Genomic DNA, 72,089 nt, shown 5'->3' with positions numbered 1-72,089 from the left:
AGTTGTGGTCTTTCCCTAGGTTAGATTGAAGCACAAGCATCCAGGAAGGTTACAGAGTGAAAACCAACTGGTGAGATGATTTGTAGAACTGATGAAAGGACACACAGATACCCCTCAGTCATCTCAAAAGTAATGTAAAGAAAAGGTAAAGGTGTCCCTGCACTTATAGTGCGAGTTGTTTCTGACTCTTAGGGTGACATCTTGCGATGTTTGCTAGGCAGACCGTATATATGGGGTGGAACTGACAGTTCCTTCCCCGGCCTTTCTTTACCCCCCAGCATGCTGGGTACTCATTTTACCGACCACGGATGGATGGAAGGCTGAGTGAACCTCGACCCCTTTTACCGGAGATTTGACTTCCTCCTTCTGTTGGAATCGAACTCCGGCCATGAGCAGAGCTTCGGCTGCGTTACTGCCGCTTACCACTCTGCGCCACGGAAGGTCTTAAAAAGTAAGGTAAGCACATCAAAAACCTTGCCCCCTGTGACGATCCCCCCTTTGGCTCCACCTGTCAGGCTCCCACTTGCTTGTGGCTACCACCTTTCACTAGGCACCACCTCAGGACACCACCAGTCTGTTGACCATTGAACCGCACTGTCACTGAGTCTGTTTTCCATCAACACAGTCAGGATCGTCGTTTTTATTTTTTCTCACTCCGCTCTAGCACAGATCTCTCAAGATCCCACTGCTAGGCGGCACCACCAGCCACTCCCTGTAAACAATACTGCTAGAGACTTCGCCTTAGTCTCCCTATGGCTTGTTACTTTGTGTCTGGGTGCCCTTGCTGTCCACAACCCCCCTGTATCTTTGTCTATAAAGCATACAATCCTGGGTTGCTCTGGATACTTGACGATGTTACAATTTCTTCCTTCACCGCTGCCACCATTAGATACAGTTTCCCTTCAGCCTTGGTAGTTACCCTGCCCTCCCTTCTGGTCTGTATATCCCCAGCCAAGGATCAGGCTTTTGGTAAACCAATAAAAGTATTTATTTGATAACACTAGGAAATAACAAGATTACTTTAGGAATGTTTAACAAGCGTATGGTTTCATATAGAGTCACTCTTATGTTTCCAGTTATATATATTCTGTCCAAATATCAGCCTAACAGAATCCAAACCTCTCTCAGAACTCTGTCAACTCAATCCCAACTGCCTCCCACTTCAACTCCTTTCGAATCACTCTCCTCTCAACTCCTCAACAACCTCCTCAACTCAACTGTCATCCTCTCATTTATACCTTCAGCCTTTCAAACACTCAGCCAATCATCATCCAACATTCTCCAGCATTCTAGTCCATGTACTCCCCCCTCTTACTCAATTCACTTACCATATATCCCTATATAAACCCGCACTTACCATATTTACAGTTTTTAACATAAAGGACATCACACCCCCATTTGTGAGAATTTCACAGAATGTTTCCCTCCCCTTTGACAATTGTTAAATGCAATTTATTTTCTCATTAAGTTATGTAAAAAAACAGGAGGGCTTTTTTGCCATGGCACTAGTTAAGCTGTCATTTCAATATCTTCCTCAAAAAAAAAATTTTTTTAAGATATCCAAACAGTAATACAACTGGATCCCTTGGAAGATCCCAGATGCTTTTTATATAAATCACAACAGATTCAAAAAAGTTCTTAATTACTTGGCATTCCCATAATATATGAAATATATTTCCATTAGGCCATGTCATACATCTGCAGCATAGATCACTAATCCTTGGGTAAATTTTGTTCAATCTAGCAAATACCATCAAGTCATAATTTTATTAAAATATCTTTAACATTCTTGCAGAGGGTAAATTGAGAAACTTTCTTCCAAATCCAAACCCATTTTTTCTACTGGCATTTCAGTAGACGTATCTGCCTCCCATTTTACTTGATAATTGTTTCCAGATTCTTCTAGCTTAGTGGTTATATGTCCTAATGTCCTTTATAGCTGAAAAACTGCCAAATTCAATAACACAAAGTTAGTACAATCTCTTAGTGAACCATAGCTTCTCAATAAATTGGTTATTATACGTTTTACCTGAAGATATTAAATGAAAGTTTACTTGACCCATTTCATGTTTCATTTAATAATTTTTTCTAATCCCTCCTTTATCATAGCTCTCAGTTCAAGTAGCCAAATACTTTCCCATAGTCTCATATTTTCTAATATTTCTTTCCTTTCACGTTCAATATTGTTAAAAAAAAACATAGTAAGAGGAGAAAGTCCTGGACAAACTTATTCTTTTTTTCCCAATCTATATGAAGATCTCAAGTAATATGATTTTGGTTGATAACTCTATTATTCTTCATATTATTATACCAAAGGATGTCATTTATTTCAGTAGAGAAATTATTTCATTCTATTAACTGATCAGCTTTCATACCATATATTTAGAAGCACAGCAGCATAATAGCATTTTGCAAAAAGAAATGCCTGCTTTCCTGCTGTTCCTCTCCCCCCCCCCAGGGATTTTTTTATGAAACTCTGGGTTTCTTACTCACCCAAGAAAATGTAAACAGAAGATCCTACATTTTCAATTAATTTAAAATTTACTTTAACATAATGCTTAATAATGATGGAAACAACAATTGGAGGCATTATATACATTTTTATGACAAAGTTTCTACTTACCTATAAGAAGTTAAAGTTTTCTCAGCTAGATTAATCTTTTAACTTCTGAATGGTTAAATTGATTCTGAATGATTAAATTTAATTAAATCATCCAGTTCCTGGGGAATCCATATCTCCAAATATCAATTAGGTCTTTCTCTCCATGGAACTGGAATTTTTTTCTTCACAATGTTATCTTTTATTTTTCTCTGCATGTGGTAGCCAAACCATTCTAATTTTGCAAGTTTTGCTTATAATCCAAGATCTGGCCAAACTCATTATCTCTTAATATTATGATTATATTGTCTACATATAAATTAATTTGTAAATTATTATCTTCTACTTTCAGCACCATTATTCCTTGATCAGATCTAATGGGCTCTCCAAGCAATTCTGTTGAGATGTTAAATAATAAAGGCAACAGTGAGCAACCTTCTGAGTGCCTCTTCAGAGTTTAAAATTTTACAATCTTCCCTAATTTTCAAATACTGAAATTACCATGGTGCCAAGTCCCTTTTTTTGTAGAACATGAAATACATACTCCATTCTACTCTGCCAAATGCATTTTCAGTGTCTTTAAATACATGATTGTAGACAGCTAAGTTTTATTCAGAGTAGACCCATTGAAATGTACATAGTTAGAATGCCCATTAATTTTAGTGGATCTCCTCTGAGTATGACTAACACTGCATTCAACCCACATGTCACATTCTGGAGTGATGCCAGATCTCACAAAGAAGGAGACAAGGTACAAGTAAGGTTCCCAGACCACGGAGCACTCCAAGTGAGCCACTTGCTCCAACAAGGGTTGGGAGCAGACTGAAGCTTTTCAACTCTGTTTCTGGACCACCTCCTCCAGGCTCCACCCCCTTGTAGAGAATTCCAGAGCCTTAAAGGACCAGACCTCTGTCCTGAAGATGGGCACTCCTGTTCCATTCCAGACCCATTCTCCTAGTGTGCTTCCTGTACTGCTGGACAGGTGATGTGCAGTGGGAGGCATTTGATTATTCAGGCTCAGAGGAAGGTGTACATAAGTATCTGAGCTCTGGCCTATGGACCTGGTGGCCTGGGAGGTTCCTCTGACTGTTCCTGTCCAATAGCCTCAGATGCAATGATCTCTATCTTCAGTAATCAGCTGAGCTCTGACCCTGACCTGACTCCACATCTGGTGCTCCTGCAGCCTTCAGGTCCATGTCCAGATCACTGCTAGATTCAAGGATCTTGACACCACAGTCCATATGGATTGTTTTGTTGTAATTATAGAGATAGTGCTCAATAATTTACTGACATTAAATACCACTTTGTGATTCTTAAAAAACCATGCTTGATCATGCTTGGTATATTTACCTATAAATTTATTCAGTCTTTCTGCCATAATACGTGACAAAAAAATCAAGTCCTGGTTAAACAATGCATAGGTCTGTAAGACTCCACTTTCCCCAGATCTTCTCCTCATTTCAGAACAACAATAATATTTGCTTCTTCCCATGTAGCTGTAAATTTGTCTGGCTGGAAATTAGCTACCGGGCTAAGTTCAAGGCTCTAGCTTTGGTATGCAAAGCCCTACACAGCTTGGGACCAGGATTCCTCAAAGATCACGTTGCCCCTTATATATCAAGTTGATCACTACTGTTTGCAGGTGAGGGCCTCCTGAAGATACCATCTTATCAGGAGATCCATTCTGCACAACATAGGAAGTGGACCTTTAGTGTAGTGGCATCTACCCTTTACAATTGCCTCCCCTTAAATGTTAGACAACAGCCACCTTGGTAACAGCAGTTGTATATCAGCACCTGATGAAGGCGGAAGCCTAAATGTTTTGGTAGAAAAATAAAATCCTCTGCTTTGTTAATCACAATTACGTGCATATATTTTTAGGTGATTAATAGAATCCTTATAGGGATCCAGAACAAGCTTGGGTGAAGTTCTGTTTGTTGCCTTCAAAACTCTCTCTCTCTCTATATATAAATATATATACACACACACACACACACATAAGTATGAAATTGAAGGATGGCTGCATTCTGATCCATGTAACAGTCCAGAAAGCACAGTCAGTTTGCTTAAAAATGTGGATAGAACAAAATCTTCAAACAACCCTAGCAAAAAGTGTAATGAAATATACTTCTAGAAGAGGGATTGGGCTTGCACATTTTGCCCACATCCCTGAGCTCAGCATTGACTGTAATGTCTGAACAGAGGCATTCAGACATAAATTTATGTTATGTAAATTTAATAAATAATAATATGCACATTTATCACAATGTCCATAGGCTTTGATCTGATCATATTCTCAGTCAAAGTTTATGCATATTGTTGAAGGAACTATATACTGAGACCTCTGTGCAGAAGTTACAATCAAAGTAAGTTACAATCTCCAATGCATGGAGGCTGGGAGCATAGCCAGCAGGTATGGTTCTGCTCTGCCCTATATATCTCTACACACTTCAACCATTTGCATAGGCTTCCCTTTGCTTCTGTCGCCTCCCCATCCATAGGGCTATAAGCAGGTATTTCACATTTTAAGAGAATTTTGCAGTGAAAAACAACTCCCAGTCTCTGAGAGTTCAAGTCATGGGGGCTAATTTTGCAATAATTGTATCTTCAACCTACATGTTTGAGGGGTGGTTTTTTGTTTTTGTTTTACTGTGCACATCCTTCAGAATGAAGACAGTGACCACCTGAGATTTTGGGGAGTGGATGAAAAAGTTGGATCATGTATTTGACAGAAGTGGGACAATATTGCACACACCACTGACTTCATTGGCCTCCTGGGTTCCAATTTTAAGTCAATCAGTGGGAACAGTGGGTGGCCTTGGGCAAGTTCTCATCTCATTCTCCAGTCATCGAAAGGGAAATATAATAGATATTGTTCACTAGGTTGGAAGAATTAACAAGTTCCAAAACTGTAAGCGTGTTGTTCATAAAGCCGAAAACCTACACCTAGCAATAGTCCAGGTGCTGTGGCTCAGTGGCAGAGTATCTGCTTTGCATGCAGAAGGCCCCAGGTTCAATCCCCAGGAGGCAGCTTCTTATGTTTCTTCCTAATCCACATTTCACTCCTAATGGAATCCATGATAAATGATAATTAAAAAGTAACAACATGCAAAAAAGCAGAAAACCCAAACAACAGGCATAAAATACTTCAGTAGTTAGCGTCAGGAAACTTTATGCAAAAAATGAATAAGAAAAATAGCTGTTCATTGATATAAAATCTGAATTCTTGAGCATAATAATCCTCAAAAGCTTGTTCTTGAGCTCTGAGAGATTTAATACAAAATGAAATTTTCATGTAAATTATGTTTCAGTACTTTGTACAGACAGCTAGAATGCAACAATAGAATATGAAAAATAATTTAATAGTTATTCACCTGTGATAACAATGGATGCCCTATGCAGTTCATTTTCAGTTTGGTTGCTTTGCAAAGTTCTACTCTCTGATGGCATGTAAAATGTTTTTGATTAGGAAATAAATGATATTTACTTCATTATTAACTTCCTCACAAAAATCACTAGAGAATTTGATTGTGTGCCTGCGCTGTTAAATTATTGTGGCAGTTTTGCAAGGCCACATTAAAAATATGACATAGAATAAATCTCTTTCCACATGAGGCTTTTCTTTTTACTGCTACATTACTATGAGCTCATTATGTTCTAGTCAAATTTGTGCGTTTTCTCAATACAAAACAGGAAGCACAACAACAGCACCCTTTCCATGCCCCCTTTCAATTATGTATGAAACAATTTTCAAGTGTCTAAACAATATGAAAAATAACATATGAAAAAGAGTATGAGGTATCTCAGTGACTCTGTGGTTCAACTGGATTCTTCTTATGCTACAGCCACCCCGATACAGCAGGAAGTCTGGGAGTGTGCACAGGGAGGAAAGGAGAGTTAGCAATGCAGTCCCAGGCTGTAATCCACGAGCCAAGGAGCTCCCATCCTTGAAGATGAGCCTCCTTGCAAGACACTGCACATGGAGCTAGAAGGAAGGCACATATCTGCCAGGTACAGTCTCTTTGAAGGCATGCCTGTATCATGTAGCTCATTCAGCAAACATGAGAGCCAGGCCCAAGCAGTTACAGCTGACATCCTTAAAGGTGCAGTAACAGTGGGTTATATGGACTAGACCAGCCTTTCCCAACTAGTGGGCCACCAGATGTTGTTGGACCACAACTCCCATCTTTCCTGACCATTGGCAATGCTGGCTGAGGCTGATGGGAGTTGTGGTCCAACAACATCTGGTGGCCCACTAGTTGGGAAAGGCTGGACTAGACACTCAGTGATGAGTCTTCTTCTCTGCCTGTGGGAAAACAGTGGGTGACCCACCCTATTGCAGAAGCCCTCTGGGCCAGCAAGTTCTAAATGGATGCACAACCAGGGCTGTCCCAAGACAATGTGCTGTATGAATGTCTCCCCACCATTCTATGTGCAAAAGCTGACCAGACTGTCCATTGACTGCTGATTCAACACTGACAATGGGATAAGAGGCCTTGACTCTATCTGAGGGCAGAAGATTAGCTTGGGCAGGGCATGGCAGGCAGGTTGCACGGTTCATATAGTTCTGTCTACCCTCCACTAGCTGCCCCCTCATTCTGCTTAATGGATCACTCCTGTGCAAAACCCAGACGTCATCTTATTAAAATTAATATTGTCTGGCCCTCAGAACTCTCCCCAGGCCACACCCCTCACCTTGAACTCTGATAATGTCTCTTGCTTGTCTGGATAGAGGGAGAGAGGAGTGTGTGTATAGAAACTAGCCAACTGTACAAAGGTAAAATTTACATTTGCTTCTCCACCCACTTTTGCCTGTGGCTCTGCCTATCACTGGCATGTGCCCTTAAAATGTTACCCAGAAGGGACTGTGGCTATTGGACTGCACCCCTGCAGTAAATACCTGATTTGTGCACAGTATAGATCTAACATAAGAAGAGCGGCTGCTTGCACAAGAATCTGTCAGAAGCACTCTTTAAGTGGGTTCCGGCTCAGACTACATAGCGTCCTTTGATTGCTGCACGTCAGCTCTATCTTTTTCTGGACCTTCGACCCCAGAGGGCGGCTTTGCGAAGACAACATTCCTTTTTCCTTACTCTGGCCTGCCCTGGCCGACGTCCATACTGAGTAAGTAAACATCGTTAGTCATGGATAAGGAGTAACCCCTTTACCATCTGGCAACAGTAACCTCAAAAGGATCTCAGGTTTTTTTGCATCATTTCCTTGATTCTTTAATGTGGCTGCCATTTATAACTTTAACCTGCAGCGTGCATTTTTGCCTGTTTACTCACTCCAAAGTCTGTTGGACGCTGACGAACACGAACCAGCAGCATTAAAGCAACAGGGTTGAAATTCCCATACTTATCATCAAACGCTTGGCTTCTAAGTAGTTAGCGCCGAGGAACTTTTTCACACCAAGTGCAATGGTCCTCACCAGGGAGGGCTATAAGCGGCAAGGCTTGGCCCCCCTGGCTGAGGGTTATCAGCCAGTTAGTATACAAGAAAATCAACGCAGGATAACAGCTTTTTTTGGCCCAAACTCAAACGGCCCCCTCGCTAAGTGCCCCTCGGTCCCGACGCCCCCGGAAGAAAAAGGAGAATGTCTTGACTGGTCCCTGGGCCTGCACCATCTACTGCTTTCATTGAATGGGGTGATTGCCAGGGCAGAAGAGCGGTCCCTGGCCGAAGAATTGGACCGTGCCAAGTTCCCATCTGGAAATGCCGGCTTGCCCGGCAGCCCTATGCAACCTTATACCTCTTTGAATTTTACTTTGCCTGAGGGTGAGGAGGATGAGGAGGTCACAGAGGCAGATCACATGCCTAGCTGTACCTCCCCTATACCTCAGTCACACTGCCCACTTAGACACCAATCTGCTACTCACAAAGGAGCCCAACACGAAGCCCCGGCACCAGAGACGACAGTAAATCTCCTTAATGTGCAGCTCGAGCTAATTAAGAAGCCTATTTATTCATTGACGGAGGATCTGTCACAAATCAAGAGCCTCCATACATTATGTCTGGACCAGTTGGCACATTTAGCGGTTCCATCTCCGACTAGATCAAAGGGAACAAGTTTATTCCCTTCAGCCAGCTCGTCCAACTTCAAGCAGGTGCTAACACTCTGCCCCGACCGGGTTGTTAATCCCTCGTATGGTTTTGTCTCTCCTACCGGGGCAACAGCTTGCACAATGCAATGCTGGGATGGAGCTGCCATAAACCCCCTGAGCCTCGCTCCCACATCCATGAAACAGGCTCCTAGTGCATTGGCCTCACACAAAAAGGGCCCTATTCAAAGCAATTATAAGACTCAAACAAAACAGGAAAAGAAAACGAAAAACATCAAAGCCTGTGGCAGCCCTAGGACAGGATCCAAAATGAACTTTAATACACTTTTTAAGGCCCTGGACCTGAAGGAGAAGGGGCACAAAAATCCGGGTAGATCCCAGCACAAAAGCGGGAATAACCTCAAAATTAAGCCTGCTAAGGCAGAACCCAATCAGATATCCAGACTACTAAACCCCGCAGCAGTACCCAACGAGGATTCAGTATCAGCTCACCTGGAACCCCCGCTCACTTTGCCTTCCGTGATTCAGAATGGCGCCCCCATAAGTGGAACCGGGTCAGGAGAGCATCACGTGGTAGCTAGGTCAATAACCTTAGGACAAAACAAATGGCGATTGCAGCTGGAAGAGAGGACCCTGGTTTTCACCAACTACCCTAAACCATCTGGTTTGGAAGTCCCAGAGGGAGAGGAAGCTCCATCTTCTGAAACTCCTATCAGCAGTAATAGGACAAATTGGGGACTCGGACCTGATCCAGAAGGTTGAATATCTTTACCACAACTCAACATCGGCCCACGCTCTGGTCACATTCTCCTTAGCCCCCATGGCAGCCATAATTCTTGTGCACAAGGAGACGCTTTCTGACAGAGGAATTGGGATCAGAAGATTTTTTAGAGATTACTCGCCTCCTCTACCCCTGTTCGAATGCCGCTTGAGGAAGTCTATACTGCCTACCACCTTGGAAAGAGCAGAATCTCCTCAGGGACCCCTTACTGGAGCACCCGTTTCCTGACCATGTCTTGCTCCAATCACATCAATTAATACCTGTGACTTGGGCAAGCATGGGGTGACGACCTGTTTGGATAAGTCTAGCAAGAGGGGACACCCCCAGGGACAGTTGGTTTCAGCTACTGGGTATTACCCTCCCGAAGAACTTTTACTTATAAACAGTTTTGGGGCCCTACCTGAGCTGCAGCAGCGAGAGATTTTGTCACAATTGTCGACCTTAAAAGACACTCTCTTGAAACTGCTCAACCATGGAAATGAGGAAAATCAGAATGTTCCTATCTGGCAGATGCCTGTGGACCTGTCCTTACCGAAGCCAGCCTTAAGGACTCCAGGAACTCCCACGAGCAAACGCTTGGGCCAAGAAAACTATTCCCCCTCTAAAAATCATTTCACGATCATGACGGTTCAGCACGTATTAAGTCCAGAAACACTCATCGTTCACCCGTCAAAAAGAATGAATTTACCCTCGCCTCAAATATCACCCTCACATGAGGTGATTGAGGATGCACCAAATTCGACACTTTATTATGACTATTCAAATCCAAAGGTGAAACCCTACGACTGGTTGGCAGTCCAGCACCTGGACCCACATGAGTGCTGTTCTCTGCCTCATAAAGCTAGTTCTCCGACCTCCAGAGTGCCATTTTCTTCTACCGGTCCCCCATCAGCCAACTGTTGTGTCCTGGAAGCTTTTGATGACATTTTAGAGAAAGAAATAGAAACGGAGTGACTACATCGGCATTCTACACCCCCCGAACCATCCCAACAGAGCCCAAGGAAGATCTCTTCATTAGCCGGCTCAGACTCGACAAATGCCATCAAATTCCTATCATGGAATATTGCAGGATGGTTCAATAAACTGGCCAACCAGGACTATATATCATACTTGCAGTCCTTTGACATCATATGTCTCCAGGAAACCTGGCTCCTGGAACCTAATGCCACACAGCTTCAGGGCTTCAGGGCTTGGGAACGGCCGGCAGAGAAAACCTCCCCCCATGGGCGTGGTAGCGGAGGCCTAGCTATTTTAATTTCTTCAACCTTGGACGTGCAGGTTTCCATGGTGCACAGTTTGTTACCAAGCGTCTGCCAGGCACTGATAGTACAGGGTTCGAGGGTGAATCCCCTGATCTGTGTAAATGTATATTTTCCTCCATTTTCATCTAAAGTAGACGTAGGTCTCTGGTCCGATTTAGAGGACTTAGTTGAAAAGCTTTTATTTAACTATCCGACTTACTCGCTTTTGATGAGTGGAGATTTCAATGCTAGGATGGGCCCCGGGTTCCCTAACAAAGAAGCTTTGTGGTCTGAGCCTGGTGAACCCAACATCGTTCCCCGCTCTTCCTATGACAAAAAAATAAACAAGCACGGGCATGCTCTTGCCTCGTTAGTGTTTAAATTCCACCTAGTGTGCCTCAACGGATCCTATTTGGACTGAACGTCGGGGCACTTCACGCACATTTCCAAGAAAGGTGCAAGTGTCATTGACTACTTCATTGCTTCCCCCTCTATTATTCCTTTCATTCAATAGGGTAGAAAGCGACCACCTCCCATTAAGACTCAAGCTTCTTTTTCCAATTACTCGCCCTACGGTACTGTCTGACTTACAGATGTATGGCCACCTCCAGGGGTCTAGACGTCTTAAATGGTCCCTGGGCATTGATGTTAGCATAGGTCAATGATTGGGCTCGAACAAATTTCTTTCCCTACGTTCCCTAGCAGTCGCCTATCAAGAGTCCATTCTCAGGACTTTTCAGGATATAATCAATGAAATTAGACCCCTGGTCATCTCGACCTCAGTTGGTAAATGTTTGAGTTTCCCCCGGTCTTGGTATGATAAGGACTGCAGATCTAAGAAAAAGGAACTCGGTCAACTTACAAGAACGCTTGCACACCAGGGTCCGGCAGCAGTTGCACCGCTTTTACAACACTGCCGGAGAGAATATAAATCTTTAATCAGGCAAAAAAAAAGGGCCTTCCACATAGACAGTTGGAACGCCCTGCTCTCGGCTCTGAGAGAAAAAAATGACCCTAAATTCTGGGAACTAATCCATTCTGGGCTAACAAGTGCCATAAACAGGGTAGACTCACCAATTCCTCCAGATGTATGGGTCTCTCACTTTTCTAACATCTTTGGACCCAATGGAAACTCTTTACAGGCACCATCGGAAGATATCCTCAACTTCCCATCCTAGCCACCGGTGTCGCCCTCGGAAATCCTGGACTTGATTGCCAAGCTTAAATCTGGTAAAGCCCCGGGGGAGGACATGATCCCCCCTGAGGTTTTCCTTTCCAACGCAAACTGGTGGGCGCCGGTTTTGGCCTCCCTATTTACGTATATAAACGCTACCAGAGAAATGCCTTCAGGTTGGCGTTCCAGCATAATCGTCCCTATTTATAAGAAGGGCGATGTTTTGGATCCCCGAGATTACAGGCCAATCAGCCTTCTAGACATTACTTCCAAGCTCTATGGGAGGTTTCTTCTCAATAAGCTCCTCGATTGGGAGACCAGCAATTGTATCCTCCATGAAGGGCAAGCAGGGTTTAGAAGAGGCAGGAGCACGATTGACCAGGTATTTGTGTTGCAACATCTAATACAGAAAACCACGAAAGGCCCCAACAAATGTTTGTATGTGGCCTTCGTGGATTTCACCTCCGCCTTCAATCTTATCGACAGAGATCTACTTTGGCAGAAGTTGGCCCAGACCAACATAGATAGAAGATTGCTCCATCTTATCCGAGCCCTTCACCAGGGAAACACGCTACAAGTGCGCTTAGGCCTGCAGGGCACGCTTTCCCGGGCCATTCGGGTTCAGAAAGGAGTGAAGCAGGGATGTATTCTGGCCCCTTTTTTATTTAATGTTTTTATAAATGACATCATCCCCTCAATGGCTTCCCCGTCCTTCTTCCCTCCTTCAATAGTCTCTCGTAAGACCCCCCTATTGTTATACGCCGATGACCTGGCTTTACTTTCTTTAAATAAAATTGGCCTCAAAAGGATGATCACTCATCTGGGTGTTTACTGCAAGAAGCACCTTTTGACAATTAATTACACCAAAACCAAGATCTTGATCTTCGGCAATAAGAAGGCTGCTTCCAGCTGGTCAATTGAAGGCCATGCGCTGGATCAAGTACGCCTGTTCAAATACCTGGGTATCTGCTTCAGTGAGAACTCCTCATGGAATTCCCACATTAAGGCCACCAAACTGGCGGGTGCGAGATCTTCAGTCCAACTGCATAGATTTTTTTATGCTTGAGGGGGGCAAATGGTCCCCCCGTTGCTCATGGTTTTTGTTGCTAAAACAGTCGCCTCCATACTTTACGGGGCCGAACTCTGGGGGGCTGCGGCTAAGCAAGAAATAGAAACTTTACAAAACAAGTTTATGAGACAAATTCTAGGGTTCCCATTGGGAACCCCCGCTGCGCATCTCAGAGTGGAACTTGGGCTATCCTCCTTAGCAGCTAGAATAGATCTAGCTCACCTTAGATATTGGAGGAGAATATATCAAATGGACGACAATTCCCTTACTAAACTTTGCTGGTCTGAGCAGCTATCGAAGGGGTGGGTGGGCCCGGGGTGGGTGGGCCCGCACTAACCAGGCACTGCTGGAGCAATACAACCTCCCTATGAGCGAGCTTCTGAGTCTCAGCTCCCAAGCACTTAGGAATTGGGTTTTTAATCATGCAGCGAGGAAAGATCGGGTAGACATCTTAACAGCCCCTTTCTCCATTTGGTACCTCCAACTCAAGCCTAATCACATTAGATCATCGTATCTTGAGATCCTCACGCACCCCTCTCTCCATAAAGCATTTTCGGAACTAAGGTTCCAATTGATGCCTTCGGCCTATCTGGAAGGGAGGTATATAGGAGTTCCCTTTGGAGAACGGAGATGTATTTTCAGGTGTAATATTCCGGAGGACATCATTCATTACTTGCTATACTGCCCATTGTACACCAATCCCAGACAGAAATTCCTGGCCCAACTTATTCATCCCCCCCAGGTTAAATGTCCTAAGGAACTGGTAGTAGAGCTCCTAAATGACAAATTCAGACATGTGACTATCTCCATAGCTAATTTTGCCTTGGCAGCTAAGAAGCTACGTGTAGCTTACATTCAGAAACAGAAACCCTGAAATTTTTAAATGTTTTATCTTATTCGCTAGGCATATTATGGGTCTCATGGCGGATAATTTTACCTTATTCTCTTATCACATCTTGTGGTATTTGTTGTGCTTGCAATGGCCTTTGGCTAAAACACAATAAACTGAACTGAACTGAACATAAGAAGAGCTTTTTGGATCAGGCCAATGGCTCATCTAGTCCAGTATCCTGTTCTGACAGTGGCCAACCAGATGCCTATGGGAAGCCTTCAAGCAGGACCTGAGCACAAGAGCACTCTCCCCTCCTGCAGTTTCTAGCAACTGGTATTCAGACCGCATGCTGACTCTGTGGTAGATGTAAATCATGGTCCAGAGGCAAATAACTCTCCCAGTACCTCTTGCCCTCAGAACTCACCCTGGGTGACCCTTGCTGCTGGAGCATGCATAAGGGCTGTATCCACTATAGAAGCTGGATCCCACCCTGTAAGGCCATTATGGGGCACCTAAGGGGCAAAGTCACTTGCGGACTTTATCTCACCCATTTCCCCAGATGCTGGCAGCTCTTCTTGCACATGCATCAAAGGCTGTACCTTCTCATCCTGCATGTTTTCTTGCATGGCCATTTCTCCAGGTACTGGCAGCCCTTCTGGCGCTTGCACACACACCTCCACCTTTTCCTCCTGCACTATTTCTTCCACAGGCAGCACACCTGGAGTGAGGAAATCTATCCGCAGCAGCTCATCTTCAGCCTGTCATTCACGCTCCTCCTCTGGCCTGCCCTCCTACACTTTTTCTTCAACAGCAGGCACTCATGGAGCAGAGAACCATAGCAGCAGCAGCAGCTGACCCACCTTTCTCCGAGGCACGTTTTCCTTCCTTTACTAGCCTGTCCTCCTCCAATTCTTGGGGCTGCACCTCCTTCTTTCCAGCATCTTCCCTGCTGGCAGGCTCCTGGGCAGCCAAGGCCTCTTCTCCCTTCTCTAATGACTGCAACTCCTTACAGTCCAAGCCCCTCGGCTGCCCATGCATTTATTGGATCTCTTTAGTCACCCCAGTCTGGGTGCTCTGCAGCTGCGTTCCTGGGTCACTCTCAACCCCGTGTATTGGCTGATCACACAGGGCTCTCACATCCTCACATGGGGTCTCCTTATTCTCGCCAAAGAGGCTTTCTATTCTGTCTTCAAATCCATTGCCACGCTGCTCCATTCACTGCTGGAAGGCCTTAAACTGTTCTGCTTGTTGTTCCTCCTCCCAATTTTGTTCTGTGTTGCTGTTCCTCCCCCCATTTTGACTCAGGCAGATCTCATTCCCAGTTCTTCTCCCAAGAAACTCAATCCCACGTCTGATACTAGTGTTGTGTGCACCCTGAACTCTGAGGGGGTTCATGCACTTAGCCAGGGTTCAGTTTCCTTGGAATGAAGATCAGTGGAACTGTGGTGTCTTCAGGATACATGGTTTCATATACAAGCTTTGATGGTTAGGTTTTTCTTTCTTAACCCCCTGCCTGGTTTTGCGTCAATGCAAACAGGGAAAGCTCCCATTTTGGTGGCAGAAGTGGCAAACCTAGGAGCATGTGAGATTGATGAAACTGAAGACTTCACACTTGCAATGTCTTGCTATAATTTCTTTTTTGATTCTTCAGCCAAAGCCTGTAGAGGCAAAATTAGGGAAGGTTTGCAGGATTTCACTGCAAATATATGAATATTTTATAGACAAGAATTCTTCATTGAACTAGGATGTGACTAATTGATGAATGGAACAGCATGAATCTGCTGAAACAGCCTTCACATTTCTACTAGCAAAGGTGGTTACACTTTTGGTCTAATTAATCAATGAGAAACAGTAAGAAATTAATTTCCAAGGACCAGCAAGGTGGATGGAATGAGAGCACAGAAAGATTTGCCCACTTACAGGGTTCCTTGCACTGTGGACCAACCCCCTCCCTTCTTTTTAATTGACCTTGGCCACCAGTGAGAAAGTACTTAAAAGTTAATTCTCATTGAAACCCCTGTGTTTTATTATGTAACAAAGATCTCATATGCCATCAAACAGAATTGGGATGACTACACGTATCTGGCATTATTTCATGACTGATGTCTCTGAGCTTAATGGAACAGATACCGCTAGGTGACACCCAAGTAAGCCAAGTAGGGGGAACCTCTGGCCTGGGGGCCAAATGCGGCTCTCCGGGCCTCTCTATCTGGCCCTCAGGGCTCTCACCAGGCCACAACCCTCCCAGCTCTTCTTTGCACTCTCCTTCAGTGTTTTTGCCTGTTTGCTTGCTTGTTTGCTTGAATGAAGATGTGCAAGTATATGTAGAAACTACCCTACTATACACAGCTAAAATTCACACTCATTTCTCTGTTCACTGCTACCCCCAGATGTTTGCCCAGAAGGGAATGCCGCCCGTGGGCTGAAAAAGGCTTCTCACCCCTGCCCTAAGCTAACCATTCTTATAGCTGTCTTGCAGAGGTGCCACTAATTTTGGCCTCATGCCAGAGTTTTAATGATGATGATGAAACCTGTCACGGGCAAGACATATTCTTAAGTTGCCACTGAATTTTGTATGAAGTGAAATTTCAAGGTGAATCTGGATGTTCCCATTTGGACAAAGCATCTAAGGAACGTACAAGAATTAATAAGAACAAATGTGGCAGTAAGACCAAGCAAAACGTCTACTGGATGGCAGGAGGTTTTGGCAGATGAGACTGTCATAGCACCTCTTAGGGAACTGGTTTCTGACTGTGTACTGAGACTTTTCTGGGATAGCAGAGAGAGCAGAGGGGACATCAGGATTAATAGGAAGAGTGGAACCAAAGGGCTGAGGTGCATTGGGATTCTGCTGGTTGGTAAAAGAAGTACAATCAAAGGTGACATAAAACATGGTCCAGATTATGATAGGCATGTCACTGTCTGAAGAGCTGCTTTCCCAGCAACAGTTGCTGCTCAGGTCCCTGGCTTGTGCACTAATTCTGCTATTCTCAAGCGCCTTCTGTGGCTAGGAGTGTTTATCCCCAGGTTAAATTGGTTCATCAGCTACAGTTGTTCTTGGATTGTGACAGCCTGGATTCAGTTGTTCCACCTGGACTACTGCCATTCGCTCTATGTGGAGCTGCCCTTGAAGATGGTCCAGAGACTCGAGCTAGTACAGAATGCAACTTCTAGGTTGGTAAGTGGGACCATATGTCACTGGTCCTGGAAGGTACTGCACTGGCTGCCAGTCAGCTACCGCACCCAATGCAAGGTGTTAGTACTAGCATACAAAGCCATAAACAGCTTGGGAACCAAGTATCTAAAATAGTCCCTTCCCAATATCAATCAATTCAGGTCCTATAATTATAGTCGGTGGTGCTGGTGCTGGCCTCTGGCCAGCTGGCATTGACCCATCACAGAGCCTTCTCCATTGTGATTCCCCATTTGTGGAATGCCCTCCCTAGTGAAATGTGTCCTTCTGCCTCATTAATAACATTCAGGAGGAATTGAAAAACCTTCCTGTTTACCCTGGCATTTGATGACTGAAAGATACTGTTCCTGGCAACCTTAAAACAATTACATGTGAGGGTATGTGATTGGTTTTAGATGTTTTTATTGTCTTTAAGTGCTTAAAATATGTTTTCATTTTGTTTGGAGCCGGTTTAACTTTTTTTGTGTTTGTGAATTGGTGCCGCCAGGCCAATATCAGTCCCAATGCTGTCAGCACCACTCCACCCTAGAAAGCCCTGGTAGCACTTCCCACCAGCTGCACTTCTGGGTTCCATATAGCCATCAAGGCTAGTAGCTATCGATAGACACATCCTTCATGAATATATCTAATGCTCTTTTAAGCCATCTAAGCTAGTGACCCTTGCCACATCTTGCGGCAGTGAATTCCATGAGTTAAGTGTGGGTTGTGTTTCTTTCATGCACCACTATGTCTCTCTTAGGAAGTTTCCCTGCTGTCCTAACGTAACCCCTTTTCTTCTGCTGCCTTACCAGGGACTGAGATCTTGATTTCCACAGGAAAAATTCTGCCTCGGCACCTACACCTTCTGATACAGCTCGTCAGGGCTGGCCCGGGAACTTTTGCTGTCTGAGGCAAAGATGGCACCTCTTCCCACTCCTCTATTAATAGCTGATCAGACTGGCAAGGTATACTTCAACCGTGTAAATGAGGCAACATCATCTGCTGGATTTGAGAGCAGCAGGCTTAGTGCTGGCTGCGTGGCATACGCAGCTCTGTCCACTCCATGCCCCTCAGCATCAGCCACCTGAGGTTGCTGCATCACTTTGCCTAAGGGTAGGGCCAACCCTGTGGCTCATTGGGAACCATTTCAAAATATATCATAAATACAAAGCTCTTACTCTGAAGCACCTGTGAGTTGTAGAAACAAAACCTAATACATATGGAATGCTTCTCTGCCCTTGCTATCACATCAACAGAAGCCACACAGAACTACTCAGTTTGTGGACGGGTTAAGCCATTTTATATGACAAACTGGGCTCATATATGCAGGATGTGTTACACACAAATACACACCCAATTCAATTCCATCATGCACTTCTACACTTTTACCATTTCCCTGTGGTGATACTCCACTCTCTCCACATTTTCCCAGCACACATACATCAGCCCCTCCTGTTCCAAGTTCTGGAGAATGTAAATGAGATGCATGAAGTCTGTTCTCCTTCATTTACCAATAAATCTTCAGAAATATACGTATTTGCTTTGCTCAATGGGAAGCAAATTAGGTGTGCCCATTTTCCTTTCCACTACTCAGGCCTCTGAGGACCAACAATAAAGAACTGTTAAAATAGCTTTCTTGTAGAATGGACTACTGTGTGCGCTAATACATGATTTGTTTTAAACAAAGCACCTTAACTTCAGGCTTACGTCCTGGATGAAAACTTGAAAGCATAGGGAGAGAAACCTTTATATGGAGAAGGGAGATTGAGGCACCAGCAGAGGAAGCACAAAAATACAATGGGAAGTAGTATATATCCTGAAAATGGAAGTCTCCCATGCAACCATCTAAACAGCAGTGGATTGATACCATTTGGGAGACTTTGATTACGTACAAACTGACTCAGCAAGTACAGCAAAAAAGGAACCCTTAAAAACAAAAAATGATATTGTCCCATTATGATTTCTGTTTATTTCCTATGTGGAAACTCTTCAACACTCTAATCAAATTCTAACCATGTATAGATGTCTATTTTTTTTCTGACCATGATGTGTATGTCCTATATAACATCCTTATGGACTGTTTTACTCTAGTTGTCCCACAGTGAGTTTCCATGTCACCTTCTGACCTCCACACTGCCATTTCTGGTCCAGTCCACTGCTGGCAAATTTCCTGCCTTTCACCCAACCCAGCATGAAATGTTCCTAGTTACACTAACATTTGAGGGGGAAATTCTATATTATTGTGACATTTTTCATAATTGGATGTAAACATTCAACACATCTATAAAGTTCATCCATTTTTAATTCTATTTTAAAATGGGAAATTGAATGAGGTTCAGTTCTCATTACTGAAGATGAATTTACATTCTCTGACATAGCTTCATTTGTTGACACTGCAATCCAAACCCTGGATGGGAACCATCAGGACTTAACAGAGTGACAGGGCCGCTACTGCATCTGCAGCCCTGCTGCTCATGCAGCCAGGGCAAAAGGTGGCAAGTAGGGATGGGATTCACTGCATGGTTCCAATCCGCTTGCATTCTGATAGTCCATCATTTGATCCCGATCTGCCCTTTTTTTGTTCCCGCTTGCTCTCGCACTTGCCAATTTGTGTGATTCGATCTGCGGTTGTTGTTGTTTTGGTGGCCAACATTTCGTAGTTATCAATGTGGATACTTATGTAAATGATGGCAGTGTTTGACATGTTTTTTTTGTCAGCAGGAAAAATGTAGCGTAATTTTTAGGTAGCTTACATGAATGATCACAGTGTTCCACGTGGTTTTTTAGCAGTGGGAAAAACATTGTGTAATTTTTAGGTCACTTATGTGAACCATCACAGTGTTCCATGTGGTTTTTTGGTGGCATTAACTCAATTTAAATTAGGAAGGAAAGTTCAAAAGAATAAATTTTTGCTGATTAGCAGCCGTGGCTGCAAAATCCATGCTGATTACAGCCGCAGCCCGTAGCAAAAAAATAGGTGCCGGTCTGAAAGGATGGTGAACTATCGAATTCAGCTGGAATCCGGGGCCAGGTTCAATTTAGCAGATATTCTCCCCCATCCCTAGTGGCGAGGTGAGGGAAGAAATTACTTAAGGAGTGGGGCTGAATTAGACTGCCATCACATGAAGGTATCAGAGCCAATTTGAGCTCCAGGCTGGCACAGTGATTTGACTGCCTCTCCCTGCCCACCACCTTCTGCATTGGCTGGTGTGAGTAGCAGGGCTGAAGATGAGGCCCTGGCCCCGCTGCTCTGTTAAACCATGATGTTCCCTTCCTGGCATTTGGACTATGCATATATGCTCTGTTTCTGACCTGCCAACATCCAGTCCTTAAGCCTTGAAAAAAACTACAGCAACGAGAGCTTGGTTTTTTCCCATCAAGACCAGGATTCCCTTGCAGTAATCTTTCAGCAGTGGGTGGAGCCAGAAAAGGCAGTGAGTAGGATCAGAAGTACTTCACACTCTTTCTCCCCCAGTCGTCTTTTCCCTGCTGGGTAGCCCTGCCTCTGGGATTCCCATGATGATTGACCCCGTGCTGCTATTTAGCTTTTTCCTGCGCTTAATAGCAGATGGGAGGCAACTTCCATCACAAACATGGGAGGGAGAGGGAAGGCTTAAAAGTTTCCTCTCCCTGAAATTCTCCATGTGTTGTTCAGATGACTGGGGAACAGCTGAGAGTGGTGAAAGGAGCTGAACTGGGGGGGGAGTTTATCTGGCACCCGCTGTGGTTGTTACTTAACTCAACAGTGGGAGGGTATGTTGTGAGGCATGTAAGATTACACAGTGAGCCAGAAGTAGCCTGGGGATCACAGATTCCACACTTCTGAACAAGAAATGGGGGGGAATGTTTGTTGGAGACTATGCATACTGACCAGAGAATGTGCATATCGCTCAGAGAATGTGCAAAATGCAGTTGAGATATGCACATTCCCCAAGGCCTGTTGGAAATTATGCATTATGGCCAGGGAATGTACACATTTCAGTCAGTATATGCACAGTTGAAGAGGCCTGTAGGAGATTATATATAATGACTAGACAATGTGCAAAATACAGTCGATACATGCACATTTCCCAAGGCCTGTTGGAGATTATGTATATTGACTGGAAATGTGCACAACTCCACCTTCATGGAAGAATAATGTGCACATTCTCCATGAGGCCTGGTGAAGGTGCACAATGATTGTTATGCACATCAGCCACTCAACCTAGATTCCCTTAAAATATATATCACGAGTACAGTCCTCTTCACATCATTGCCTCAACATGAAGGCTAAACACGTGAAGATGAAAGTGAACTGTGCACACTGGGCCTGTCCACAACTTCCCACAGGCCCCACTCATGTCATCCCCACATTCAGCATAACACGGTGTGGGACCGCAATACCTTGTGGAACGCCTCTCCCGCTATGAACCTACCTGTTCACTTCGTTCAGTATCTAAGGTCCTCCTCCGGGTACCAACTCACCAGGATGCCCGGAGGACTGTTACTAGATCTAGGGCCTTTTCTGTGGTGGCCCCCGAATTATGGAACAGCTTACCGGAGGAAATACGCCTGGCGCCTACGGTTCTTTCTTTTAGGCGCCAGGTTAAGACCTGGCTGTACTCCCAGGCATTTTAATGTTTAATGCTTTATGTTTAATGTTTTTAGTTTAATGTGTTCCTTTGTTACTGATTTTATTCTATATTGTATTTTAATCTCGTTTTGTACACCGCCCAGAGAGCTATTAGCTATGGGCGGTCTAGAAATGAAAATAAATAAATAAATAAATAAATCTGAAAAAAGGGTGTTGCATACACACACAGGCTTCCATATCACTTGGACCCCTGCTTTCTGTGTCAACAGTATTATTTATTTATTGTACTTATGTACCGCCCCATAGCCGAAGCTTTCTGCACAGTTTACAGTAACTAAAAACATTAAAACAAATATACAAATTTAAAAACACATCTTTTAAAAACAATTTAAAACACAATTTAAAAAATTTAAAACAATTTAAAACATATGCTAAAATGCCTGGGAGAAGAGGAAAGTCTTGACCTGGTGCAGAAAAGATAACAGTGTTGGTGCCAGGCACACCTCATCAGGTATTATTCACCATACCTGGAGAAATCTCCAAGTATATAGAAATCACTACCTTATCTGTAAATGGCCCTGTTTCACTGTCCAGCTGGTAGGCATGGGGCCTACTGGTGTTATGAAGAATGATAATGAATTGTTTGTGAAGCATTAAAGATATTTTGATTTACCTTAAAATTAGAACAGGTGTGGGACACTGAGGAACCTTTGGCTCTCCAGATGTTGCAAAACTACAACTCCCATCATCTGTGGTCATTAGCAATGCTTTCTGGGGCTGATGGGAGTTGTAGTTCAGCAACATCTGGAAGGCCAAAGATTCCCCACAGCTGGATTTGAATCTTAAAATCCCCACCTTCACCATTCCTGCCTATACATATGGGGATGGATCATCTGTTTGCCACCACCTACACTCGTCCACTTTGGGTTGTTGATGCTCATTCCCTTCTGTGCATTGGGTCATATTGGGGGTGAACCATAGTCCGATCTAGCCTCAAAACAACCAAGACTGCAGTTCTGTATCCCATCATCTTAGATCTATAAGCCACATTGACCTCAGTACTTAGTTCTGAGTAGACATACATAAGATTGCGTTCCAAGGGTGTGATCAGTTACTCTCACAGGGACCTGTCATGCTGAATTTAAAAATAAATAAATACTGAAAACTATTCAAGGTTATTTAAGAAGCCTCCTCTTTTGGCAAAGAGATTGGTGTTCTCAGGGTAAACACAACTGGTTTCATTGCCAGATAATCATATAAATCCCATTGATGCCACAATGAGTTTGAATAATCAGTATTATCTAAGTGTCACTATTTGCTGCCACTGTGCAAGTGACTGTCAGAACAAACTAACTTCAGCAAGGTCATTATAACTGACACAGTGGCAGTGAAATAAGAGAATAGTACTGTAAGTGTAATTTGTGATGAATATACAGTAACATTTGCCCCGTATCCAGCAGTAGGCTAGGAATATTTCAGAGAGAATTGCCAGGTATTTGTCATGAACAACAACTGAACTGGATTTTTTTTCTAAGTTCAAGGGGACCTATTTACAGGTTTGCAATGATCAAAACATACTCGGATTGTAAATCAATACAATTTCCACATAAATAAGGTTTTGTAAAATTTGCAATCTGAAACATTGCAAAAACATTGAAGTAAACTTTATTCCTTTAACGAAAGCACAGTACTACATCATTCTGAAATAACATATACATAACATGTACATAACACTGAAAGGTGTAATATTTTTAGATTCAATGTTCATTTGGTTTGCATATTAAGAAAAAAATAATTGAAGTATTTATTTATTTATTTGTTGTATTTGTATACAGCCCCATAGCTGAAGCTCTCTGGGTGGTTTACAGTAACTGAAAACATTAAAAACAAATATACAAATTTAAAACACATCTTTTAAAAACCATTTAAAACACAATTTAAAAAATTTAAAACAATTTTAAAACACATGCTAAAATGCCTGGGAGAAGAGGAAAGTCTTGACCTGGCACCGAAAAGATAACAGTGATGGCGCCAGGCGCACCTCGTCAGGAAAATCATTCCATAATTTGGGGGCCACCACTGAGAAGGCCTCTCCCTTGTTGCCACCCTCCGAGCTTCCCTCGGAGCAGGCACCCGGAGGAGGGCCTTAAATGTTGAGCGTAGTGTATGGGTGGGTTCGTATCAGGAGAGGCATTCCATCAGGTATTGTGGTCCTAAGCCGTGTAAGGCTTTATAGGTCAGAACCAGCACCTTGAATCGAGCTCGGAAACATACAGGCAGCCAATGCAAGCAGGCCAGAATTGGTTTTATATGTTCGGACCGTCTGGTCCCTGTTACCAATCGGGCTGCTGCATTTTGCACAAGCTGCAGTTTCGAACCGTCTTCAAAGGCAGCCCCACGTAGAGTGCATTGCAGTAATCTAATTGGAAAGTTACCAGAGCATGGACAAATGAAGCGAGGTTATCCCTGTCCAGATAGGGACATAGTTGGGCCACCAACCAAAGTTGGTAGAAGGCACTCCGTGCCACTGAGGCTACCTGAGCCTCAAGTGACAGAGATGGTTCTAGGGGAACCCCCAAGCTATGAAGCTGCTCCTTCAGGGGGAGTGCAACCCCATCCAGAACAGGTTGGACATCCACCATCAGGTCAGAAGAACCACCCACTAGCATAGGCATTCCCAACCAGTGCGCCTCCAGATGTTGTTGGACCACAACTCCCACCAGCCTCAGCCAGCATTGCCAATGGTCAGGAAAGATGGGAATTGTGGTCCAACAACATCTGGAGGCACACTGGTTGGGAAAGGCTGCACTAGCAGCATCTCAGTCTTGTCTGGATTGAGCCTCAGTGTATTAGCCCTCATCCAGTCCATTGTCGCAGCCAGGCACTGGTTCAGCAGATTGACAGCCTCACCTGAAGATGAAAAGGAGAAATAGAGCTGCATGTCATCAGCGTCCTGATGGCAACGCACTCCAAAGCTCTGGATGACTGAACCCAATGTTTTCATGTAGATGTTGAACAGCATGGGGGACAGAACTGACCCCTGCGGAACCCCATACTGGAGAATCCAGGGTGCCGAGGAATGTTCCCCAAGCACCACCTTCTGGAGGTGACCTGCCAAGTAGGAGCGGAACCACCGCCATGCATTCCCTCCCACTCCCAACTCAGCCAGTCTTCCCAGAAGGATATCATGGTCGATAATATCAAAAGCCGCTGAGAGATCAAGGAGAATGAATAGAGTCACACTCCCCCTGTCTCTCTCCCGACAAAGGTCATCATACAGGGTGTCCAAGGCTGTTTCCTTGCCAAAACAAGGTCTGAAACCTGACTGAAATGGATCCAGATAATCGGTCTCATCCAAGAGTGTCTGGAGCTGGCCCGCAACCACTCGTTCAAGGACCTTGCCCAGGAATGGAACATTTGCTACTGGCCTATAGTTATTAAGATTTTCTGGGTCCAGGGAGGGTCTCTTCAGGAGTGGTCTCACTACTGCCTCTTTCAGGTATTGAGCTCCCACTATTCCTCAGCCTTATAATATTATCTTTTCAGAAGCAAGCTCTTTTTCCATTGTTCCTCCAGTATTTAATGATATTCATGGTCTGCTGTTTTATTTCTGCTGGTTAATTTATTGTCTTTAAACTTGCATTTACTTAAGATTGGTTTGATGATTTTATTGTTTTGATCTTTTGTATACTGCTTTGTGAATTATATTGAAAGAAACATTCCCCCCTCACCTCACTGATCATTCCACTTCCCAGGATCCAAATCATGTGTTAGCAGTTACCATACAATCCTAGCAAGTTTATTCCAAAGTCCCTTTGTATTCTATGTCACTTTCTCCTAGCTATCTGTATACAGGATTTCCCCTAGGGTGTCAAGGAGATATGCAGACAGCAGATAACAAACACTTTACAGATTCATATTACAAGATAAATTTAACAATGTCAGGAGAAAAAACTCTTTGCAATCTATAGACAATGCATAATATTTGCAATTTCAGCAGCTGCTATAAAAATCAGAGGCCCTTCATGAGTCAGCTAACAAATATTCATGAATGATAATAATACATATTCTAATCACAGTACAGAGACGGAGGACAAGTTGGTCTGAACTCCACATATAAAAGTGCATCAAAGTTTGGGTAGAACTAAACACGCAAACAGATTTTGTGTAGTTAATTTCTTGTTAGATTTGCCAGATGTCAGAGGTTGACTCAGATAGCTGGGATTCATCAAGGTTTGGGTCTAATGACATCTGGCAAATCTTTCATGTCCATATGAATTTGTTTGCTCCTCTGTAGGCCAAGCACTCATCAGTGCCCATTAACACCTCATTATCTAACTCTCCATTGCTGCTCAAGAATGGGTCATGGAGAGAGTATGCAATTGCTCCTCAGTGGATCAGAGGTCAATTTCCTGAGGAGCAGCTCTAAAACTGCTGTTCAGTAGCAAGTCCATCTGCTGTTTGTTTTCTTGATAGTGGTAATGGATGTAACGTACACCATCAAAATTCAGAACAAGTAGAGACACTGCAAAGCTGGACTAAGAGGTCCTAGGACAGAGGTACCATTTCACCAACTTGGATCTTAGGAAGTTACAATGCTGTCAATATTCCCTTTGAATTGCCAGCAATTTGCAAATGTTATTTCTGACACAAGCTGATGCCACCTGCCATCTCCCATTAGCTACACAATACGAGTACCTCCACCTGTGCTCCTAGTTACTGAAGTGATCAAATCAAATTGGAGAGCCATTAGCAATGTTGTTTAGGAGCCACTCTTCTTCAGCTTCTCATGACAACCATGTTGAGTGAAATGAAATGAACTGTCAGAATGGCTATGCAGCAGATAGTTGAAGGCTAAGGAACTGTGAGACTCAGATGACACATGATGTACATAAATATTCTGGCTTCCAAAAGCTTTCCAAACATGTCAGTGTTGCCACAGGATGATCTTTTTACTACCCAAAAGCAGCAGTAGTTTTTAAGAGATAAGCTGCAATGTGATGATGAGATTATCACCATGTGTTTTTCACAGGTCATCTGAACACACCCTCTTGTCAGTAGGGAATGGGGGATAGTGTTTCTGTAAAAGCTAAACAATATATCTGTTTTCCAATTCATACATATACAAAGTCACACAGATACAATAATCATGCATTTGATCAAACTTGCACTCCTCCCCCTCCCCCTCCTGCCTGCTCCCATCTCTTGCCTCCCCTATGCCCTTCCTCCCCTACCCCTGTCCTTCCTCCTCCTTCCCTCCCCATCCCCCTGTAGTCAGTTTCACCTACCCTAAGCATGGTTGCAGGGGAGAAATCCCACTGAACTCAATAACCATGTAAATGATCAATACAGTGTCAGCTAACTTGCGCAGTATCCCATTTCTTACCTCCTGGATTAAAAAGCAGAGAAATTCACAAATACGCAAAAAAAACCATGCAGTTTAAGAATGTGCCTGTAGCCAACAGATATTTCTATCAAAGTTTACAAAGCAAGGAAATTGGGTAGCTATAGTAAATGCACCAGGGGAGCAGGAGACTTGACCTCCACTCTGAGATATTGTACTGTCCTACAAATGTGTAAAAGTGCAAACACAATTTGGGTTGGTCTTTCACAGTCCAATCCACTTCCTGTGTAGCTTGGAAGAAATTGGTCACATGTGCCTCTGAGCATACGGTGAGTGGTGGCAACACCTGCAAACACCCCAAATAACAGAACCAAGACATGTGCTGTGCTGAGCTTGTTTTAGCAGGAAGGAAGCAACAATATTAAGAAATTTGGCACAGTTCAGACAGTCACTTTAAATATATTTGATTTACTTTGCAGTTTTAATGAAGTTTCCTATAGTAAATCATTTTCTTTTGCTTCTGTTTCTGTGAATGTGTGAAGTACAGCAACACTTCGCAACACTAAAAAAACTCCAAAAACAATTGTGGAATAATGGCACTGACTATTCTGCAGAATAGTTTCCAATGGACATGAGGAGTGTCTCAATTTGCACAAGATAAAACAGTGGGAGGTGAAATATATTCTAGCAAAATTCTAGGTGTGCTCTATGTTTTTAATTGACCATGCCCACCTTTCCTTAAGTGGAGTGGTTTAAGCATAGCAGGCTGAAAACATGCATCTTGGGCAGGCCAAGTTTGTTTTTTCCAACAACTAGAGTCATTGCTTAAGTAGCACCATATTGTAATGAGTCTGATTCTACATCAAACTCCAGTTTCAGATTCAACTTTTAATGCACCCAATATAGAAATAGAATATAACCTCCAGTTTGAAACACTAAGGACTGTCTTCACTATCATATGACATTGACCAATAACAAGGCTTTGAAATTAATAAAAATATATTTGACACAGATTTCTAGGATAAATAATGAGAAAATATAGTTTTCTAGATTAGATTCTCTGTAGAAACAGTAGTAACACAGGAAAGAAGCAAATCAAGAACACCAACAAACATGCAAAAATGCAATTCTCCATCTTTGGAGAAAGCAGGTGTTTCCACCACTCACAAGGACGTATTGGTGGTGGTGTCGCTCTATACGTGAAAGAAGGCATTGAATCCAGCAAGCTCGAAACCCCAAAAGAGGCGGACTCCTCCACAGAATCGTTGTGGGTGGTGATACCATGCCCCAGGAGGGATTTAATACTGGGAACGATCTATCGTCCCCCTGATCAAAATGCTCAGGGAGACCTTGAGATGAGATATGAAATTGAGCAAGCATCCAAACTAGGAAATGTGGTAGTAATGGGTGACTTCAACTACCCGGACATAGACTGGCCGCATATGTGTTCCAGTCATGACAAAGAAGCAACATTTCTAGATATTCTAAATGACTATGCCCTAGACCAGTTAGTCATGGAACTGACCGGAGGGACAGCAGCCCTGGATTTAATCCTCAGTGGGGACCAGGACCTGGTGCGAGATGTAAGTGTTGTCGAACCGATTGGGAGCAGTGACCATAGTGCTATTAAATTAAACATACATGTAAATGGCCAATTGCCAAGAAAATCCAACACGGTCACATTTGACTTCAAAAGAGGAAACTTCACAAAAATGAGGGGATTTGTAAAAAAAACGCTGAAAAACAAAGTCCAGAGGGTCACATCACTCAAAAATGCTTGGAAGTTGTTTAAAAACACTATTTTAGAAGCTCAACTGGAGTGCATACCTTAGATCAGAAAAGGTACTGCCAGGACCAAGAAGATGCCAGCATGGTTAACGAGCAAAGTCAAGGAAGCTCTTAGAGGCAAAAAGTCTTCCTTCAGAAAATGGAAGTCTTGTCCAAATGAAGAAAATAAAAAAGAACACAAACTCTGGCAAAAGAAATGCAAGAAGACAATAAGGGATGCTAAAAAAGAATTTGAGGAGCACATTGCTAAGAACATAAAACCAACAACAAAAAATTCTATAAATACATTCAAAGCGGGAGACCATCTAGGGAGGCGATTGGACCCTTGGATGATAAGGGAGTCAAAGGTGTACTAAAGAACGATAAGGAGATTGCAGAGAAGCTAAATGAATTCTTTGCATCTGTCTTCACAATGGAAGATATAGGGCAGGTCCCTGAACCTGAACTGACATTTGCAGGAAGGGATTCTGAGGAACTGAGACAAATAGTGGTAACGAGAGAGGAAGTTCTAGGCTTAATGGACAATATAAAAACTGACAAATCACCGGGCCCGGAAGGCATCCACCCAAGAGTTCTCAAAGAACTCAAATGTGAAATTGCTGATCTGCTAACTAAAATATGTAACTTGTCCCTCGGGTCCTCCTCCATGCCTGAGGACTGGAAAGTGGCAAATGTAACGCCAATCTTCAAAAAGGGATCCAGGGGGGATCCCGGAAATTACAGGCCAGTTAGCTTAACTTCTGTCCCTGGAAAACTGGTAGAAAGTATTATTAAAGCTAGATTAACTAAGCACATAGAAGAACAAGCCTTGCTGAAGCAGAGCCAGCATGGCTTCTGCAAGGGGAAGTTCTGTCTCAGTAACCTATTAGAATTCTTTGAGAGTGTCAACAAGCATATAGATAGAGGTGATCCAGTGGACATAGTGTACTTAGACTTTCAAAAAGCGTTTGACAAGGTACCTCACCAAAGACTTCTGAGGAAGCTTAGCAGTCATGGAATAAGAGGAGAGGTCCTCTTGTGGATAAGGAATTGGTTAAGAAGCAGAAAGCAGAGAGTAGGAATAAATGGACAGTTCTCCCAATGGAGGGCTGTAGAAAATGGAGTCCCTCAAGGATCAGTATTGTGACCTGTACTTTTCAACTTGTTCATTAATGACCTAGAATTAGGAGTGAGCAGTGAAGTGGCCAAGTTTGCTGATGCCCCTTCCCTGGAAATATTTCGCCGGGGCTTGAAGACTTGGTTCTTCAATCTCGCTTTTACAGCCTCTGAGACCTCTAAGGTGAACTAGCCACTGTACTGAAATGTTGATAATTTATTATATTGTAATTCTGTATTGTACTGTACTGACTATATCTTATTTATTGTATTTTATCATGTTTTATTGTATGCCGCCTAGAGTGGCCATCGGCCAGATAGGCGGCCTATAAATTAAAGTTATTATTTATTATTATGACACTAAATTGTTCAGGGTTGTTAAAACAAAAAGGGATTGCGAAGAGCTCCAAGAAGACCTCTCCAAACTGAGTGAATGGGCGGAAAAATGGCAAATGCAATTCAATATAAACAAGTGTAAAATTATGCATATTGGAGCAAAAAATCTTCATTTTACATATACGCTCATGGGGTCTGAACTGGCAGTGACCGACCAGGAGAGAGACCTTGGGGTTGTAGCGGACAGCACGATGAAAATGTTGACCCAGTGCGCGGCAGCTGTGAAAAAGGCAAATTCCATGCTAGCGATAATTAGGAAAGGTATTGAAAATAAAACAGCCGATATCATAATGCCGTTGTATAAATCTATGGTGCGGCCGCATTTGGAATACTGTGTACAGTTCTGGTCACCTCATCTCAAAAAGAATATTATAGAGTTGGAAAAGGTTCAGAAGAGGGCAACCAGAATGATCAAGGGGATGGAGCGACTCCCTTACGAGGAAAGGTTGCAGCATTTGGGGCTTTTTAGTTTAGAGAAAAGGCGGGTCAGAGGAGACATGATAGAAGTGTATAAAATTATGCATGGCATTGAGAAAGTGGATAGAGAAAAGTTTTTCTCCCTCTCTCATAATACTAGAACTCGTGGACATTCAAAGAAGCTGAATGATGGAAGATTCAGGACTGACAAAAGGAAGTACTTCTTTACTCAGCGCATAGTTAAACTATGGAATTTGCTCCCACAAGATGCAGTAATGGCCACCAGCTTGGATGGCTTTAAAAGAAGATTAGACAAAGTCATGGAGGACAGGACTATCAATGGCTACTAGCCATGTTGGCTGTGCTCTGCCACCCTAGTCAGAGGCAGCATGCTTCTGAAAACCAGTTGCCGGAAGCCTCAGGAGGGGAGAGTGTTCTTGCACTCGGGTCCTGCTTGCAGGCTTCCCCCAGGCACCTGGTTGGCCACTGTGAGAACAGGATGCTGGACTAGATGGGCCACTGGCCTGATCCAGCAGGCTCTTCTTATGTTCTTATGTTCTTAATAAGATCATAGCTACATGTTACCAAATTCTTCCAAGCTATCCACAGAAAGTGGACTGTATTGTGAAAGACCAACCCAAATTGTGTTTGCATTTTGACAAATTTGTAGGGCAGTACAATATTTCATAGAGGAGGTCAGGTCTCCTGCTCCCCTGGTGCATTCACTGTAGTTGCCCAATTTCCCTGCTGTTTAAAGGTTGATAGAAATATATGTTGGCTGTAGGTATGTTCTTAAACCGCAAGGTTTTTTGCATATTTGTGAATGTATAAGACAATTTTAACTTTTCTTGCCTTCTATTCATTAGAGCAGCCTTTCCCAACCAGTGTGCCTCCAGATGTTGCTGGACCACAATTCCCATCTTTCCTGACCATTGGCAATGGTGGCTGAGGCTGATGGGAGTTGTGGTTGGGAAAGGCTGCATTAGAGCAATAAATGTGTTTGAAGTGTACGCCAGCCTTTTCATCAATACCATTTTCATCATCGGTAAGTCTATCTAATAATCTCAGTTCATCAACCCTCTCTTTCCGAGTACAACATTTCCTGGAGGCAAATAAAATGCACACTGTTAACATTTCAGATATTCAAAAGAGCCCCTTTCATGTGAAGTCTTGGTTCATCATGAATAAAATTGTGCCCTTCCTTCTACAGCTTTATTCACTCTCTCCTAGGTGCCAGTTTGTGCTGAAGATACTTCAGCTCCACACACCTTCAATCAAGATAGGGTCCTGACCAGAGCTCATTAAACAACTCAGTCTTTTCTCTGCTTTGTTTCAGTTCCTGCAAATAAAACATTCTAATGAGAGCTAAAGTCTGGCAGAGGGCACTGAGAAAAATGTCCTCTCTTCGAGCTGCCAATTCTTATGCTGAATTCTTAAGATTCATGGCAGACAAACGCTACCTTTGGTCAAACTGGCAATGAAACCAAAGTGTTTCTTGGTTGCAGGCTTTTAATGTAATCCAGTTTTTGATGTTCCATTGTAAGCTGTATATGAAATTGCTACCAGCCTCTCACAGACCGATGGGTATGTCATATTTTTGTGTGTATATACAACCCTGTATGCCCTATCCGCACAAGTGGACATAAAATAGCCATGTATGCAGTGAACTGACAAAGCAGCTAAGCTAGAAATGGGCAAATCTGTCAGCTTTGGTTTCTCTCAGTTTCTCATTTTCCCAGTCTTAAATTCCAGTCCTAGAACTTCTGATGCCCTTTTCCAGATCCCCCTGTGATGTCCCTGTATTTTAATATCTGTAAATATGGTAAGTGTGGGTTTATTAAGTGATATATGGTAAGTGACTGCGTAAGAGGGGGGAGTACATGGGCTAGAATGCTGGAGAATGTTGGGTGATGATTGGCTGAGTGTTTGAATGACTGAAGGTATAAATGAGAAGGTGACAGTTGAGTTGGGGGGAGTTGTTGGCGATTGGTTGTGGAGTGTAGATTGGAGTTGGTTGTGGGTTGGATTATATTTGGTTGGTATTTAGGCAGAATATATATGACTGGAAGCATAAAGAGTGACACTATATGAAACCATACGCTTGTTGAACATTCCTAAAGTAATCTTGTTATTTCCTGGTGTTATCAAATAAATACTTTTATTGGTTTACCAAAAGCCTGATCCTTGGCTGGGGATACACAGACCAGAAGGGAGGGCAGGGTAATTACCAAGGCTGGAGGGAAACAGTATCGAATAAATGGTGGCAGCGGTGAAGAGAGATATTGTAACATTGTCAAGTATCCAGAGCAACCCAGGACTGTATGCTTTATAGACAAAGATACAGGGGGGTTGTGGACAGCAAGGCACCCAGACACAAAGTAACAAGCCATAGGGAGACTAAGGCAAAGTCTCTAGCAGTATTGTTTACAGGAAGTGACTGGTGGTGCCGCCTAGCAGTGGGATCTTGTGAGATCTGTGCTAGAGCGTGTGAGAGAACAAATAGAAACCGAGATCCTGACAGGTGGTGGCCCTGGTGGGAGTGTCACAGGTAGAGCCAGCTGTGGGATCCTCACACACCCCTCTTAGGGAGGCTCAGAGGACAGTGACAAGGGAGAGGACCTTTTCAGTTGTTGCTTCCCATCTGTGGAATGTGCTCCCCAGTGAGGTCAACCTGGTACCTTCATTGACATCTTTTCAGTGCCAAGTAAAGATGTACTTTCTTCCCAGGCATTTGATAGGCTGAGAGGATGTTTTTAGTGTGCTGCCAAATAATAATAATAATAATAATAATAATGTCCACATTTCCACAACAATGTGCAATTTTTAAAACAAAGGTCCTTATGAAAATCTGTAGCTTTTTGATGCAAATTTCTCCTGCTATACACTTTATTGTATGCAGTTTTGCCTAACATTTTTGCAAAGGAATTTTCCCTACTATAATGCATTTTTTTATGTTTTTTCACTAATATATATATATTTTTAAGCTAGTATATACATTTTTGTACACATTAATTTGACTGGAGAACTGCATTGCAAAATTCAGAGAAGTGCTGCCCAAGTTTTGATTCACACGTTGTTTCAGAAAGTGCAAATTAAGTTCACCTGTAAATGCAAACTGAATGGAATTCCTCCCCCATCCCTAACTCAAGCCATTTGAGCAGCATGTTTATTTCCCTACAGTGATATCCAATATCGTGTGAGAGGACTTCCACTCAAACCACAGGACTTCCCCTTCCTCTCTTCCTCCTCCACCCCCCAAATCTACTCCAGAGGTCCCCCAAACTCTCTAGACCAGATTTTGGGATTATGTGGCAGGCTGCAGGCAGGAGGAAATCTGTTTTGCTAGCAGACAGATACTACTGGATGTCACTGTTAATCTTTGTTTTCATTGATGCTTAACAAATATTATTTTGCCTTAGTATATTGTGTGCATAATATAAGGTATATATATAAAGGTGAAAAAGTATTTTAGCACAAATATAAAACAACAACATTTTAAAAAAAATCAGATCAACTGCTAAAATGGCATTGACCAGAAAAGTAATAGTAAATGCATACTGAAGTGAAGAGATCTGGCTGTAGGGATCAACTGGTTGGAATGTCACTGCACACATCAAAACCATATCTCTTTAGAAAAGACGAAGAGCAGTGCTAAGTCAAAGTACACTTGTGTACCTATGCTGCTGTTCTGTCCCTTCCACATGTGATGCATTTTGTGAGATCAGAAGAACAATTAGATGACATGATGTAGATGAGCAAACAAACATTTGGGATACAAAACATAAATCCCAGCCAAATGAAGAGCAACTTAATCCAAATACATAATAAATTGTGTATTCTAAACTCCAAGACTTTAGAGACTCTTGCATTCAAGGATTTCTTGCTGAGCCCAATGGGCAAAACCAAATCAAATCAGAGAAACTCTCAGTTGATAAGCAGAGTCTCACAATAAACAGCAGCTCTACTTGCTTACCCACTGAAATGATTTCATGGCAAGTGATTCATAACAGCTTTCAGTTCTCCCTAAAAGGGCTTATAAAATGCAGCAGTTTATCTTGAAGGATCTACAAGTGAATTTTAAAGTCTGTCAAATGCCTATCAAATGAAACAATGTGTTTTTCTCAATGTTAGTAGGTCAAGTCCTTGTTTATTATGAAACATTCTTTTGTGGAAATATGCAACTGTTTATTTCTTAAAGGACAGATCAATAGACAGGGCTCATTGCCCATTTCTGATTATGATGACAGGGTTCCTGGAGATGAGGTCAGCCTCTGAATGAAAATGTCTCCCCATCACTGTTGTCCTCATCTGGCAACAACAATGAATTTGGAACCATTTGTCTAGTTCTTGGGGGAAACCCAATTCTCAATATGAGTGACCTTAGAAAATGGGGTAGAGGTATACATTTCCTTTTACTTCAACAGTATTATATTATTCCTGGAAAATTAACTGTGGGGTATAGGTTCCTCCAAATCAAAAATTTATAAACAGAAGAGTAGACCCAGGAGAAAGGCAATTTCAAAATGTATATATGTATACAGAAAGCCAAACTAGATATCATCCCAATGGCCCTGTATGAACTGGAAAACTGATTTCTAGAGGAAAAGGGAAGGTGCTTAACTCTTTCTCTGTCTATGGTTTTCCAACAAATGACCCCTTCCCTCCATGGATTTCCAAATATGGAAGAAAACCACGTGGGGTTGTGAACTGGAGCATGGGAAATGGCTAAGCATCTTCACTGCTTCTTTCATCCTCATTGTCCCCCCTCCTGAAGTGAACTTTCTCATTTAAAAAGGGCCATGGGGAGTAATGTTACATGTGAGTTTGATCCAGACTTATTAGTGCTTAGAGTCCTGACAAATTTAAGTCCCATTGATTTCAGTGGATCTACTCTAAGCATGACAAAGTTTGAATGCAATTCTGTATCTCAGGAATGGGGAATTTGTGTTCCACCACATGTTGATTATTTACCCCATCAGTCCCACCCAGCCTGGCCAACAGTCAGGGATGATGGAAGTTGTAGTCCAACAACATCTGGAGGGCCACAGTTTCACCATCTCTGCCTTATCTAAATGTAACTTTTCATTTTGTCTTGATAAGTGATGAAAGAACAGATCATTTCCTTTTTCTAGAAGGAAAAATCCAGTAGCTATTGCAAATACATAACAGTGATTTAGTAGCTATGATTGTGCAGATCTCCAGTTCAAAAGCATCATTACCTTTCTTTATGAGCTGTTCCACAAGAGTAACAGAAAAATCTCTCTGTATATAGGGGTGGAATTTTCTGAAAATTGTCTGAAAAGCTTGTCCAAGCTGATTTTTTTCATATCTACAAATTTATATATCTGCCATTTTGTTAAGGACACAAAAGCAGGTCAGACTAGGTTTCTGGTTTTTTAAATCAAAAAGATTTCTTATCTCTCCCAATCAGAAAGCTCTCATCCGTTGTAATCTTTAAAACGCAATTTTCCATGTCAGCTTTTTGCAATAAAAAAAAAAAAGATAAGCTATTTATATTTTCTTCCCCCTTAGTTCCGTAAATAAAGAAGGAAAGTCTTACCTCATCTAGGTTATCTTAATTGCTGTTACTTTGACAAATCTCTTTAGCTATATAGATAAGAAAATGATAAATGTAGACAGGAGGTTTGCCTGCTAGTCCGTTAAAAAAAAAGGGTCACTTATCCAGCTGAGCTAGCATAAAATCCTCACTCTGTCTGAACTGCTGGAAGACAGACAATTCTGACGAATTCCAGGCTCCAACAATCAAAACAAAACTATGTGGCAGATCTCACGCTTCTTCCTTATCCGGAAGAAATCATCCCCAGTCAGAAAAAACCCTTCTGACTGAATTTAAAACTGGATAAGTTTCATCCAAGACGGGAGCCCGTCTCAGAGGCAGCACAGGCGGAGGGATCTTTTTGATTTACAAGACTTTTGTGTAATATATATAAGGGACTATTTTTTCTGATCTACTTTTTTGTTGTTGTTGTTGACGAATCTGCTCATTCTGTCTGCTACTAGTTATTTGAATGCTGTGAACTAAAAGCTGTTTTTGCACTTCTGGACATTTAAGAGATAAGGGCTGTCTAGCGTGTGACGTTAGTTGGTTGGAAAGATTAACTCCTTTGTAACTGGATAAAGAAATAAACTGCTCTTTGCTTGGGACATTGAAAATTGAAGGAGTTTTGTTCTTTTGGTTTTAAGAATGGCAATTAAGAAGATCATGGATGTACAAGAAGGGACTTTATTTCTAGACATGCTTCAGAAAATAATGGATGGGATTAACTCAATAAAACAAGAACTGAGAAATAATAGACAAGCGTGGAGAACTGAATTTCATGAAATGAGACAGGAGCTGAAAGAAACTCAGGATTCTATGAGAAAGGAGAATAAAGATAGATCTGGAAAACCAAAAAAGGATGAAAGAGAAATTAAAGGCAAGGTTCAATCTATGGAGATTGGCTTAAATATGGACATGAAAAAAGATTTGGATTTCCTGGTTGTGACGGATCCTGGAGATAAATATTACAGTTTGGAATACAGCGCTGTCTCTGAAGGAATTGAAGAGACTGGAGATAAAGATATTATCGGTTCAAAAAAATTCCTGGACTGGAAGGATATGATGGAACTTGAAATGGAGAAAGTTAATAGAATTAATCCCTGTTTTGTGTCAATGGAAAAACCTTCAAGAAATGTACTAGTGTATCATGTGGAAAAGAGGAGCAGAGATGCGGCTTTGAAACAATACTTCAGTGTTACGTTTGGATTTGATGGTAAGAAAATATCTGTGATGGAGGAAATTCCTATCAGACTTTTATTATATGACTATGACAGCAAGATTTTTGGGTGCGTAAAGATGGAAGATGGACCCAATATGGATAATGACAGAAGAGCGATTTGAAACTACTGGACTCAGTAGATTTGATGAGTTGGATTAATTGACATGTTTATTTAGAAAAAAAAATTGATTGACATATATCTCAAGGATTGGAAACTTCTCTTTGACTTTTTGTGGAAGATTAAAATGATATGATGTTAATGAGATTTGAAACCAACTAAGATAACTGCTGGAGAAAGGTGATTTTATAATCTATTAAGAGATAGGTCTGTTATATATTATAGATTTATAGTTGAATTATAGTGTTTTGAAATTACTGGATTTAGTAGATTTGATGAGCTGGATTAATTGGCATGTTTATTTAGAAAAAAAATTGATTGATATATATCTCAAGGATTGGAAACTTCTCTTTGACTTTTTGTGGAATATTAAAATGATATGATGTTAATGAGATTTGAAACCAACTAAGATAACCGCTGGAGGAAGGTGATTTTATAATCTATTAAGAGATAGGTTTGTTATATATTATAGATTTATAGCTGAACTATGACAAATCGGAAGTCAATATTTTTATATATATGTATTTTTTTGTATTGTATTAGTTATTGATTTGTGTTGTTTTCTTTTTGTATTATTTTGGTTTTGAAAATTAGAATAAAAATTAATTGAAGAAAAAGACTAGGTTTCTGGTTTTTTGCCAGGTCAGTTAGCAAACCTTGATCTTTGCTTCTCCATTAATCTCAGTATTGTAATCGCATAAGATGCAGTGAACCCACAAGGGATTTTCACGAAGAAAATCAGTTTCATTTTCATTCTCTTAAATATTATCAAAGTGCATTTAGTTATTCATGCTCATAGGTTGCAGTTTTCAGGTCAGTAAATGCTTAATCAAGGAATCTAAAGTACAATTATAAACACGTAACTCCCAAACAAAATTAATAAGCTTTACCTGAATGCAGTGGGAGCAGGGAGACTCAAAATTGTTTCCATAACATGCAAATAAATAAATCTGCCCAGGGAGGAGGAAACAGTAAAATTGGCAAAGATACTGCTTCAAAAATAGTATCAGGCTGTCTTGCTGAAATGCTATCATTTTCATGTGCTAATGGCTTTAACAAATAAACAAATCACTGAGCTTAAAAAGTGCCTTTGGAAAATGCATTAAGGCAATTTGCAAATAATTGCTGTATGCGGGGCTATTATGACTTTGACTTCTGATGTATAAAATCTCCCTGAGATAATGATGATAATTATGTTGAAAAATAGTTGCCAGCCTTTAATCTTCTAAGACAAAATGGAGATCTTTGGGGATTTGGGACCCTGTCATTCTAATTGAACGTCTGACAGAAAACTAATTAGAATGGAAAGCAGAAAGGTCACTTGTTTGCCCATGCAAAATTCAACCATTTCTGATAGTCATCACATGGGCCAACTAGTTCATCCTTTGCACATGTTTGTAATTTAAATACTTTCACTGCCAATAAAGAAGATATCTGTAACGAAATCAGAATTATTTATATGTTTAAAACTGTTTTGAAATTGTGTTCAGGTAAGAAAGTGTTAATAGAATGTTAGCAGGTGCAGGTGAGGTATGACAGGTGGGAGGGGGTGTGTGAGTGAGAATTCCGAGGGGAGTTTGAAAGAGAAAAATGGTTGGTGTTTGACAGTTATGGTTGGATAGGATTAGGGATCAAGAAGCGAACATCTAGTTAGAAGGGCTGAGGGTTTGGGGGAAGGATTTTATTAGGATTAGTGGGGTAGGATAGGTAGGTAGGATAGATAGGTAGGATGGGGACTATAACAGCTTACTCATTTATTATCACATTTAACATCTTGTATATAATTTTGTTTGTTTGATTGATTCAAAATCCCACTTGTCAGCTTGGTCAAGAGTGCTACCATTCTAAAATCCTATTACGTGAGGAGGCGGGAAATAAACAAGCTGGACACATGTATGGGGTAAACTAGGGCCACTTTATTATACAGCCACGAGAGTGGCTGTATACTATTACAGTAGTCAGTAGGGATTTTTCACGTTCTACCATGTTAAATGAAAATACCTCCCCACACCCCTTTCTGGTGCTTTCTGTAGTTCCAATTCAAAAAAAAACTTACAAGGCTTATACTGTTGGATTCAGAATCGCTTGCTCTACAACTCTAGAAGTTTTCTTGGTGATACACAACCCCCCCACGGAGAATCCACAGGTTAAAGTGAAAAACGGGAGGGGAAAAAACTAGAAGCCGTTTGGACTTTATTTTCTTGAAATTGACGTAATCTGTTGTCCTTGATTACAACTCAGAGATTAAGGTATCCCTAATGAATTGCCCGAGCTTGCCCCAAACACAGTACTTCATCTGAAGTAGGTTTAAATTTAAAAAACGGCATGGTTTATTTTTAATTATTTTTTAAAAAAATACATTGTAGTGGGTGATAACGTACCGCATGCGTAGAAGAGTTCTTTCAGTTTCACACAGCCATGAAGCTGACTGGGTGACCCTGGGCCAGTCACTGCCTCTCAGCGTCAGAGGAAGGCAATGGTAAAACCACCTCTGAATACCATTTACCATGAAAACCCTATTCAAAGGGTCACCATAAGTCTGGTCGACTTGAAGGCAGTCCATTTCCATTTTCAAATATGATTGCATAGAAATAAATCCCACTGAACTCAAGAAGTATGCAAATGATCAAACCCAACCTCCCTTCTCCTCCCTCCTATCCTCTCCCTCTTGCCCCTTTGCCCCTCCCTCCCCATTCCCATCCCCTTCCAATCCCCTCCTCCCCCTCCCCTTCCTCCTCCCCATGGTCAGTTTTACCTATCTTAAACATGATTGCATGGAAGTAAATACCATTGAACTCTATAAGCATGCAAATGATCAAACCTGCCCTCCTCTCCCCCTTCCTTTGCCCCCCTCCAATATACTCCTTCCCCCCCTTTTTCCCCATGGTCAGTTTTTCCTATCCTAACCATGATTGCATAGGAGTAAATCCCATTGAACTCAATAAGCATGCAAATGATTAGACCTGCTTTTCCTCTCCTTCCCCTCTCCTCTCCCTTCCTCCTCCCCTCCCCTCCTCCTTCTTCCTCCTCCTTCTTCCTCCTCCCCTGCCCACTCCAGCCCTCCCTCCCTCCCCATGTGGTCAGTTTTACCTATCCTAAGCATGATTGCACGGGAGTAAATCGCACTGAATTCAATAAACATGCAAATGATCAAACCTGTCCTCCACCCCTCCCCCTCCTTCCAGCTCCCATCCTCCTCCTCCCCTCTGTGTTTCCTCCCCTCCCTCCTCCTTCCCTCCCCATCCTCTGTGGTCCGTTTCACCTATCCTAAGCATGATTGCAGGGTAGCAAATCCCATTGAACTCAATAAACATGCAAATGATCAATCCATTCTCAGCAAACTTGCACAGGACAGGATCCCATTTCTTACCTCCCGGATTAAAAAGCAGGGAAATTCACTAACAGGCAAAAAAACCTTGCAGTTTAAGAATGTACCTATAGCCTACAGCTATTTCTATCAAACTTTAAAAAGCACGGAAATTGGGCAGCTATAGTGAATGCACCAGGGGAGCAGGAGACCTGAACTCCTCTCTGAGATATTGGACTGCCCTACAAATTTGTCAAAATGCAAACACCATTTGAGTTGGTCTTTCACAGTCTAATCCACTTCCTGTGTAGCTTGGAAGAATTTGGTAACATGTGCCTCTGAGCATATGGTGAGTGGTGGCAACACCTGCAATCAGCCCAAATAACAGAAACAAGACATGTGCTGTGCTGATCTTGTTTTAGCAGGGAGGAAGCAACATTATTAAGACAGTTGATATAGTTCAGATGGTCACTTTGAATATGTCTGATTTCCTTTGCAATTTTAGTGAAGTTTCCTATGGGAAATCATTTTCTTTTGTTTCTATTTCTGTGAATATGAAGTACAGCAACATTTTGCAAAATTTACACTAAAAAAACTCCAAACATAATTCTGGAATAAGGGCGCTGACTTCTGCAGAATAGTCTCCAGTGGACCTCAGGAGTGTCTCAATTCGCACAAGATAAAACAGTGGGAGGTGAAATATATTCTAGAAAAATTGTAGGTGTGCTCTATGTTTTTAATTGGCCGTGAACACCTTGCCTTAAATAAAGTGGTTTAAACATAGCAGGCTGAAAACATGCATCCTCTTTTTTCCAACAGCTAGAGTCATTGCTGAAGTAGCAACATATTGGAATCAATCTGATTTTACATCAAACTGCAGTTTCAGATTCAACTGTTAATGGACCCAAAATTGAAATAGGACATAACCTTCAATTTGAAACACAAAAGGGTGTCTTCCCCATCATATGACAATGACCAATAAAAAGGCTTTGAAATTAATAAAAATACATTTGACACAGATTTCTAGGATGAACAGTGAGGGAAATAAAATTTCCTAGTTCACATTCTGTGTAGAAACATTAGTAACACAGGAAAGAAGCAATGTAAGAAGAACACAAACAAACATAGAAAAATATAATTCTCTATCTTTGGAGATGGCACGTGTTGCCACCACTCACCATATGCTCAGAGGCACATGTTACCAAATTCTTCCAAGCTACACAGGAAGTGGATTGGACTGGCTGATAGGACTGGCGCTCCTGTCGAAGCCCTGGTTGAACTGTGGAATACGGAAATGACCCGGGCCGTGGACACGATCGCTCCTGCGCACCCTATCCCGTGCAGAGCTCATGCAGCCCCGTGGTATACCCTGGAGCTGAGAGCGATGAAGCAAGAGAGGAGGAGGCTTGAGTGCAGATGGAGACGTACTCCTGACGGATGCGGCAAATGTTCCGTTCCTGGGCAAGGTCTTAGAACTTGTGGTTGCCGGCCAGCTCCAGGTGCTCTTGGATGAAACCGATTATCTTGATCCATTTCAATCTGGTTTTAGGCCCGGTTTCGGCACTGAAACAGCCTTGGTCACCCTGTATGATGACCTATGTCGGGAGAGGGACAGGGGGAGTGTAACTCTGTTGATTCTCCTTGATCTCTCAGCTGCTTTTGATACCATCGACCATGGTATCCTTCTGGGGAGACTCATGGAGTTGGGAGTTGGAGGTACTGCTTGGCAGTGGCTCCGCTCTTACTTGGTGGATCGTCTCCAGAAGGTAGGGCTTGGGGAGCACTGCTCGATACCCTGGACTCTCCATTGTGGAGTCCCGCAGGGATCAGTTCTGTCCCCTATGCTTTTTAACATCTACATGAAGCCGCTGGGTGCGGTCATCAGGAGTTTTGGAGTGCGTTGTCACCAGTATGCTGATGACACGCAACTCTATTTCTCCTTTTCATCTTCTTCAGGTGAGGCTGTTAATATGCTGAACTGTTGCCTGGCCGTGATAATGGACTGGATGAGAGCTAACAAACTCAGGCTCAATCCTGACAAGACTGAGACGCTGTTGGTGAATGCCTTCTCGGCCCAGATGGTGGATGTCCAACCTGTTCTGGATGGGGTTACACTCCCCCTGAAGGAACAGGTTTGTAGTCTGGGGGATCATTTCAATCCATTCCTGTCCCTCGAGGCTCAGGTAGCCTCGGTGTCACGAAATGCGTTCTACCATCTTCGGATGGTAGCCCAGCTACGCCCCTACCTGGACAGCGACGACCTTGCCTCAGTTGTGCATGCTCTGGTAACCTCTAGATTGGATTACTGCAATGCACTCTATGTGGGGCTGCCTTTGAAGACAGTTCGGAAACTACAGCTAGTGCAAAACGCGGCAGCCAGACTGTTGACGAGGACGAGACGGTCCGCACACATAACACTGTTCTGGCTCGTTTGCACTGGCTACCTGTTCGTTTCCGGGCCAGATTCAAAGTGCTAGTTTTGACTTATAAAGCCTTACACGGCATGGGACCACAGTACCTGGCGGAACGCCTCTCCCAATACGCACCTACACATTCACTATGTTCAACATCAAAGGCTCTCCTCCGAGTTCCAACCCATAGAGAGGCTCGGAGGGTTGTAACAAGATCTAGGGCCTTTTCAGTGGTGGCCCCCAAATTATGGAACAGTCTCCCCGATGAGGTACGCCTGGCGCCTACACTTCTATCTTTCCGGCGCCAGGTCAAAACCTTTTTATTTTCCCAGGCATTTTAATATATTTTATTAGCTTTTAATATGTACCAGATTGTTTAATTGTTTAATATGTTTGCCTTTTAGTGTTTTTTATGTGATTTTATTGTATTTTACTTACTGTTGTGCACCGCCCAGAGAGCCTTCTGGCTGTGGGCGGTATAAAAATTGAATAAAATAAAAAAAATTGAATAAAATAAATAAAACCCAAATGGTGTTTGCATTTTGACCAATTTGTAGGGCAGTACAATATCTCAGAGAGGAGGTCAGGTCTCCTGCTCCCCTGGTGCATTCACTATAGCTGCCCAATTTCCGTGCTTTTTAAAGTTTGATAGAAATAGCTGTGGGCTATAGGTACATTCTTAAACCGCAAGGTTTTTTGCCTATTAGTGAATTAACTACAACTTAAGAACATATGAACTCAAGAACTTATAAACCTCTGCTTTTAAAATGCATAGGGAATTGAAACATGTGCGGGAAATCCATTAATCCTTGTCAGGCTCGTAAGCCTGTCATGCCCGAGTGAGTCTACCCCGCAGGGAGTCAAGCTTGCCATGCTTCCAGCTCTTTTCCCCTGCCACACCCTTCAGGTGCGGAGGGAGGTCTTTCTGATTCATGCCCCCCTGGAGCCCCATAACCAGGTGAGTGACACAGGTTAACCTCAACAGTGTCCATACCCTGCCCCACAAGGTCCCACAACCCTGTGTGCACGTCTCTGGGATAACTGATCACCTGAAAAGTGCCTCAGGGTACTCACCACTTGTACCCCCCTCTTCCCTTTCCCACACACACCTGCCACAGGAGGAGGACAAGTCTCAACTTAATCCATCTTGCCCCACCTGGCCCAAATGGCATCTTTCAATCCCCTATGCAGGTCTTCTAAGAAAATGTCATTCCCTATATTGGACAGGTGAACTCCATCATCTCCATAGAGCTCTTCCTTATAATGCTTAATCTCCGGATGAGGAATTATTCCATCACCCACTTTCAGCAATGCCAACCTGAGCTCTCTATTAACTTTCCTGCCCGTCTTATCTAGTGCCCTAGGATTCCCATCACCCCTCCAAACTCGCCTAGGCAAAATATTAAACCATAAAATAACCATCCCAGCCCACCTGTGCCTTATTAATTCCAGATCCTTCAATGCCTGTAGAATGAGGGCCTTTCCTTTCAACAGACCGAAGTCATTGCCAACCACTTGAATAATTAGTATGTGTGGCGTTAATCTGACCTCACCCTGGTGAAAGAGAAGAGGCAAAAGCCTATCCCAAGTTAACCCTTTCCAGCCCAACCATTGGACCACTGCCATCTGGCTGCATCCCAGCTGGGTCCCCAGCCTAGAGCACCGTGCCCTACAACTGGCCCAGAATATCATACTGTGGCCGGCGATGAGAACCCAAAGGCATTCACCTCCATCCCAGCCACCTGCAAGAGAAGGAACAATATAGTCAATGTTGGGCCCCTTACTTCTGTGCTTTCCCACCTTTCATGGGCCCCACATAAGCCTTATAGGCTGCTGACTTCCATCTGCTGATGCTCTGAATGACATGCGCTGGCATACCAGCCTGTGCAGCTGTTGAAGCTGCCCCAATCCGAAATGAGTGGGTACCGAAATTCGTGGGACTCACGCCCAGGCCCACCAGGGCCCTCTTAGTCACAGCCCAAAATTGATACTTGGTCAGTGGCCGGCCATCCTCATAGCAGAAAAGATATCCGGGGCCATCTCCCCTGTATGCCCCGTATTCTTCCAGCGCCTTTGCTGGACATATGTCTTCTTCTGTAGATGGCCCCAAAACCACCACAGATCCCCTGTCTTGGACCATCAAACTCGAAGCTGCACCCCCTGGCCTATGAATGAAATATCCTTGAACTGCAGCACCCGATCTGACAGGTCAGCTCTCAAACACGCTACCAATTCCCCTATTCTAAATGCTCAAAAAAAGGCCATCAATGCAGCTGCATGGAATAACACAGCCTCATATGGAGTAGTGCATAATTTATTCCACTGTTGCCTCATCCCCCTAAGTAAACTTGGTGAGATGGGCACCCTCTGATCCTGTGTCCTGGAGCGCTCCCTCAACCACCCCTCCATCATTTTCTTAATGCGGAAATCTACTGAACTATCTTGTACTCCTTTCATCTTAGCTATGGAAGCTAAATCCACCAACTTGCCTCTTCTTGTGCCTATGGATAATCCTCGTGCCCACAAGCATACACTGTACTCTATCAACTGGTCCACTTCAATGGGCCATGCCTGCGGCCACCCCTTACCTGATCTAAATTCTGCAAATTCCTTACCTGCCCTGTCATAGGCTGCTCGAGTACTGGGTACAATGGCCAACCTCATGGCTCTCTCAGCTTCACTCCTCTAATCTCCCACAGCTCTGCTGGCATTGTGTCCGGATGTGCCTGAGCCCAGAAAGCTAACTCTCAAAACCTGTCCATCTGACCACATGACAAGGCGTCAGCTATGTCATTATCCAAACCCAGCACATGTTGTGCCCTGAAAATAATATTGAAGCACAGGCACTGTGGCATGAAGGCCCTAACCAATGCCATAACCCTGGAATTCCAGGATGATAGTGTATTGATTACTTGGACTGTGGCCTGATTGTCACACCAGAAGTGTACCACTTTATTTGCCAGGACCTTTGGCCACAAGTATACAGCCACTACAATGGGAAAGAACTCTAGGAAGGTTAAATTCTGAGTCATCCCTTCCTGGTACCAGATTACAGGCCACTGTGCAGTATACCACCTACCCTTAAAATGATTCCAAAACCACATGCCCCTGCTGCTTCTGATGACACTTCTAACTAGCTTCTAACAACAAGTCATCTCTCCAAAACGAAACCCCATTGAAATTATCCAAGAATTCCTTCCACACAGCGAGATCCAAATGGATCTCAGCTGTCACCCTCCATCCATGATGTGGCACCCTCAAACCCCTCATGGCATCACAAAGGCGTCTGATAAACGCTCTGCCTGGGGCCACTACACAACATGCAAAGTTAAGTGATCCTACTAATTCCTGTAATTCTCTAAAAGTAACATTCTTAGCTGACTGTACCTGTTGAATCTTACTCCTCAGTGATGACAATTTATCCTCTGGCAACTGGGAACACTGCATAACTGTATCTAATTCAATCCGTAAAGAGGTCAGAAGGGAACTAGGACCCTCCGTCTTCTCTGGAGCCAAAGGCACTCCCAATTCCTTAGCTATCTCACTAAATTCCTCCATCAAATGCGCACATGCACTTGACCCCTTATGCCCAACAAACATAAAATTATCCAAGTAGTGTACAATCTTGTCAGATCTAGTCTGCCTCCTCACAGCCCACTCCAAGAATGAACTAAAGCACTCAAACGTGGCACAAGATATAGAGCAACCCATGGGAAGGGCCCTATCAACGTAATACTGCCCTTCATAATAGAAACCTAATAAATCAAAATCCTTTAGATGAACTGGAAGGAGGCGGAAGCCTGACTTGATGTCGCACTTCCCCATCTGTGCCCCATGCCTAAACTTGCGCACAACTGTCACTGCACTGTCAAAAGACGTGTAGCGAATTGAACATAACTCTTCCAGAATGTTGTCATTCACAGAATTGCCTTTTGGATACGACAGGTGGTGCACCAACCTAAATTGCCCTGGCTCCTTTTTTGGAACCACAAACAGAGGAGATGTGCGCAGCATTGGCAAAGGTGGAGAAGAGAACGGACCCAGTACTCTACCTGCTTGCACTTCCTCATTTATCTTATCTCTAATTACACCTGGCATTCCTTCAACTGATTTCAAATTCTTATTAAAACAAGCAACCCTTGGCCCCTGATAGGGTATCCTAAACCGTTCCTTAAAACCTTCCCACAGATAACTCCTATCCCCTAACCTGGGATAGTTCATTAACAATCTATTCAAAACTGATAACCTAATGGGACTGGGCCCCTAGCTTTGAGCAGGGCCAGCTGTCCCTCGTTTCCTCCCCTGGTTATTCCTTGTGAACCTGAAATTCCTGCCCCTGGAGCAACCAGTGAATGGGTGAGCCCCCCCCAAATGGAACATTCATGCCTGAAGCGGCATGGGTTCCTAGCACAATGTCCACAGGAGCTGTACTCCCAACAGAACAAGCGGGGTTGAACCACCTGTCCCATGCTTCTATGGGCTGTGCTGGTAGCCTGCAACTTAGAGACCAGATGACCACTATCTGACCTATCCCCAGATTCAGCCTTTGCTCCGGACATGAATTGTAGCCACAATTCTGGCTCCTGCCTGTCCCATCTCAAACTTGAGTCAAAAGCTACCTGCATCCTTAAGACCTCATCATAAGCCAACCAGGCTCCACCCAAGAATTCATATGCTCTAAATACAATATCAATGTATTTCATGAGCACAGCCCCTTTATTCGGCTGTTTTTGTAATACCACCCTCACATAAGTCAGGAAGCCTGCCAGCCAATTAGACCAATTCCGATCCACTTTCTTCCTTTTATACCTTTCTTTCTCCCTCTGTTCCCCTGTGTTTTTATCCACTTGCTCTGGCTCTCAAAAAAGGAGCGAGAAAAAATCCACAAACTCCACCTTCCATATCTTCTCCTTTATTGCTGGAAGAAGATGATACCCTAGACAACTAGAGGCCCTGCCATATGGGATGTCTGTATCTCTCACCTCTGAATATGCATCCTTAACCTCAACGCCTCCCTTCTCTACTCGCTGTTCCTCTCCTCCTGTCTGTGTACCTGCACTAACTGTTGTAGGTGTAATTAGCTCCTGTTCTGTCGTTGTATGCCCCCCTGATGGCCTCTGTCCTGCCCCGGCACATTTCCCACAGCTGTACATGAGGATAGCCCTGTAGCCCCCCAATGTGGCCAACCCCACTGGGGAGGCTGGCATGAAGCTGACCATCCCCACGGTTGTGTATGTGTATTGGCATCACCTGCAGGGGGGGTTCCTGGTGGCTGTGGCTTCTGAGGTCTCCCCTCTGCTTGCAGTTGCTGAGGTCTCTTCTCCTCTTGCTGTTGCTCTTCCTCCACTGGCCTTTCCACTGTAGGGGTAGTTTTGCTGGTAGAGGCTTCTAGCGCATCCAGGCGTGCTGCGACACCCAACAACTTTTGCTTAGCAGAGGTCTTCCTCAGCTTTGCAGGCGTCTTTCCTGCTGCCCTCTCCATAGCCTCCAACCTTGCCAAAATACTCCTAATATTAGGGCCATCCTCCTCCTCCGAAGCAGAGTCTTCTGCCACCCTGTGCCTAACGGGCACCTTAGCAGGCTGCACTGGGGCTTTACCCTTACTCTCTTTACTTCCAATACCCTTTCTTGGTGCCATGTCAACCGCTTGCAAATCAACTCTGCCACCCCAAAATAACCATGCCAAACTGGCAACCTTGAGAACCCCTTAACCTGGGCAATCCCCTTACTCCTCCCTCCTCCCCCAAGGTAGGTAGCACCCAAAGACCCACAGTCCCATGCCTCCCTCCTCCCCTCCAGGTAGGATTTTTTTTGGGGGGGGAAGGATTTCATTGGGATTAGTGGGGTAGGATAGGTAGGTAGGATAGGGACTTACTCGTTTATTATTTCATTTAACATCTTGTATATAATTTAATATAATCAGGAGGTGGAAATCCTAAAGAGACAGGAATGTCACACTGTCAGACAGATCATTTCCAGAATTGTATTTGGTGCTTAACAATAAACATGTTCTGGGAATGCTGTTAAAACCCATGATGTATATCTACTCATGATGAAGATGATGATGAAGAAGAAGATAGAGGTGGAAAACAAAGGCATCAAAACATGTTGCCAAAGTTATGTTACATTCAAGACCACTTACGATAGCCTTATAATATGAAAAGTATTATCAGCCTGTCCAGGTAAAATCAAAGCCGCTTTTGGAAGACATCCATATTTAGAGTCTTTTCAGGGTCAGGGAATGCCACATCTTCAAGGTCAGTCTTCCACAACCTTCCACTAGATGTTTGGACTACACTTCCTATCATCCCTGACCATTGGTCATGTTGGCTGAGACTAATGGAAGCTGGAGTCCAAAACAACTGGAGTGTGTGGGATAGGAAGACTGTTCTAGGTTTACTAAAGTCATAGTTTCCTTTCATCAAAGGATTTAAAACTCATTGACTTTGGAAAAGCATACCATGGTTTTTTCTGAGCCCTCTGATTCAGACCAGGAATGGGAGGCACATGAGAACAAGGACTCAAAGTGTGTGTGAGAGAGGGGGGAGGAATAAAACTATACAGGGGGGCTTAGGCACTGAACTTGCTGTGACACAGTCAGAGAGTTCAGACAAGGAGACACACATGATGATGTCTCCCATGGAGAAGTGGTGTATCAAAAGAAAAGAGGAGACACCCCCCCCCGAGGAGTGCCTGTCTTCAGGCCAGGAATTCCTACAGGGCAAGGGATTCTTGCTAATAGCTAAGCTTTCTCCACCTCTGCTTAAAAGCTTGACGAGTAGATGAGGAAATGTGTTGGAACAACTTCACAGCTCCCATGCAATCTTGGAACTCATGCTACTACTCTTCAGCTCTTTGTTCTTGGACTGGATTTATTGTTGCTGCTCTTTGGGACTATGCAGCTTGTCCACAGCTGCACAGGTGGCAGGCCACGTAACCCCTGAGCCACTCTCCATGGGGATGATCTTTAGCTGGCCCTTTACATCCAGGAGACACAAGTGGGGATTTGACCTCAGAGACTCTGGACTCCCAGCCAGGCTCTCCTCCCCACTATGCTATACCAGCTGTCCAACCCACAGGATACCACAGTTATAATAAATGTTTACTTCTTTATTTACAAGTAAACACCTCAACGGTTTGGTATTGGGTGGGAACCAGGACAAAGTGGTCTTGACGGTAAGATTACAATGTAGCCATTACTATATTCATAGTTAACTGGAAGACTTGGAGATTTTGGAGGGCATTCAAGAACACTGTATCCATTCTGTTCCCGTTCATGAAGCTACATACTATCTACACACATCAAAGATGGCCACCTCTTTGACATGGATCATTACTAATTTGATAAGATTTATATTCCTTCACCTACAAGAAATATGGGTAAAAGTTTAGATTGAGTGGCAGACAAGTGAGTGCCAATGGTCTACAAAATGGTTCAAGAATAAAGTACAGTCTAAAATAAGGGTCTCTATGTTAACAATACACAAACTCCAGAAAGACCCACAAATATAAACATATACTATATTATAATCAAGAAACATATGAAAGGGAAAAAATACAACTAGGATAATAAGCAATATTTATTTATTTATTATTTATTTATTACATTTATATACCGCCCCATAGCCGAAGCTCTCTGGGTGGCTTACAGCAATTAAAAACATTAAAAACAAATATACAAATATTAAACAACAAAAAACAATTTAAAAACACAATACACAATTTAAAAACAATTTAAAAACACATGCTAAAATGCCTGGGAGAAGAGGTATTTATTTATTTATTACATTAACACACAATGGAACAACCAATTATGAATCCATTTCTATTAATGAGTCTTTAAATTACACCCCAGTAATCTTAAATCCTTTTCAACAAAGTATTTTCAACAAACCTGTTTGGGGAATGTGTCCAATTCCTCATATGCATCAATGGCCGATAAGGCATCTTTTACCAGAGCCCTTACTTTCTTGTTAATAGGCTGCTCACTGCAAGTATGACTTAATGTGATTTTGGGCGAGGGAAGCAGTTTGCAGCACAAGAGTGCCAAATCTACTTTAATTGAACCACATCAGTTTGTCAGTATTGAATCCCACCTGCAAAATAGTGACAATATGGAAGAGCTCCAAGTCTCTAAATAAGCATTAAATGTGGTAACTGAGAAATTCAAAATCTGCTCCGAAACAATTTTCACACAGAAATCCAAGGTGGAGGGAAGGGACATGTTAACCCAACACATCAGACGTATGAAAAAATGAAATGGACTGCCTTCAAGTCGATTCTGATTGGCGACCCTATGAATAGGGTTTTCATGGTAAGCGGTATTCAGAGGTGGTTTACCATTGCCTTCCTCTGAGGCTGAGAGGCAGTGACTGGCTCAAGATCACCCAGTGAGCTTCATGGCTATGTGTAGATTCGAACCCTGGTCTCCCATAGTCCAACACTAATGGTAAAATAAGTTGAACACACTCCAGTTCTTTTTGTGAATATGCAGATGTGAATGCATTGTTTAAGCAAGTGTCCAACTTTTGGAACTCTTCCTTGTTACATGTCAAGACAGGTGCTGTCTCTAGTACTTTTTTGGCGCCGATTGAAGACCTTTGTTTTTCAACAAACTTTTGAAATTTTTATATAGTCTATATCTCAAATATATCTCAAATTTGTAACTCAGTCTAAATCTCACTCTATCTGAATTGAAGTTGTTTTTTTATAAGTTTTTATTGTTGATTTGTTATTATTATATTGCTTTGTCATGTTTTATTGTTAATTGGCTTTGGGATGTTTTATGGGCAGTGATTCATTAAATACATAAACAAACAAGCCTTGCCACCACCCTCTTGCCTCTTGCTTATTTAGATTTGTTTTTATAGAGTTTCTGTTCTAAGGCAGGCTTATCTCAGTGGTACAGCACATGCATTGCACTTTGAATGCAAAATGTGCCAGGGTCAATTGCTAGCATTTATTATCAACATTAGAGGACCACTGCCAGACAGTGTTGGGAGCACCAACAGGCCATACCTCCTGCATGCTGACATGTGCGCTGACCATGCCCCTTGCTGGTCACACATTCAGTGTGAGTGTGAAGTGACCATACGAGCATACAGTACATGTGTACATTTAGTACCCTTCTACACACGGACAAATCCTGATTGTTCCAGGATTCCCCCTCTTTCTTAGGAGTCATAGAATCATCAAATAGTAGAGTTGGAAGGGGCCTATAAGGCCACTGAGTCCAACCCCCTGCTCAATGCAGGAATCCAGCTTAGAGCATACCCAAAAGGTTGCTGTCCAGCTGCCTCTTGAATGGCTCCAATGTTGGAGAGCCCACCACTTCCCTAGGTAATTAGTTGCATTGTTGTATTGCTCTGTTAGGATATTTTTCTGTATATTCAGCTGAATTCTTGCTTCCTGTATCTTGAGCCCATTATTCCATGTCCTGCACTCTGGGATGATCAAGAAGAGATCCTTGCCCTCCTCTGTGTGGCAACCTTTCAAGAATTCTACATGTGCACATTTCTAGACACATACAGTCCCTTCACATTGAAGCCAAAAGTGCAGCCTGTTGATGTGGCTGGTGTACACATCAGTATGTAGTGAGCATGGCCAGCAGGTATAACCCCCACTCCTCCCATCACCTGTACATGAAATGAATGCATGAGGGGGTCCTGTAAGCATACATGTTATCATATGTTCACCTTTTTTTATTTGCACTACCCTTCCAGTTTATAAAGGAAATCTTATCTTTTGAAAGGCTGCAATCCTATGCCTCTAAGAGTGAGTCTCATTGAACTCAATGGGACTTTGCCCTGAGTACACCTGCCTGATATTGTACTGTTAGATGCTGACTTTTTAATGTTATTTTATGCCCTTTTCTAATCTGTGGTGAACATTTCATTTCAATATTAATTGTAATTCCTTTAAATAAATGTCAGGCTCCCTGAATATATATATTTCTACCTGTACCCTTCAGCCTCTTTTTTCATTAATCATCTCATTCTTGAAAAATGTCCCTTTGACATTAACTTGTTTGTGACAGGTTCTCTGGGTACCTACCTGTTTCCTTCAGTTCTTCCAGTTCATCATCCAGCCCTCCAGGGAATGCACTTATCCCATCCAGGCTTCCAGCAAATGGACTTTGCACTGAGTACACACCCGCATCCCCTCTCTGTAGTGCAGTTGTTTGATTCATCTGTATTTTAGAAACAAGGTGAAATTGACAGGATGACTGGGCAACATCAATTTAGAGAGATTGATTTTGCCTGCTTCCACTGAGAATGTACTCAGGATATTTCCCCCCAGAAAATAAGCTGACATCTCATCTGGTTCACTTTCATGGTGGAATGCTCACTGGAAAGATGATTGTGTTGATTTCTGCCCTTCTCAAGGCCTGCTGGCCAAGTGTGGTGAACAGCCAGCGAACCCTTTTTAAATGTTGGCATTCAAAAGGGTGGCAACCAAACAATTTGCTGAATGGGTGAGAGGCTGTAAGGCCAGAGAGATGAATAGATAGAGGGTATCTTGACAAGTTAATTATCCAATGTATCATTTGGGGGCTTGTCAGCCTGTCTTCCGTTTTTAAGGTTAGCAAAGATACATTCAAAGCCTCCATTTAAATTAAAATACAGGGCCTATTACATTCATTTGTCTGGTTGAAATGGCATGCTCATGCTTTAATTTATATGCCTTTAGCCATGGAACATTGCTCATCTCATGATGCTGAGATCCCAAACAAAACTGATGGCCTGTTGAAAATTAATTCTGGAAATAGCCGCTAGCTTTATAATAATTAGCCTTTTTATTATTATTAAAGTTAGTATTTAATAAATATAATTTATGATGCTCACAGTTATTTATGGTCAAGCTTTCTGTTTTTTAAAAATGCACTGCAATAACCGAATAATGTTCCCCTCTCTTACCTTAATGGTAGGGTTGTTTACTTAGAAGGAATTTATGAACCAAGATATTTTGCCACATAAGCAGCTAGCACTTGACATTTAAAACAAATCACAAATTCAGATGTCAACAAACTAGATAAGACAACCTTCGATATACCAGTCACCTGTTGTGTCCTAAGTAATAATAATAACTACTGATACTTTTTCTAAAATCTCAAAGATGTACACATACAATGTTGTGTCTCAATAGCCCTTGTAACACTCCTGAAAAATTGGTCTGTGTTTTTAACCTTAGTTTAGGGCAGTGGATGAATTGGAGCTCAAATGTTATGGCTTGCAAGCCAGTGAGTGCAAGTCTAATCATATAAAATTTGCACCTAGCCCACAGCTCAATTACTATACTAGTTTTTTCTAAAGGATGAAATCTGCATACAAAATTAATGGCAATATTATACAGCCACGAGAGTGGCTGTATATTATAGCCAGCGGGGATTTTTCACATTCCGCTATGTTAAATTGAAAATACCCCCATGCCATTCTGATGCTTCCCATAAGCTCATTTCAAAGCAAAACCTTACCAAACGTATAGTCCTGAACTCAGAAACGCTTGCTTAACAACCCTCTCAATTTACATGGTGATACACAAAACAGTCAGAAAGAATAGAGAGTTCAAAGTCAAAAAAGAGAGGAAAAAATCCCAGAGCCTTTTTGGATTTTTTTCTCTGAGAGTTCTCATAATCTGTTGAAATTCATTAAAAATCAACCATGTTCACAGAGTACCTGTAATCCTAATACTACCTTGCCCCGTACTCGGACCTTCGTCTTCTGCAGTTTAAAAGTTTAAAATATGCCTGACTGATTTTTAATTAATTTAATTAATTTAATAAATGTTGGCTGGAACCCTATGATAACATCGGGCATGCTCAGTAAGAACCAACTGTTGGTGTTCTGAAAGCCAGACTCACAGCTGCCGGGCTGCCTAATCAGGGGGCCACACCCACACCAGACTTTGATTTCACTTGAGACAGTCATGGCTTCCCTCAAAGAATCCTGGGAAGTGTAGTTTGTGAAGGGTGTTGAGAGGAGACTCATGTTCCACTGAGAGAGCTTCAGTGGCCAGACTGGTTTAACAGTCAGCCACTCTGACTGAAGGTCTGTGAGGGGAACAGGGCGTCTCCTAGCAACTCTCAGCACCCTTCACTAACTACACTTCCCAAGATTCTTTGAGAGAAGCCACGACTGTCCAAAGTGAAATAAAGGCCTGGTGTGGATGTGGCCAGGGACAGCTTTGGTTTAAATTTGGGTGGGAGGCTTCATGTGCCTTCTGTAGAATAAAAAGGTGGGGGAAAGGCTGAAAAGCAATGATACTGTTCACAATGTTTTCCTTTTGGAAAGGGGCTTCTCCTCTACCCAGTACCCACCCACCCAATCTGCTCCACTGCCCCTCCTCCTACCCTCCCTGCCCCTCCCCAGGTCAGTGTTGGACTACCACCTGGGAGACCAGGGTTCAAATCCCCACACAGCCATGAAGTTCACTGGGTGACCTTGGGCCAGTCACTGCCTCTCAGCCTCAGAAGAAGGCAATGGTAAAACCACCTCTGAATACCATTTACCATGAAAACCCTATTCATAGGGCTGCCATAAGTTGGGATAGAGTTGAAGGCAGTCCATTTCCATTTTCAAAAATGATTGCACAGAAATAAATCCCATTGAACTCAAAAAGTATGCAAATGATCAAACCCACCCTCCCTTCTCTGTCCTATCCCCTCCCTCTACCGCCTTCCCTCCCCCTTCCTTTGCCCCTCCCCATCCCCTTCCAATCCCCCTCCCCTTCCTCTTCCTCATCCCCATGGTGAGTTTTACTATCTTAAGCATGATTGCATGGGAGTAAATACCACTGAACTCTATAAGCATGCAAATGATCAAACCTGCACTCCCCTCCCCCTTCCTTTGCCCCCCTCCAATCCGCTCCTTCCTCTCCCCCCTCCCCTTCCTTTCCCATGGTCAGTTTTACCTATGCTAACCATGATTGCATAATAGTAAATCGCATTGAACTCAATAAGTACGCAAATGATGACATGCGTTTATTTATTTATTTACTTATTTCCCCTCTTCTCTCCCTCCTCCCCTCCCCACTTCCTTCTTCCTCCTCCCCTGCCACCACTCACCATATGCTCAGAGGCACGCTATCAAATTCTTCCAAGCTGCACTGCAAGTGGATTGGACTGTGAAAGACCAACCCAAATTGTGTTTGCATTTTGACAAATTTGTAGGGCAGTACAATATCTCAGAGAGGAGGTCAGGTCTCCTGTTCCCCTGGTGCATTCACTATAGCTGCCCAATTTCCCTGCTTTTTAAAGTTTGATAGAAATATCTGTGGGCTATACGTACGTTCTTAAACCACAAGGGTTTTTGCCTATTAGTGAATATATACAGGTTTTGTCTGACATGGCTAGTTTGCCAGTAATATCACAGGAACATAGAAAGGAGATTTATATCATGACAGACCATTGGTCCATATTGCTCAGTATTGTCTACTTCAGCCTCCCCCCCCGAGCATCCTCCAGATGTTTGGGACTCCAACCCCAATCAGTTCCAGGCAGAGATGATAGCAGTTTTAGCCCCAGACATCTGAACGTTGGTGAAGATTGTTCTAATCTGACTACATTGAGGGTTTCGGGGGAGAGGAATTTTTTCTCAGCTGGACCTAGAGATGCCGAGGGGTGAACCTGGGACTTTCTGCATGCAAAGATGTGCTCTACCTAAGATTGCCAGTTCAGAAGCATTCCAAACCTTGAGATTTCAGGGGTTGGCCCTAGTGATGTCACAGGAGTGGGCTCTAGTGATGTAATTAAGCATGATACATTAAGTATCAACCACAGTTACTTGGAGCATACCACTCAAACAAAAAAAAATCTGATTGGAAATTAAGGTCATAGCTAAATAAGGGTGTTCCCAGGTCCAGTTAAAGTGATCAAATCATTCCTTCTCACGTGCTTAGGGAGCCTGGGTAGGGAATATTTAATCTAGCCTACTTGCTTCTGGCAAGAAGGGTTTAAGTGCCCTCAGGCCGGGGCAGTCATCAGAAGGTTACTGTAGGAAAAAGGAAGCCTAGTGTTGTGGAGATGTTAGATGAGAGCACTCAGGAGTAAAGATGGATGCCCCTGAAGATTGCAATTCTAAGCACACTTATTAAGGGACTAAGCCCGATAGGACTCAACAGGACTTACTTCTGAGTAGATGTTAGGATTGTGCTGTTGGTAAGGCTTGACTAGGGATCCTCTGCAAAAATATAGATATCAAAGCAAGGTGACAACTCCCTGCCTGGAATGCCCTGCCTGCCTTTTAAGATGGCTGTTACAAACTTCCTTACAGACTTGACCCTTTGAGAGGTTTGAGAAATGTGTAAGAGTTAAGAAGATTCTCTACCCTTTTCTGCCTATCCTGTGGGCTGCTATAAACTCACTTTGACAGCCAACATAATTCCAGTGAGAAATAATTGCAGAGAGAAAACATAAATGGTTTGGTCTACCTTCACAAGCAGTAGCTTGGGAACAACAACAATTGAAGCCACACTTCCCAGTATGTGAATTCTCTTTTACCACTACGGGGCAAGGAACAAACCATCATGCAACTAACAAGGTGCATCATCAGTGGGTTTAAGGGGGTTGAGCTGACCACATGGAACCACAGTTGTTGCTTCTATGGATGTAAGGGAGTGTTGTCAGGGGTAAATGAAATGCAAATAGAAAAAGAAAAGACTGTTATGATTTCCTAAATGCAATACCATACCAATCACAACAAGATTTCTATGAGTAAGGCAGAAAAATCAGCATCCCACAACCACTCAGGGTTCCTAACCAAAACGAAAAAAAAATCCTGGTAGCCAGTCAACCAAGGCCACAGAAATCCCCATGCAGCTCAACCTGACCCAGAGGTTGCATTTAGAGAAGAATGCTGTGGCATGATTGCTGACATGAGTGAGATCCTGTCAGCACATAATACCTCTGAAATCTGTACTGGTTGCCGATTTGCTACCACGCCAAGTTCAACGTGTGCTTTCAATGTTACAGGTTCCACATAGTACTTGTTCTGCTCTTGTAAGAAATCAATCCTTTAATGTGGCAGCACCTACACTTTGGAACTCCACATCTATTGACATTAGGCAGACTCCTTCATTGTACACTTTTTGGCACCTGTTAAAAACATTTTTGTTCAGGCAAGCCTACCCTGGCATGTAGAAACTATTATGTTTTTATCTGTTTTTAACTCATTGTTGGTTTTATTATTTTGAATGTGTTAAATACCTGTCTTTAACTGTTTTTGCAAATAATGTCATTGTTTTCATTCCTTCTGTAAACCGCTTTGAGGGTTTTTTTTACAATAAAGTGGTATATAAATGTTGTAAATAAAATACATAAATAAATTTTGGGGTCACTGTGGCCATTTTTAAGAACAAAGGAATCTGCCTTATACTGACTCAGGCCATTTGGTACCATCTAGCTCATTACTGGTGACATGAATTAGCACTGGCTCTCCAGGATTCCAGGTAATAGTCTTTTCCAGAGATTGGATTTTGGACCTTTGCATGCCTACCACTGAGCTTACAGCCCTTCCCCTGTTTAAAAAAGTATCTTTTAAAATTGTTCTTTTCAATTCACTAATGAATGCACAGCATACTAGGACAGATCTACACCATGTATTTAAAGCACATTCAACACCCATTTGAAGCTCATGAATCCCACCACAGAATTATGGGAACTGTAGTTTGTTAAGGGTGGTAGGAACTATGACTGTGAGGGGGAAACTACACTTCCCAGGATTCTTTAGGAGAAATAATGTGCTTTAAATGTGAGTTGAATGTGCTTTAAATGTATTCTGTGGATCTACTTCATAAACTTTGCCTACATGTAAATCATTTTAATTAATGTTTTAAAATGGAAATCAGCTACAAAGTTTACTAGGTGACCATGGGCTACTCACCATCTCTCAGCCTAATCTTCCTCTCAGGGTAAAAACAACAGAGGGGGATCATGACCACCCGAAGGAAGAAGGGCACACAGAAAATGCAGAGGAAATAATAATGTACAACCAGACTGTGAAATCAGATACTTATCGGGACATAGTATGAAGAAATGTTTATTTAAGTATGACTGTCAAAGATGTTATTCTTTACACAACCTGTAAATATATTTGTAGTGCAATCCTATGCATGTTTACTCAGATGCAAGTCCCAATGTATTCAATGGGGCTTACTCAAACAGGGAAAAGTGCATAGGACTGCAACTTCAAGTGATAAAGATCTCACCCAACCCAAGCGATGGATAACTCACCCAACCCAAAATTCAGAATCATGCCACTTTAAGTTGTTTTGCAACTGTTTCATACTTCTTATGGTTATTAGATTTTAGATGGATTTATTTCTTTTTGTGAGCTGCTGTGTTTTCCAATCACCAACCCTACCTCACAGGGTTATTGGAAAGACTCCATATACACACACACTGGAGATGTAAAAATACATACACCCCATATAATAGTTTATTGTCAAAACCAGTTGGTCACTGCAGAACATTTTTAAAAATAAAAAATAAAAACAGTATTAGTTTCCTACAAAATAAAAGCAGTGACACCTAGGTAAGGCCTGCCTCATTGCTTTAAAAATAGGATTGGAGGAGGAGAGAAAGATTTATTTATTTATTTATTTATTTCATTTATAAACCGCCCATAGCGAGTAGCTCTCTGGGCGGTGAACAGATTTACAGATTTGCTATGTTCACTCAAAAGTGCAATTGATTTACAGCACAATCCTAACAATGTCTACTCAAAAGTAAGTCCTATTCAATTTAATGGCATTTACTCCTGGTATGTAAGGTTAGCATTGCAGGTTTACTCCCAAAACAGCGAGTATAGGATTAAAGCTCATATTGGGAAAGTTTTCAAAACATGCTATGAATTAGACAAATAAACTGCCCTCTTCAACAACCCAGGAAAATTTAAACAAGTTGCATGTACACTTCTTTTAACTTTCTGTTCAAAAATTATTTGAAAGATAAAATTTATAATATGTTATTTTTGCAGGTAATTTAAGAAAAACCCTGCACGTACACTTTTATAAGTGAAATTGTTTATAGTAAACAATTGCCTACCAATATCCTATTGTGATTTTTTTTGTTCTACATCTCCTGACCTGCACACACAGAGAAAGCTATAACCCAGGAAAAGACAACCATTTTCTGACCTTACAATGGGTTCTAGCTATTGCCTGGAGGTCAACAAATTCCTTGTCAATCGCAACCTTGACTTCACTTATTGGTTAGAAACCTGAAAGGGTGGGGTTAGAGCAGCCAGCTACAACCTCATTTAACAGAAGTTGCAGGGAGGGTGGCTCATGTTTTGGTGTATATCTCCTGAACTAGACTGCCTAGAAACTTTTTTAAAAAATGAAAACTAAGTGTCTGGAGATTGGGCTGATTCACCTGGAGAGGACCCCAAAAATCCAGAATCTCTGGGCAAGAACCAGAGACCTGGCAACTCTACCTCTCTACCACTAACCTACAACCTTTTGCCATAGAACCTAACATGATTTTTAATCTCTGCATTTCTAATTTTGATTCCATGAGCTGGATGGAAGCTGCAGCCATTCGAGACATTAGTCATCATTTCCAGTACTTTAAGAATTGCTTTTGCAGTACGCAAAATGCTCATTTAAATCTGACATATTAAATGCAATCCTCTAGCTTATACTAAGTTTTGAATGTGCTCCTTCTGCTGAACAAGTTCCTCATCTCTGCATAAAAAAGATGTGAAACAGTGCTAATTGCTATAGAATTTTGTATCACCACGTGTAATAAGGCGAACTAAAAAGGAAAAGGAATCATTCAGGCCAGAGAACAGCAGTCAGGCTTTAATGATTTTGGTCAATATTGATTGACCTAGCTCATTTGTGACCTAAAATTAAAAAGATCTTTATCCTGTCATTAACTCGCTTAAACCTTTTAATCCTCTTCTTGACAAGCTACTGTTCATTAAGATCTGTTGGTTTATTCTGCACTTGACAAAAGGTCTTAATGATAAACTGGCTGAAGGAGGTTAACATTGATTACATAGTCAACCCTCAGAGAGTAATGTATGTTTCCAAAGAGTCAAAAATTATTAAAAGAAACAACCACAAAAAGTGAATATTTCAAATGTTCCCTACCAGCAGCAGTTATAAATAGAGTCCTTGGCCACTGACATTCTCGAATATCCCTGGTGCTTATGGCACTGGCAGCCAGGAAAAGTTGTGACTTTACAAAGGTAAGTAATTTAATTATTTTCTTGGATTTTTTTCTACTGCAGAGCTGGATTTTTATTTTTATTTTTAAATTATGAAATTTAAGGTATTTTACAAAGGAAAAAAGATGGCTTTTACATTTGTGTTTACTCAGAAGTAAATCCTCTTTAGCAAAGCAACTTTATTTTTTTTAAAAAAATCAACTTTTGGGGGATTCTGTCTTTAATTGCTTCCTGTCCTACATGGTATAGGATTTGTGATGAATTGTTGCTTAAATGCTGCTTAAGTGCTTTATTCCTTGGGGAGAGTTTATGTAATTAAAGACAGATAATTCCTATCCAACCATCCCCCTTTAACTGGCGTCCTTGACATTCTGTGGCTCAGAAATTGTCAGGCCATATTGGTATTTATTTTCTTTTAATTTACAAAAAGGTATTATTCACCATACCTGGAGAAATCTCCAAGTATATAGAAATCACTACCTTATCTGTAAATGGCCCTGTTTCACTGTCCAGCTGGTAGGCATGGGGCCTACTGGTGTTATGAAGAATGATAATGAATTGTTTGTGAAGCATTAAAGATATTTTGATTTACCTTAAAATTAGAACAGGTGTGGGACACTGAGGAACCTTTGGCTCTCCAGATGTTGCAAAACTACAACTCCCATCATCTGTGGTCATTAGCAATGCTTTCTGGGGCTGATGGGAGTTGTAGTTCAGCAACATCTGGAAGGCCAAAGATTCCCCACAGCTGGATTTGAATCTTAAAATCCCCACCTTCACCATTCCTGCCTATACATATGGGGATGGATCATCTGTTTGCCACCACCTACACTCGTCCACTTTGGGTTGTTGATGCTCATTCCCTTCTGTGCATTGGGTCATATTGGGGGTGAACCATAGTCCGATCTAGCCTCAAAACAACCAAGACTGCAGTTCTGTATCCCATCATCTTAGATCTATAAGCCACATTGACCTCAGTACTTAGTTCTGAGTAGACATACATAAGATTGCGTTCCAAGGGTGTGATCAGTTACTCTCACAGGGACCTGTCATGCTGAATTTAAAAATAAATAAATACTGAAAACTATTCAAGGTTATTTAAGAAGCCTCCTCTTTTGGCAAAGAGATTGGTGTTCTCAGGGTAAACACAACTGGTTTCATTGCCAGATAATCATATAAATCCCATTGATGCCACAATGAGTTTGAATAATCAGTATTATCTAAGTGTCACTATTTGCTGCCACTGTGCAAGTGACTGTCAGAACAAACTAACTTCAGCAAGGTCATTATAACTGACACAGTGGCAGTGAAATAAGAGAATAGTACTGTAAGTGTAATTTGTGATGAATATACAGTAACATTTGCCCCGTATCCAGCAGTAGGCTAGGAATATTTCAGAGAGAATTGCCAGGTATTTGTCATGAACAACAACTGAACTGGATTTTTTTTCTAAGTTCAAGGGGACCTATTTACAGGTTTGCAATGATCAAAACATACTCGGATTGTAAATCAATACAATTTCCACATAAATAAGGTTTTGTAAAATTTGCAATCTGAAACATTGCAAAAACATTGAAGTAAACTTTATTCCTTTAACGAAAGCACAGTACTACATCATTCTGAAATAACATATACATAACATGTACACAACACTGAAAGGTGTAATATTTTTAGATTCAATGCTCATTTGGTTTGCATATTAAGAAAAAAATAATTGAAGTATTTATTTATTTATTTGTTGTATTTGTATACAGCCCCATAGCCGAAGCTCTCTGGGTGGTTTACAGTAACTAAAAACATTAAAAACAAATATACAAATTTAAAACACATCTTTTAAAAACCATTTAAAACACAATTTAAAAAATTTAAAACAATTTTAAAACACATGCTAAAATGCCTGGGAGAAGAGGAAAGTCTTGACCTGGCACCGAAAAGATAACAGTGATGGCGCCAGGTGCACCTCTACAGGAAAATCATTCCATAATTTGGGGGCCACCACTGAGAAGGCCCTCTCCCTTGTTGCCACCCTCCGAGCTTCCCTTGGAGTAGGCACCTGGAGGAGGGCCTTAGATGTTGAGCATAGTGTATGGGTGGGTTCGTATCAGGAGAGGCATTCCATCAGGTATTGTGGTCCTGAGCTGTGTAAGGCTTTACAGGTTAAAATCAGCACCTTGAATCAAGCTTGGAAACATACAGGCAGTCAATGTAAGTGGGCCAGAATCAGTTTTATATGTTCGGACTGTCTGCTCCCTGTTACCAATCTGGCCGCTGCATTTTGCACAAGCTGCAGTTTCTGAACTGTCTTCAAAGGCAGCCCCACATAGAGTGCATTGCAGTAATCTAACTTGGAGGTTACCAGAGCATGGACAACTGAAGCCAGGTTATCTCTATACAGATAGGGGCACAGCTGGGCCACCAACTGAAGTTGGTAGAAGGCACTCCGTGCCACCAAGGCTAACTGAGCCTCAAGTGACAGAGATGGTTCTAGGAGAACCCCCAAGCTACGAACCTGCTCCTTCAGGGGGAGTGCAACCCCATCCAGGACAGGTTGGACATCCACCATGTGGTCATAAGAACCACTAGCAGAGCCTTTCCCTACCAGTGTGCCTCCAGATGTTGTTGGACCACAACTCCCACCAGCCTCAGCCAGCATTGCCAATGGTCAGGAAAGATGGGAATTGTGGTCCAACAACATCCGGAGGCACACTGGTTGGGAAAGGCTGCACTAGCAGCATCCCAGTCTTGTCTGGATTGAGCCTCAGTGTATTAGCCCTCATCCAGTCCATTGTCGCAGCCAGGCACCGGTTCAGCACATTGACAGCCTCACCTGAAGGTGGAAAGGAGAAATAGAGCTGCATGTCATCAGCGTCCTGATGGCAACGCACTCCAAAGCTCCGGATGACTGAACTCAACAGTTTCATGTAGATGTTTAACAGCATGGGGGACAGAACTGACCCCTGCAGAACCCCATACTGGAGAATCCAGGGTGCCGAGCAATGTTCCCCAAGCACCACCTTCTGGAGGCGACCTGCCAAGTAGGAGCAGAACCACTGCCATGCAGTCCCTCCCACTCCCAACTCAGCCAGTTTCCTCAGAAGGATACTATGGTCGATAATATCGAAAGACGCTGAGAGATCAAGGAGAATCAACAGAGTCACACTCCCCCGTCTCTCTCCCGACAAAGGTCACCATACCATCAGACCAAGGCTGTTTCTGTGCCAAAACTAGGCCTGAAACCCAACTGAAATGGATCCAGATAATCAGTCTCATCCAAGAGAGTCTGGAGCTGGTCCGCAACCACTTGTTCAAGGACCTTGCCCAGGAATGGAACATTTGCTACTGGCCTATAGTTATTAAGATTTTCTGGGTCCAGGGAGGGTCTCTTCAGGAGTGGTCTCACTACTGCCTCTTTCAGGCAGCCAGGGACCACCCCCTCTCACAGAGAAGCATTAATCCGTTCCCTGGCCCAGCTGGCTCTTCCATCCCTGCTAGCTTTTATTAGCCAAGAAGGGCAAGGATCCAGCACAGAAGTGGTTGCACGAACCTGTCCAAGCACCTTGTCAATGTCCTCAAGCTGCACCAACTGAAACTCATCCAAGAAATCAGGACAAGGCTGTGCTCTGGATACCTCACTTGATTCACCTGCTATAACACTGGAGTCTAAGTCCTGGCGGATGCTAAAGATTTTATCCTGGAAGTGCCTAGCAAATTCATTACAGCGGGCCTCAGATGGTTCTACCATTTCCCTGGGGCCAGAATGTAATAGCCCCCAGACAATTCTGAAGAGCTCCCCTGGGCGGCAGAGTGATATTTGAAAGTGGCAGCAAAATATTGTTTTTTTGCTGCCCTCACTGCCCCTAAATACAGCTTACCATAGGCACTTACCAGTGTATAATTGCATCCACTACGAGTTCATCTCCATCTGCACTCAAGCTGTCTCCGATATTGTTTCATCGCTCTCAGCTCTGGGGTATACCATGGAGCCGTACGAGCTCTACATAGGAGAGGGCGCTCAGGAGCAATCATGTCAACTGCCCGGGTCATTTCTGTATTCCACAGTTCAACCAGGGTTCTGATGGGAGCATGAGCCCTATCAGCCGGAAAACTCCTCAGAGCCCTTTGGAAACCATCCAGATCCATTAGTCTCTGGGGGCAGACCAACTTAATAGGTCCCCCGCCCTTGCAGAGGGGAAAAGCCACTGTAAGTCTAAACTTCAGCAAGCAGTGATCTGTCCATGACAGAGGGACTGATGCAAGGCCCCCCACATTCAGATCACCATCTCCATGTCCAGTTGCAAAAACCAAATCTAGAGTATGTCCTGCTACATGTGTTGGGCCAATGGCATATTGGGACAATCCCATGGTTATCATGGAGACCATGAAATCCTGAGCCGACCAGATAAGGCAGCCTTGGCATGGATGTTGACATCCCCCAGAACCAACAGTCTGGGGGATGTCAACAGTACACCCGAGACCACCTCTGTCAGCTCAGCTAGGGAGTCTGTTGGGCAGCGGGGTGGGCGGTACACCAACAGAATCCCCAGTCTGTCCCACTGACCCAACAAAACGTGCAAACACTCCAGACCAGTAATCACATGAACAGGGTGCTTGCAGAGGGAAATGGAGCACCTATAGACCACAGCAACCCCCCTTCCCGGCCCTCAGGTCTACCCTGATGCTGAACAAGGTAACCTGGTGGGCATAGCTGGGAGAGACTGACTCCCCACTGCTCAGGTCTCGGTTATACATGCCAGATCAGCTGCCTCATCCACTATTAAATCGTGAATGAGGGAGATCTTATTATGCACCGATTTGGCCTTTAGGAGCAGCATCCGAAGGCCTGAGAGCTGGCTGATGGGGCAACCAACAAACCTGTGGGTGTGGGGAGGACCGGAACAAGGCACAGCCGTTAACTGCCTGGGCCGCATTCCCCTTACCTGGCAAGTCCTCCTCACAACGCCATATCTCCCTGAACCCATCACCACAGTAACTGGGGCCCCCTCAGGTCTTCCCACTTGGCTCTGAGTCCCCTCTCCCAGGCACATGACTCAAGACCCACAAAAAGGCAGACAAAGCAGGAGGGACCTCAGCCAGCCAGCTTATGTATCCCCTCCAGAGAAGGGACAGGTGGAAGAAATTGGCACCAGCTGGCTGAGTACCTGGGGCCTGGTCTTACAAGGTGTGACACCTGCCAAGCAGAAATTCCGAGGGAGAGGGAGAGGGAGAGGGAGAGGGAGAGGGAGAGGGAGAGGGAGAGGGAGGAGGAGGGAGAGGGGGAGGGGGAGGGGGAGGGGGAGGAGGGGGGAGGGGGGAGGGGGGAGGGGGGAGGGGGGGGAGGAGGAGGAGGAGGAGGAGGAGGAGGAGGTGGTGGTGGTGGTGGTGGTGGTGGTGGTGGTGGTGGTGGTGGCGGTGGCGGTGGCGGTGGCGGTGGCGGTGGCGGTGGCGGCCTTCCTCCTGCAGGCACTTGGGTCTCCCAAGCCACCTCAGCCAGCCAGCTTATGTATCCCCTCCAGAGAAGGGACAGGTGGAAGAAATCAGCAACAGCTGGCTGAGTACCTGGGGCCTGGTCCTGCAAGGTGTGACACCTGCCGAGCAGAAGTCCGACAGAGAGGGTGGTGGTGGTGGTAGCCCAGCAGCAGCAGTAGCAGCAAGCCAGCAGGCAGGCAGGCTGGCAGACAGCAGCAGCAACAGCAATGGCTCCCCTTTTTATCTTGAAAAAAGTGGTAATTTACTATGAAATATGATTTGTCCTTTTAAAACACACACCCTATATATTAAGGATTTTTTTCTGAGCAGAAAACCAACATATAAAATGCATATGAAGAAAATTACCCAGCATGTATTATATAATTCTTGCATCAAGTCATTTTTAGCCCTAGAGAGTCTCATATTTGGCTGGTTGCCCGATACTGTAGATCAAGGCTCCGATCTGAAGCATCTGGAATTCAGCAGCAGGACTGCAAGGAAAACTACATAGAAGGCTAGTGAAGGATCACCCATCAGAGCGGTTGAGGATGGCAGTATGGCATCTCAGTCTATATACCAAAATTCCAGGGAAAGCTTTTCCTGCCAGGGAGCGGAGCCAGATATATAGGATGAAACAGCTGATCTGCTCCTGTGCGACAGTAATGCCAGTCAGGTAACGAAAAAGCACTAAAAAATCTTCTGATATCAAATACTTGACACTCCCTGTTTTTCTTGAGAGTCAGCTTTATTCCAGCTAATGGATTTTGTTATTAGCACTCTAGCAAAGCCATGCTGCAGGAAAGCAATGGTCCATTTCCCTCCTGCATGTTTGTTAGGGGGCCTGTTTGAGATGCTTCAGAAAGAAAACAGCAACAAAAATACCCCATAATATACATGGCTGGCTATATCACAGGAAATGTTTTCCTGGCCCCAGTTGGTTATCAGCTAATGCTTTGGATCACAATGATGGATAGTCTTTGCAATTTTTATCCCAACTACCCCAGTTGCAAAGGTTATTATAAGAACATAGGGATTGTTCTATCAGAAACGGAACAATCCAATCTCCCATTAATCATACTGCATTCCTAACTTGACAGGTAGATAGACACGCAACAACTTACTGCATGTGTGCATGTGCACAGCAACAAACACAAAAATGTTACAAATATGTGATATATATATATATATATATAACACGTAATTGTGATTAACAAAACAGAGGTTTTTATTGTATTAACATAACATTAATACACACACACATTTTCAAAACCAAATCCATACATTAGGAAATACATGTCAATTTCAATTTTCTCTGTTTCTCATTTTTCCAATCTTAAATTCAGTTCTCCACATTTCTGCAGCAATTTATAATTTTAAAAAATCCTCACGAAAAAGTCTCCAGCATTTTAGTACAAATTTCTTCTAAAAACACATTTTATAGGCAGATTTGACTATTGTACACATTTTTGCAATCCGTTCCTCATTCTATAATGTATTTTTGCATGCTATTTTCACTCATGTATTCATTTTTATGCACACTTTTCCCCAATATATGCATTTTTGTAAACCTTCTTTGTTGGCAAACTGCATCACAACATTCAGATAAGTGTTTCAGTTCTCATATTGTTTTGGAAAGTGCAAATTTGATAAATTAGGCTTGAAATGAGAACTGAACTGAAATTCTTGTCCATCCCTGGCATACATTAACTATAGCAACTATCAATTGCCTATACAATTTGAAATTTTAAAAAATGGGGCATTGGTTGTTTAGCACATTGCTTTGTGTCAATTGTCACACAGTTTTGCCCTCCCCTATCATATTTTAAGCAAGATTATATACCACATAATCGTAAAGATATCTTTAAGCAGTTTACATAAAATTGTATAAAATATTCATTAAAAATATCAACAAAAGTAGACTTTTAAAAACAGTAAACATAATAAAAGTATCAAAATACAGATAAAATCAGCAGTTTAAAAAACAAAGGTGCATAATACAATTATATGCCTGGGTAGGCTTGCCTAAACAAAAATGTCTTAGCAGATGTCGAAAACAATAAAACTAAGGCACCCACCCTAGCTTGTCCTATTCAGATTACCCAGTTTCTCTAGTCCTCCGCCATGTATAAATGGAAAGGTCATGTCTCTCCTCTACCAGGTCTAAGCACATAGGCTGCAGAAAGATTGCTGTCTAAAAAGGAAGCTGGATCGCTCCAACACTTTGACAGCCCCTTTCTCCTTGTCCCTGATACCGTGTTTGCTTCACACTGTCACACACATACAACCCCAAACACATACACACCATGGTGTTATGCCACTTTTCAGGCTCTGTGCAACTACAATGACTGGCTGCTTAGAGCCACCTGTCAGTCAGAATCAACCTGGGTCAAGAGCCTAACATTTCTTTGTCCCTCCCCCTTCCCTCAAACTATCCAAACTGCTGTTGCATTACCTGTGAGGAAGCCCGTAGCATAGTGCAGGTATATGTCTCCTAGACTTAGCCAGTTTTCTAAAAATCTGCCTTTCCCCTTTTGTCCTCTTGCCCCTTATTCTTAACAAACTTCTTAAAACTGGCTATTGGGGTCCTTGCGTGCATTTGTGCTGGACTCAAAGGGATATTTTCCCCTCACATGCCTAGACAATTTTTCTTCACATGATGTATGTGTATCAGTGGGATTCACTGATCAGTGGGGCAGAGAGAAGCAAGCTGCCTTGGGCTCCAGTGAGAGATGGGTAAAAGCTGGATGCTCCCTCTGCCTTGCACCTTCAGGTTCCATTTCCACCCAAGCTTAGAGGAAAACATCAGAGAAGTGTGGTGGCAGTCTACCTATTGCCCCCCTTGCACAGCTGGCCTACCCAGGCTACCTGTCATGACGGGAGATGAGAAAAGTCTTTCAGGGGGACAAACAGGGAAAATACCATATTAGTATAAAAGTTTTTGAGGGTTTACAGAATGCTTGTTCAGGCAGACGTGGAGAAGCACATGTTTTTAGGCACAGATTAGTGAGCTCCTGATTAAATAAAATATTTTTAAAAACCTTAAAGCCTGCTGTAGCTGTACAGCAGGTTGATGTCATGTTTTGGTCTGTTGCCAGATCCGTGGGACAAGGTGGCAAAGCAGGTCAAGATTTGCAGGATCACAGATAGCTCCAACCTCCAACTGAACAACTTGCTCCAATAAATATTGAGACTCAGATTTAACCTTCTTAAGCCTCTGCTTCCAGACTACCTCTCTAGACTCCACTCTCTTGTGAATAACTTCAGGTTCTTAAAGGGCCAACCCTCTTGCCTGACAATGCGCACCTGATTTTCACTGATCCCCCCCTATCTACTGCAGCCCTCCATGCTATATGCCATTTTGTTCTGGAGGGCTCCCCAACCATCAAGAGCAGCTCTGTGGGAAAGAACAGGGGGATTCAGTGAAAATTGAGTGTCCCAGCTTATAGAATTACAATTCTGCAAAATCACCATTGGATACAACTCTATGAACTTAGGAATGGTGGGACTCTATTCTTGTGCACTGGTCCTCATTCAATAGGTATTCAATTTATTTATTTATTTATTACATTAGTATAACGCCCCATAGCCGAAGCTCTCTGGGCGGTTTACAACATAAAAAATCAATATAAATTCTACATAATAAGAAAAACAATAGTTCACATTTTAAGTAAACATAACTAAACAATAAATGTCTAAACAATATACATAACATGAGAACAAAATGAATCATATACAAAACAAAAAAGAAAGAATATAACAATTATAAAAATATATCTGAAAATTTCCATGAATGTTACACTAAAAGCATATATGCAATATCTTATTCTTGGCATCACCTCTTTTGTCTTCATCATAAGGATGTCATGGAGGTCAAGTGTTCTCTAATTTCTCATTGTGCTTCTCCCCACCCGACCACCATCTTCTGTAAACAATATCATTATGAATTCAAAACAATTTCATTCTTTTAGTTCAGACATTTTTTAAAAAAACATGACCCAGTCAACAGCCCTGTACATACTCCAATGCATGCACATAACTTCTAGTAAGCAAATGATTACTTCAACTAAACCAGCAACTTCAGGTGCAGAAGTCTTTACTCCGCCTTTGCAGTGATTGGAGAAGCACTTATGGGCAAAGAGGCCCCCAAGGTGAGGAGGGAGGGAATGGCTCTCTCAATCAGATCAACATTTTAAAATGTATTCCAGACCATGGGGACTGTGACATATTAATCAGGCCAGCAATTAGTACCACTATACTAAAGGTTGGCTTTGTTTAGATTTTGAAATTGAAAAGCAATTAAGTTGGTGTTAAATAAATAAGTTATTGGCAGGCTTGAGTAGTACTCACCTGCATTGCCACTTTGGAGAAGATCTTGTTACACTGTAAACAAGCAGTGCATGACTTAAGAAGAGGAACAAACCATGTACTCAATATGCAAAAAGGATCAGAGTAATGAACAAGAATAATTTTAATGGAGAACACGTTTCAGGGGTGTCCATTGGCCAAAAGATTTAGCTTGTTTCTCTGTCTGTAGCTTTGGAAGCAGTCTAATCTGTTTTGAAACTGCTCTCTTGTCTGTCCATTTCAACTTGTTATTCAGGTCTAAATTAGATCTGTTAAAAATAAAGCTGTTTCCTTCCCATTCACTATAATGGGGAACTGGAAAACAGATATAACCTTTCTCCCTTTTCATAGAAGTGGATTAAATTCACAGGTATAGCCGCCCCTCTAGAGTTTATTGTTGGCAGGGGTTTTCATGCAGGGTAGCTTTAAAGTTTAATTTTCAAATAACAAAGGAAAATTTTATAAATTTCCATTTTTTGCCAGAAATGGATTCAATCTGATGGCATGGTCACCCTTTTTGAGGGAATGAAGTCTGCAAAATTTCAGAATACTGGCTTCAGTGGTTCTCCCACAAAGACAGGCTTTACCATGTTGGGGTGGGTACAACAGGAATCATAGGGAGTCATTGGTGGTGGAAAAAAGAGCATGGATTCTCAGGACAGATTGGGGTGGGGGACATGTCACCCACCAGCAGTGGATTTGTATGGATACAGTGTGAAGATATCTTCATTGACTTGCACAGGCAACAGCACAGATCAGGGATGGGGAACTTTTTCAGACCGAGGGCCAGATTCTCTACTGGGCAATCTTTTGGGGGCCTTGTGCCAGTGGTGGCCAGAACCAAAGGCAAATGCTGGTGGAGCAATGAGTGTAAACTTTACCTTTGCACAGTAGGCTAGTTTCTACACACACTCACACTCCATACCTGAATTATCAATCCAGGCAAGCAGT

This window comes from Rhineura floridana, chromosome 3 (genome assembly GCF_030035675.1).
Source record: "Rhineura floridana isolate rRhiFlo1 chromosome 3, rRhiFlo1.hap2, whole genome shotgun sequence".
NCBI classification, from domain to species: Eukaryota; Metazoa; Chordata; class Lepidosauria; order Squamata; family Rhineuridae; genus Rhineura; species Rhineura floridana.
This window is presented reverse-complemented; position numbering follows the sequence as displayed.